Here is a 70,596-nt window from a genome sequence, read left to right on the forward strand (position 1 = left end):
TCAAATATTAGTGTAGAAACAAAAAATTGAAATTTCTCGTCCTTGTTTTGGCCCTAAAAACAAGAAATAGTGCCAAGTCTCATTGAAAACAAAACCATAATATAACATGACTCTAGTGAACATTGGAATATGCATAGTATTAGTTTCATTGTTTCTCTTACCCCCCATTCAAGTCCAAATTGAAATTCACCCAAAAAAATTATTTAAAAAAAAAAATAAAAAAAAGATCCTAATTGAAGAATCAAATGGAATCACGAGCCATACCTTATCAATTTCCTAAAACCGTTCCCCTATCATAATAGTTTGTGGACCATCTGCTATATATAAAGCACTGCATAGGAACAGAGCAATGTCTCACCCACAGTGCCTGTACTTCCTTCAGTATCTGCTCAATAAAAGATTTCCCACAAAAATTCTCAATGACGAAACTTCTAAGCTGTTATTCACAACCAGCAATCCAAGTTAATGGAATAGAGTGTAACTAGGCTATAAATACAACAAAAGCAAAAACACCCACATAACTCAATACTCTAAAATTTGGCATCAGTTTTCCCTAAATATCAGGACAAATCTTTACCCTGAAAGCAGCTTCTCAGTTCTTTACTAGGAGCTAAACATCTCAATGTCATTAGCAAAATGCTTTTAACTTTGCACAGCAAATTTTCATGTTAGGGAATACCCAAAAATATATTCAAAAGATGTAATTTTGTGTTTGGCTGCGCAGAAATTATATGAAAAGTTGTACAGCCAGGACAAAGTTTCTTATGAATTCGCATTTAAAAAAAATTCGTTCATTGAGTAAAAACCATCTCTTCTGTATAAGCAACTCCCTCCAGAGACCAAAGAAGAGTAGAGTTTCAAACCCATAGCTGATGGAGAACATACACCAAATATTATCTATGAATAATCAATAATTTTCCTGGGGAAAAAAAAAAAAAAAAAATTTGAGTATGCATCTATTGAAAATATGCCCGATGCATATTGTTGGCCCCACTTGCCAGTAGCTATAGCTCTTGGATTAGTGATGATTTAACACCCTCAAATAGTAATTGTATCACTCATCACAACATTACCAATCAGCACATTGGATTGAAGCAGAATAACAGAATCTTGAATTTCCTTTTCAATCTACACTATAAAATGCTTTTCTTTTTTTGGTTTTCTTCTTCTTCTTTTGTTTCTGATTAACAAATAAACTCTAGAAAAACTAGAGGACCATGTATAATTGGACGATGGATAGAAAAATATGATCACATTAAAATAGCCATAGTCAACACACGGTCATTATGTAAACGTTCAATGTGTAAAATTTAAATCTTTCTATTGATAATCAATAGCAAGACCAAAAGTGAGTAATAAAATAACATCACAAAATTACAAAAACAGCAACATTTTGTAGCTTCAAAATTGAGCCAACTTTTGTACTAGTAAGAAAGAAGCCTATCCCACCTCTGCTTTTTCTTTCTTTATTTGCAGACACATCTAATATTCTCCCTGCATACGTAGGTTCTTAAAATACTTTGTTTAATCAACGTATTATGCATTATGATTCACGTGCTGCACTCCTTTTTTTGTAACCAATAATTGAAATTTCATGTAAAAGCCTTCATACAGTATCAAAGCTTGATTTTTTTCAAGAGAGAGAGAGAGAGAGAGAGAGGGAAAAAACCAAAAAAAAAAAAAAAAAAAAAAAGAACACGTGATTTTCATTATTGAAACCCCGCAGCCACAACCCAACAAAACAACTTTACGATGGTGGGGTGCCCATTGCTTTAAAGTCCAGCACCAAAACATAGAAATAGCAATTAAATTTCAGAAGACAAATAAATGTGGACGAAAGAGTTTCATGCATCATAAAAAGTAAATAAACAAAAAGAATATATGACTGGACTTGCTTTTTACAAACAAGCAATGATAGATAAGATACCCTCTTTTCTTGTTAAATAGTAACTAGTTGATGCATTCCAAACATCAAATCTCTTTTGTAGATCCACTCTCTTAAGAGTCTAAAATCATCAGCTTCCATTTCTCCTTCAAAACTATGTGCTGAGTATGAATATTTGTTGAAACAGCCAGCATTGCCTCTAAACTTATAACAGTACCCCTTGTAAAGTTGAAGGTGAATTCAGATTCGAGATATTAAATTGAAACGGTTTGGTCTTCTTCCTGAGTAGATGCATGAGCAAGCACACATGACCAAGAAGATTGGAAGACTGGTTCTATTCTTTTTTGTTATGAACATTATCATTTTGCTGCTGGTTCCTCCTTCCCATACTGTTTCAAGTGGTGTTAGTGCTTCTACAGGAACTATGAAAGAAGGACAAGAAGCAGAGGCCCTTCTCAAATGGAAGGACAGCCTTGATATTGATCCAACTCATTCTCTTCTCTCCTCATGGAAACTGCTTCCTCCTCGCAATTCCACCTCACCTTTAACCAATTCTTCTCATCTCCCCAAAAACAGCAGCAGCAGCAGCAGCTTGTGCAATTGGATTGGGATCATTTGTAATCAATTGGGAAGTGTCATGCAGATTAACCTTACAAGCAGTAATCTGAGAGGTACACTCCGAAACTTCACTTTTTCATCCTTTCCCAACTTATACACTTTTGTGCTGTATAACAACTCGCTGTATGGAAATATCCCTTCCCACATCAGTAACCTTTCGAGACTCACCTACCTTGACTTGGGTAGGAATCATCTCACTGGAAATATTCCACCCCAAATAGGCCTTCTAACAGGTCTGCAATACCTTTATTTGGGTAGGAATCATTTCAATGGCTCTATACCACATGAAATAGGCATGATGGAGTCTCTTGAGAAGTTCTATGCTCGTTACAACGATCTTTCAGGTTCAATCCCAGCATCCATTGGAAACTTGAGCAAGTTAATCACTTTAAGCCTTGGTAGAAATAGCATTTCTGGATCCATCCCTCATGAAATAGGACAACTTAAATCTATCAGAGCGCTTAATTTATATTTCAACAATCTTACTGGCTCAATCCCTGCATCCATTGGAAAACTCGTCTCCCTCACCAACTTAAGTTTGTTCGGCAACAACATCACAGGCTCTATTCCTCTGGAAATGAACAATCTTACAAATCTAGAATATTTCCAAATATTTGATAACTTGTTGTCTGGCTATCTTCCAGAAAATATTTGTCTTGGTGGGAGGCTTATGTGGTTTATAGCATCTTATAATAACTTTAGAGGTTCAATTCCAAAAAGCATAAAAAATTGCAGTACTTTAGTTGCAGTTTCACTTGCAGAGAATCAACTAACAGGAAATATATCAGAAGAGCTTGGGGTATACCCAGACTTGGATTATATGGATTTAAGCAAGAACAAGTTTGTTGGTTCTCTTACTGGAAACTGGGGACAATGTAGCAAACTCACAATGCTAAGCATCTCCAACAATAAAATTTCAGGTAGGCTGCTTCCTGAACTTGGAAAAGCTACTCAATTGCATGCACTTGACCTGTCCTCCAATCTTCTAGCAGGGAAAATTCCCAAGGAAATAGGAAGACTGAAATTCTTATATGACCTCAAACTGAACAATAACAGACTTTCAAGCGAAGTTCCTGCTGAAATTGGAATGTTATCTGACCTTGAAAAGCTTGAACTTGCAGAAAACAAACTTAGTGGGCCAATTCCCATAGATTTAGAACATTGTTCAAAACTACTGCACATTAACATGAGAAAGAATAGACTCAGTGGAGCAGTACCATTTCAGATGGGGAATTTGCTCTCTCTGCAAAATCTTGATCTAGGTCAGAATTTGCTAACAGGGGAGTTGCCTATGGAGCTTCGATATTTGCACAAGTTAGAAACACTCAACCTCTCCCACAACAAGTTCTCTGGTACAATTCCATCCACATTTAAAGAGATGTTGAGTTTGACGTCTGTCGATATATCCTACAATCAATTAGAAGGTCCTCTTCCGAGCATCAAAGCTTTCATTGTAGCCCCAACTGAAGCATTCGAAAACAATAAAGCCTTGTGTGGAAACAACACTGGTCTGGAATCATGCCCCATACCCAGGAACAAAAATAGCAATGGGGTTGTAGCTCCAGTCGTCATCTCTATCTCCGGGACTCTAATTCTATTTTTCATCATTGTTGGGATACTTTTTATATGCCATAAGAGAGAGAAGAACATGGATGAGCCAGAAGAAGCACCACCTGAAATTTTCTTCACAACATGGAATCATGATGGGAAAACGGTGTATGAGGAAATAATTACAGCAACAGAGAACTTCAACTCCAAATATTGCATTGGAATGGGGGGATATGGGATTGTGTACAAAGCACTACTATCAACTGGTCAAATTGTTGCTGTAAAAAAATTCCATGAGAATGAGAGTAGAATAGCCAGTCAGGAAGCTTTCACAAATGAAATCAGTGTATTAACAAAAGCACGACACCGAAATATCATTAAGCTGCATGGATTCTGTTCACATGCAAGACATTCATTCTTAGTGTACGAGTTTATGGAACAGGGAAGCTTAGAAAACATACTCGGTGATAAAGTGAAAGCAATAGAGTTCGAATGGTTTAAGAGAGTAAATGTTGTCACAGGTTTAGCCAATGCCTTATCCTATCTGCACCATGAATGCTCACCTGCAATAATTCATAGAGACATATCAAGCAACAATGTCTTGTTGGATGCAGAATATGAAGCTCACCTAGCAGATTTTGGCACGGCTAAAATTATGGTAGCTGAGCCATCATCTGACTGGAATTCATTTGCAGGGACCTTTGGATATGCAGCTCCAGGTAAGTCTTCCATTTGCTCACCTGTATATTGCCATTGATACTAAAACTCAAACCTGTTCAAATTTTTCTGAGAATGATTAGAAAATTTTGAAGCCGGATAATCATTTTGCTGCAAAAATTTATAGACCACTTTGTTAGCGCTTACTAAGAATGTAGCATTCATTATTTTTCAAATTCAATTTCAAAACAAGCAGTCACCATCTAGTTCAAATTGAATGGCCTACTTCCACATTTTATATGAAGCAAAACATATATTCTCAGATGAAATATACACGAGAACCAACAGTAGAAACTGGCCATGAGTTGTAAGTTCTGATCTTTCATTTATTTTGCATCCTTAATTTTGATTAAAATACTATCTGAAAATGTTTTTTTCTTGCAGAGCTTGCTTACACAATGCGAGCAAATGAGAAGTGTGACGTGTATAGCTTTGGAGTTGTAGGATTGGAAGTGATTATGGGAAAGGATCCAGGGGATCTCATCTCATCTCTTTCATCATCATCAGCATCATCATCCTCATCATCATCACAGCCAATTGTTCATCAAATTCTGCTCGGGGATGTTTTGGATCAACGAATCTCACCTCCAATGAATCAAGTAGCAGAGAAAGTTTTCTCCATTGCAAAGCTAGCATTTGCCTGCCTGCAACAAAATCCACAGGCTCGGCCATCAATGAAGGAAGTATCTCAGATATTATCAGCTATGGTACCATCCTCGTCACGAGTAAAAGAATTTGGTCGTGGCTACAATCATTTTGAGAGAGAATATATGTTATCGTTTTGTATATAATCAATACCCTGCCTTTCCTTTACTGCTGTTATTCTTTCAGACCAAACAAGTTTGAGGAAAATCTCATATTTGTGGACGCTCTTGCATCAAAAAAATAATAATAAGCATTGCTACATTGTCCACTTTCACCCCAGGAAGCTACTAGAATTGAAATATTATTTTAGTTGGAATGTTTTACTACAATTGAAATGTTATTTTAGTTGGAACATTCAATGGAAGATTACGCATGAAAGTCAAAAAGGGGGTAATTTTTGTATTCCTTTCCCTTCGGTTTAGGTAATATCTTTTTGTATTCCTTTTCATCCTACGTACATAACTGGCCATTCAGAGAAACTTACTTTTCAAATCTTGGTTCTTCAATATATATATATATATATATATATATATACATCTATATAATCAATCTTAATTTTGCAATGGAAATTTTAAATTCTCTATCCGCTCTACCAGTGTATACAATGCTAAGCACACATTACTGCTTCAATTATTAATGTAAAAACAAAAACAAACAAAAAAAAATAAAAAAACCAAAAACAAAAACAAAAAATACCCAACCAAAAAAAAAAAAAAAAAAGAAAAGACTGTGTTCCCATTTTCTTTTGGCCTAAAATAAGAAAAATAGAGCAAAGTCTCAATGGAAACAAGACCATAAGTCCAGTAAACATTACAATATACATAGTTTATCTAACCCCAAACTAAAATCAAAAGTCCAAATTGAAGGATCATACAGAATAACGAGCATCTGTAATCACATTTTATAATTTCCTATAACCATTGCTTCACCATAATAGTTTGTGGACTATCTGCTATGAAGAACTTGTTCAAAACTCACTGCAATCATTCACCAGAATTCAAAACAGAGTCCCAAGCCACACACCACGAAATGCAAAAGAACAAAGCAATCACCTGGCCTAGCAATAACATCCTCAAATCAAACAGAAACACGAACATGTAAAGATCGAAAACATAACAAGAAAGTTTGCATTGAGGTTTTCTGTGGCGTTTGATCCTATTTTTGTTCTCCAAGACCATAATAACACCTAAATATCTCACTAGCAGTTCGTCTGTACTTCCTTCAGCATCTGCTCAACATAAAGATCTCCAACAAATATTTTCAATGACCAAACTCGTAAACTGCTATTCAGCGCCAACGATCTTCAAAAAGTCCACATTCAAGCAATTGAGCTAGAACTTAGAACTACCACAAAATCAAAAACACCCACATAACTCGAATCTAAAATTCAGCCTCAATTTAACTTACAAATCCTAACCCAGAAAATCTCTTCTCAGTTCCCTACTAGGAATTCAATAATATCCCAATCTCACTAAAAAAATGCTTATAACAGTGCAAAGCAAAATTTCCTATTCATGGAGCACACACACACACAGATATATTGAAAATTTGTGTTTGGCTGTTGAGGAAATTGATAGGCATAAAGTTGTAAACTCATTAGAAAGTTCACAAAAGTCCCAAAGGAAAACAAATGCATTCCGTGAGCGAACGCACACTTCACTACAACGAGGCTATCTCTTCTGTATAAGCAATTCCCTCCAGAAACCAAAGAATAGTAAAATTACAAACCCTAGCACATGAAGAACAAACACCAAATATCAATCAATAATTTTCTCGGAAAATTAATTTTAAAAAATAAAAAAATAAAAAAAGCAACCCACAAACAGAAATTTTACCATCCATCAAAAATATAACCAATCATCGAATTGAATTGAAGCGGAATAACAGAATCTCTACTGTTTCCTTTTCAACATACGATTCTATTCAAAGTTTTTTTTTTTTTTTTTTTTTTTTTGGGGATTACAATTACGGAATAAACCCTAGAAAAAAGAAAGTAGATTGGCGGTGGATAAATGGACCATTTGGACGATGAAGAAGAAGAAGGAAGATGGTGTTGATGATGATTCAATTGATGTCGGAATCGTCGAAATCATCCTCGAAGGAGTTGAAGAAGTCGGCATCGGCAAGCTTGTTATCGGAGACAACGCCCTCACCGAGAACCTCGAGGGGATCCACGTCATCAACGTCCATGGCCATTGTCGAACCCTGCTCCTCCATGTCACCGAAAAACTCCATCGCCGTCGACCTCATTCCTTCTCTCTCTCTCTTCCTCTCTTTCCCTATCTCGCTTTCTTTTTTTATTTATTTCTTTTTTTTTTTTTTTTTTTTTTAATCCTCTCTCTGTGTGTGCTTTAACGAGTTGCTTGCTGAAGAATCTTAAAGGTTATGGAGAGTCATGTTCGACAACTATTTATTTCCTTTCATATCTCTCTGTTTTAGTTTTTCGGTGCAAAACGGCATCGTATGCTTTCTGTCTTTAGGGATTGTTTGGATTGGACTTTGATAGATGGATTGGGCTTCTTCAATTTATGGACCTTCAATTTTAGGATTTCAATTATTATTTTTTTTCTTTTTTCAGCAATAAATTGTGTTATTCTTTTTCTATATTAAAAATTTTAAAAAAAAAATTTTGAAACACATCACGTCCAATATATATACAACAAGTACAAAGTATGATTGAATTTCTACTGGGTTTTCAACATGTCTGCAGCATTTTAGAAAAAGAATTTAAAAATGACAATATTTAAGAAAAATACTTCTTTTTTAAAAGTATATTAACTAATAATCTTGAATATTTTCCCGTTGACAAAAATTAGTAACTTGTAAAATATATAAGAGACACTTGATGATAATTTTACCAAAAAAAGAGATACTTGATGATAAATACTAATTACTATTTGGACACTAAAATGTTATCTCATCCTAAATTCATGGGCTTAATGTTTATGTCAAGTAAAATGTTTTAAAAAAATCTATTCAATTTTTTACCTTTTTTTTTTTTTCAAAAATAAACAGTACAAAAAGGAAGTGAGCTAAGGAATTGCATTAGCAGCAAAAATTAATTAAAGTAAAAAAATATAGATATAATAACTAAACTATAAAATAAATTTTTAAAGGAAAAAAAAAAAAAGGCCTCAAAATGTGGAAAAAAATGTTAAAAGAGTGTTAGAAGATAACAAAAACAACGTGGCAAATGGAAGCTCACAGTGACTTGCAATGGAGAGTGGTGTCGTACTCCTTGTCACACACCCTCATCCGTGGCGACCCAGATACTCTTTTCCCTCTTTCTCTCTAAACCACCCACTTCCTTCTTCCCATTCTCGATGTTCCTTCTCCACCAGGTACCGTCGTTGGGACTCAAATGCCGAAACCATTCGGTCTCAAGGATTCAGTTTTGGTTTCAAACCCAAAGGCGACGACGATGAAGAAGAAGAAGAAGAAGATGAGGAGGAGGAGGAGGATGAGTATGATGGAATTAGAGGGAAGAAGAGGCGGTGGTGGTCAGATAAGTCGTCGAAAATGGATGATGGGCCTTTTGGGATCTTGGAGGAAACCATTGATAGTGTGTGGATTTTCAGGGTTAGAACTTTATATTCGTTCTTTAATATGTTTAACTGGTTTATAATTACATAGAACTTAAGGAATTTGGATGATGCTTGTTTTGAAGTTTTGTTAAGTTTCAAGATGTTGGAGTCTAATTATGCATTAATTATCTTTGCTGGGTTTTGTAATCGTTGATGCATGAATTTTGAGTATTTTAGATTTCTACGTTTGGATGAAATAGTCAAATAGCTTGTTTTCAATTTTTTAAAATCGTCAAATAACTTGCTTACTTTAAAGTCTTGCTAAGTTTCCATATGTTTGGAGTCTCATAATGCATCAAATGTTTTTGCTGGGTTTTGTAATCTTTGATGCATGAAATGGTCTATTTTGTGCTTGCTGGATTTCTATGTGTACCTTTGACTTTAATAGATCACCACTTCTCATACTTGACGTGAAAATCAGTATACTTGATTTTGTGTGTTTCTGTAATGGATTACTCATATCTTGTTATTTTAATAGCTACATTTAGCTGGTTTTTTTTTTGTTTTTTTTTGTTTGTAACTATTAATATCCTTATATTGGTATATGACTATGGCTGTTTTATCAGCATAATTTTAATTTGTTATCTAAGAGGGGAATACAAACAAGTTTAGTTTTTCAAGTAACATAAGCTTTGGATCCAAGATATTAAATTTCTTCGATTCTCGTGAAGATAATACAGTTTTTGATGATAACCATCTAGGTTTGCTTCTGTAGTTTAGTTCTGTTGCTGTGAATCAAACATAATTGCTTATAACTTATAGTTTAGAATGTTTCCACTCGCTAATTTCATAGTTCAGTTGGCCTAGTTTGATTTGCAATTTTATATTTCTTTGTGCTTTACCAACCTATCAATAGTCTACTGCATTTGGAAGAAAGAAGGAAAAATGCCAAGAGTTATTGAGACTGAAATAAGACCAAAATAACCTACTAGCCTGGAGATATTCTTGTACGACTAACCCACCTCATTATACTCTTTAGGTCTTTCAATGATAACCTACTAAAAGAGTTTATATTAATCTGCTAGATTGTGCAACTTTAGTGTGTTAAATGTTTACTAAAATGAGAGAGATTATAGGTAAAATTTTGGTAAAAACATCAGCAGAGAGCTGATGTTCTATGCTTGTTGTTAAAGGCATGCCAAGTTGCAAGCAACAATTTAAAGGCACTGCAATGGGGTATTCTCTCTAAAAAGGAAGGATATTAAGACACCTCAAAGTTATAAATTATCTTTCAAGTGCTTTTGTTAAGGTTGCAAATTGCCAACACCTAAAAAGAGGGGGAGGAAAAAAACAAAAAAAAAACAAAAAAAAAAAAAAAAAAAATCTTTGTTCTGTACCATCATAATTTACCTCTTTATTATAAAGAATTTTTGGAGAAAAAAGGTAGAAGGGGCTAATTTGGAAGATAGATAAACACAAAAGTAGATAGTTTGATCTTAAAGAGAGACTGAGCAAACTTTTCTAGAATTAAATTTTGCACCTAATTATGTTGCTTGTCTTAAACAGGATTTCTTAAATGAGTGACACCATTTTCTTATATGTAAGTAATTTATATTTTAAACAACTTTTGGAACTTTTGTTCAAAAATATCGAGTATGAATTGCATGATGCATTGATACGTTGAGTTTAATTCCACCAACGATTTACACTGTTTCAGTTGCTATATCCTAATATATTTCTCTTTTGTCACTGAAGGTATTCAGATCCTATGGTTGGACACTACCATTTATAATCATATCTTTGTTAGCAGCTACTGGCCCAAAAGCTTTCCTCATGGCATTGGCACTTCCCCTTGGTCAATCAGCACTCTCACTGGCATTTGATAAGATATGGGGCAAAACAGAAAGAAAAAGAAAACGCAAATTCAGGTCCAGGATGAGAAGGAAACCATTCGTCAACAATGCAAATGATGTTGAAACAGATGAAGAGGAAGATGAAGGCCAGGAGACCAGAAAGCAGAGGACGGATTATCAATCATGGGTGGCCGGTGGACCTGTTGATAAGAGTAGCCAAGATGGTGCAGCCAATTTTGGAGGATGGGATGATCTGGAAAGACTGAAATCTGCACAAAGGCCATCAAGAATGAAAAGTGGGTCGGGAAGAAGAACAACAGAGAAGGGTAAGCTGAGTCGGAGAGAAAGAAAAAGCGACACACCATTACTGTTAAGGTTGTTGATTGCCGTTTTCCCATTTTTGGGATCATGGACTAAGATGCTATGGTAAATTTTTACTCTCAAGCAGTCTCAGGTTTAGATGACGAAATTGAAATTCAGCCAAAGCAATCTGAATGTCAACATTCCTAATGATAATTTTTGAGAGTATGTTGTAGCTCCATTCTTTATAGCTCCATTTTGGATTACGGTTTACCTTTGTTGTATACAGTCCTACAGCAATTTTTGGGGACAATTGGATCTGTACAGTTTACTAGTTTAGCTTGTACCTGAAAGTGGTGTATAATTTCTACAGGACATCTTGTATTCATGTAGACCTGAATATCGCATACCTCTTGTCCTTTAAATATAGTAATTATAATTTTAAATTTAGTTTGAGAACCACTGAGGAATTAGCAGAATAAAGAATTCCCATTGGATTTAATTTTCTATCTATCGATTATCACGAATAGAACAGAAAGGAGGGGAAAAACAAATTTAAAAAATAAAATAAAATTCAATGTTTGTATTTTTCCTGTTGTGGAGGAGGGCTTTCCAGCTACACACACTGAGATGATAACAAATTGATGAACCCTCAAAAGAATGTTTTACTACATTACATTCCCTAAAAAATTGTTACCTTCCTGTTAGTGCACACAGAAAATACTGTCATCTTGAAAATAGCTGGCCTCTGTTGACATAGCAACCAGATGCAGGGTCCTGTATGCAGCTACAAAAACTGTCCTCATCCTTGGGAAATAATGTTGGCAAGGGATGGTCTGGAATTACTCCGACCTATGAGCAACGTTAATTTGAGTTAGGGAGAGAAATTTTAATTTTAGTTAGGGAAAGAAAGGGATGAAAAGCCAGAGAAAGTGTGTGCGTAAACCTTGTCGATGTCTGCGTGAGCAGGCGTCTCGTAACGAGCAACAGTGACAGCCAAGCCAGAGCCATCAGAAAGCTTAAAAACGGACTGGATCTTGCTGCAAAGTGGGATAGGTTTTACCTTTCAGGAATATATGATGTTATAATTAAGTCATGGAATGTGTTGAAGCAAAATTACCCTTTGCCAAATGTGGGTTCTCCAAACACCACGGCTCGTTTATTGTCTTTCAATGCACCGGCTAAGATTTCACTTGCACTAGCAGTTCCTTTATTCACCTATAGGAAGCTCAGAAAAGTTGTGTCAGCAATTTTTCCGCAGAGATTTTATGCTAAGTTACTATGAACATAGCCCAAAAACATAAATCTAAGTATGTTGAATATTCCACACCCATTAACCATAGAATATGCAGAATATTACAAATGTATAAAAAGAATCAATTAATATCCTATAAATTGTAGAATACATGTAATGTAAGTATACCAGCACAGCAAGGGGTTCTGAAGCTGCCATTGCACTGCTTCCATCTGTGTCGTATATATCACGTACACCGCGACTATCACAAATGTAAACAATGACACCTTTATCCAACCTGAATGGCAACATTTAATCAAAGATTACGTGCAGAATAAGTTTTATTAGAAAAAGAAGGACAAGCAAAATTAAGTAATAGTCAAATAATAAAAGGTGCCGATGATATTAGAAATCAATAAATTTCTAAAATTTGATCTCCCAGGGCGATATATGACTTCACATCCACATTGGTCCATATAAATTACACGTGATCAAATTGAGTAGCCAATGCGTGCAAAGACAACAAAGGCATGGAATATAAAGGTAAACTAATGCACTAATACTCCAGCATAGTTTACCAAATCTTGGCAATCTCGATTCCTTCTGGGAAAAGCCCACCACTGCACCAAATTTAGGTTTTCAGAAAGCTTGCATAATGGCAAAATTCCAAAATGAACCAAGTTTCATGAGCAATCACCTGTTATCCCGAAGGTCCAACACAAAGGCATTGACATTGTTAGATCGTAAAGCATCAACTGCTTCCTTGACAGCACCTAAATAGAATGCAAGTCCTCAGAGGAAATTGCAGAAATTCACATTTAAAACCTAAGAACATATGAAGTAGAAAAAGGAACAAAACATTTAATCTCTAATTTTTAAAAAGGAACAAACATTTAATCTCTAATTTTTCAAGCTTATTTAAAGCTACTAATATACCATACTCATAATCTAAGCCCAGAGAATTTTGAAATTTGTTTCTCCACAATAGTGACCTTGAGCACCCAATTGATCAAGAAACAAGATTGTGCACATCATGTAGTCCTTAAAAGATAACATCAACTCTCCCTCTCTCATGTTAGACTAGAAAATGGACTTAGAAATAGTAAAATTATTCAACTGCAAGGTAACTTAAATACATCCGCTGCTACTCATGCTCTAACCCCTAGAAAATAGCAAAATGGATGAATATTGTTTGACGGGAAACTCAATCCAACAACTTCTGCTAACTTTCACAAACAGTTCTTTCTTGAGCTGTGGTTTGACAGGAAACATGGGCCTGGGATAGAAAGGTATATAAATAACTCATCATGTAGATACCTAAGTGAAAATTTGATGATTTGAGTCTTTAAGATGAACTAAATGTCAACCAAATAGAAGATGAGTTATAATAAAGATTTAGTCCTCTCTAATCGAGTAAATATTAATTTGTCTCCCTAAATAAAAAAGTAAGTCAAAAGAAAAAAATACTCTAGCCATCTAAGCAAGACAGGAACTTCGATTAATTCAGTACATAGGCAGAACCTAGCTAAAAGAAAATAATTCTACTTACCAGATGCATTTTGATTGAATGAAGTTAGCTTGATATAACCAATCCTAGGCGAATTGTCCCCTGCATCGGGCACCTTGCATAGTCTTGATTTCACCGGGTTCAGTTGAACCTTCTCACGCCTAAACAAAACAACTTAAGTTAATTCTACTACTTAATTTTAGAAAAGATGATAATAAAGCAAAAAAAGGATAAATGAAATGCAAAATTCAGTACATATCAATTCACAACAAAACCAACCATGTAAAGGATAAATCATAAGAACTATCTCCAGTGATTGTAGAATTTATTTCTCTTCAAATAGAAAAGTGGAACAAGGTGTTTCATTAGCCATTGACACTATAAGCTTTGTGTAGAGGTAAATGAAGGCCAAACTTACACTAAATCCAGGTGCTTTATTTCAGGTCCACTTTGAATGGTCAATTTCACTGAGCTTCCTTCAGGACCCCTGTTTAGAATATGGGAAAAATACAACACCGATGAACAACAGAAATTTGAGGGCATTCATTTGATTAATAAAGTACTTTTAAATTTTATGGAACTTTAACGAATAATATGGAAATATCACCAAATATAGAACCAAGCATTTAATAGGTATTATTTTACCATTCTAGTAAGTTATTTTATACACCATAACTAACTTATACCAGACTTTTAAACTGACTTATTATAATTTAATTTTTAGAAGAAAATGCCATCTGAGATATCATAGCAAACTTATAGCACACTTTAAATTCACTTGGAAACTGTAATTTTCCACCAACTAAAGAAACGACCTAACAAACATCACTAGACCAGAAGGAAAAGACAGAAAATGTGGACCTGTTATTCCATGTTTGGCTGCTTGAGAACCAAAAAATTGAGTGTTTTTATAACAAGTTGGAGAAATGCAAATAAAAAGCATCTTAAACAATTAAATTGCATTTCCTTAATAGAGCCTATTCAATGTGTTAAGAATATACGGATGATTCAACAGTGAAGCTTCTAGAAGGGTAAGAAACTCACTGTAAACGATCCGCTGCATCATATATACCCATTGTTTCCGTACTTGTATCATCAATTGCCAGAATAATATCCCCAGACAAGACACCAGCTTTGTTTGCAGGGCCTCCTGGAGCAGCTGAGATAACAACAAGACCAGCAGGTGATCCATCAAATTTTGTAGGGTAGCCAATTGAAAGCCCTACACCGGTAAGAGCACCTTGAGTTCCAGACTGCCTTCAAAGAAGATATTGACAGGCTTTAGGGAAAATATTTTACCGAAATTTTAATGAAGTTGACAATGCCGCATGTAATATTGTTTAAGAGTGTATCTTAGTCAAGCCAAAATGCAACATGCTAAGATAAAGAAGTGAAAGTTACAAGGAAAAACAGCTTTATACCTGCAAACTCTTGAACTTTTCAGGCTCCAAAAATCGAGTGAAAGGATCATCAAGTGTGGCAAGCATCTTCTTTATTGCCATATCTAAAAGCAACGCCCAATCAGGAAATAGGAAGTCAGTATACTAAGAAAAGAAGTATTTATAACCCATAATCAATGCAAATAAAACAATAAAATAGACTTTAAAGTTGATAAATTATGAGATAAATGCTATTGGTGGTTCAGCATAATAACATAAGAAACACAATAAAACAAAAAAAATCGAGAGACAAGAAGAAGCAAAAAAAATTAGATGGAGGTGCTTATTTTACCCAACTGAGCCTAGTCAAGATTAGAAGAATCTACAAGTCTCCAATGGTCACTCTTGAAAGGTTTATATAACTAAGCTTAGAAGAATCTACATAAAAACCAAATGAAGTACAAAACAGAGGTTCATGGTACAATGCGTAGAGTCAGTTCATTTGTTTATATATTAGCCAATAAACCATGTAAGAGATCTCCTATCAGGAGACTACCATGACTGGATCTATCATTATTTCAAATTAATTTTATGGCGGGATGTAGTATCGTTTTGTATAAATGATCATAAATAACTAAACAATTACATGTCTCTTCTCTTGTGTTCATTGGTTCATTGCGAAGTGCATCTTCTCTATACCGAAACCAACTTTGTCCATTAAAAGTTTTGTCAACATATGCACGATCAATTGTTCTCCACGCCTCTAAGAAGAGAAGATTCTCCTCGGTGAGGGCGGCTGTGCAATAAGTGCAAGGAAAGAGAGATAAATTAATCACACAACCTTTCCAGAAGCTTGAAATTCTTGTTCATAATATATATAAAAATTTTAAAATAAACTTACCGGATGGTGTCTTGCTAACAGCAACAGAAAGTGACATGACCAACATCACCCCAACAACCAATCGGCCAAAATGAACAGATACTTTCTGTCTAATTTCTGAACGGTTCATCAATTTACAAAGACTACCAGCATATTTCCAGAATTTGGGAATGCATTTGTAACTTTCAGAGAACAAACCATACTGAGAAGTAAACCTTTTACAAAGTCTCCGTTTGTGCTGAAGCAAGAAATTCCATGCATAACCTCCATCACTATCCCTACCATTTCTAGGTCCGTTACTTGTATCAATCCTCATGCACATAAGTGGTCCATGAAATTTATTTCTTAGAACTTTTACAGGCAGGTACTTCCACTGTAACACCTGCAAAGAGGCCAATTGAAAATCCTTATGAGAATGGCTTTCCCATCATGATTTGGTATTTTAGAATAGTCATTCAAACAGAATCATCTTTCGGGAGACATTTGATTAATATTAATCAATTATTCCTCAATGTGTTTTCATCTCACCGTTTTAAGATAATATAAATTCAGGTCATTTTAGATTATGACTTCAAAGCTTAAAAGGTGAAGAGCAAAGGCCAATGGATGAACAACATCAATTATTTTTCACGTCCAACAAATTTGGTGTTATTTTTACAAGTTTTCCTAAAAACTAAAAATTTTCAATGGTGTTCATTACACTTTCGGAATTCAAACTCAAATGCTACTGATTATCCACATCCAAGGGGAGAAAATTTCCTTCTTCTTTTTTGAGGTATACATAATTAAAGAATCAGAAAATTAGCTGTTTTACTACACTTCTTCTACGTGTCAAATTCAATTCTATAAACAGGTCAATCATTTTTGTTGAACGATAAAGAAAGAAAGAAAGGTAATCAAATAGCTTAGAATTGGAATATACATAAAAGCAAGCCTTTTTTTTTTAATGGAAAATGGAGCGAAAACAAAATCAAGCTCAAGAAGAATTTACAGTTTTAAAATGCGTTTCAAAATTGAGAGAGAGAGAGAGAGAGAGAGAAAGAGAAAGGAAGATTACCGAAGAAGTAGTGGAAATTAGATTTGAATTAGGGTTTTTGAAGAAGCTAGAAATGGGGAAGTGAGGGAATGAAGAAGAAGAAGAAGAAGCAGTTGTAGAGATGGCGAGGAACTCCATCCACACGGTCCCTGTTCTCTCTCTTCTACTTTTTTTAAGTTTTCCTCTTTTTGTTTTTTTTTTTTTTTTATATATATATTTTCATATTTTTGTGTTTGAACGGAGGAGGACCTAGATGGGAACGTCCTCTAGAACTCTATCCTCTTAGTCCTATTCTGGGCCTCTACTCCGTTGGGCCCATAAAACCTGGCCCAATGTCCCATATTATATTGTGTTTGTCTTTTTTCCTTTTTTTCTTTTTTTCTTTTGTTGAACTGAAAAAAAAAAAAAATATATATATATATATATAGTTTGGATGACACTGTTATGGTTTTCTATTAAGTATGTGGTGTTACCATTTTTAACCTGCCTTTCAATTAATTGGTATTGCTTTTATAAATTTACATTTTATAATTGTGGTTTAAAATAGACACGATATAATTTTTTGATAATTTTTTCTTATTTTTCAATCAATTAATTTGTTTTTACATAGTTACCCTACATATTTGTCGTTTTAAAATAGATATAATATAATTTTTATATATTTTTATTCAATTTTATCTCCTATATATATTATATATATATGGATGTTTATGTTAGAGTTGGCATTTATCAAAAAAGAATTTGATAGTATTGGCAATCCTTTGATCTTTCGGGTATTTCTTACTTTAATTCCTATAATATGTTAAAAAAATATATGTTTTTCTATTTTACTTCATATACTTAAGTCAGTTAGCAAGGATAATTTAAAACAATTAAGTAATTCATGTATATAAATTATACTACGTATGAATGAATCATTAGTAGCTAAAATGATTTTTTTTTTTAAATGATCAAATTGAAAAAAAAAAAAAAAAAAAAACCCAACAACGACAACAACAAAACCAAAAAAAGACTAACTATAGCTGAATGAAAAATCAATATTGACAAATTAATCACTGTTGTTAGTTATGAACAACTTAGAGCTTAAATAAATTCAGAAAATGAGTTTTATTATAATGATGTCACAATATCAAAATCAAAATGCAATACATAATATACCATCATTAATGTTTTAAAAAATATATAAAATTCCCCTCTAGTATTGGTTTAATTTAAACATGACATATAATATGCAAAGCAATAATAATTTAAGAGCGGTGGCATTCACCTAATTTAATTTTGATTGCGCCCACTTGACATTTTATATAACATCATGGTAATTGGGCTTTTTTTTTTTTTTCCTTTTTTTTTCTATTGCATAAATTAAGTTTGTTTTGAATTTAGTAAATTTATAGTAAAACACGAAAAGAAATTATATTAATTTTATAATTGAATAAATTTACCATTAATATGTATTTTTAATATTATTATTACTTTGGGTGAACCTGCGAGCACGTTTACCATGCCTAATATATCATTTGCCAACAATTTGCATAGTTTTTGACCATTTATTTTTACATAGAGATAGTTCAAATGAGAATACTATCGAATTCTAAGTTCTTATAAAAAAATGCACTTAAACTTCTCATGTTGGAAGAAATTTCAGATACCTTCCAGAAATGCCAACTCTCATCTGAGTCTCATATAACATATGTGAACCCCATATCAATACCGGAAATTTACACCTCAAGTTGGGCGCACAATTAGAGTGAATGCTAGGGTTCAATAACTTCAATTCCACCTTGAGCTCTATTAGGTTATTATTTGCAGTTCAATTTCATCACCACTAGTGTTTAATACATACATGACTAAGCTCAAGTTCATTTAAAAAAAAAAAAAGACTATATGTTTGTCTTCTTGATGTGATATGGCTTGTTGAGTTAACCACTCTTTTATGGTAATGTCGTTTAACTAACATCATGTTGCTGACGTGACACAACAAGCTAAATGACATAATCTTACTTCTCAATTATTTTTTCCCCCACTATACACTTTAACTAAAGAATGTAATACCTAACCAAAGAAGGAAAAAAAAAAAAAAAAGATTAAATAATTTTTAAAAATTGTAAAGCAATAACAAACTCAAGCCCTACACAATCATTATATAGAACCAGAAGTAATTTTTATGGCATGATGGTATTGCTAAGGAAGGAAGCAAATATGATTATTATTATTTTTTTTTTTTTTCTTTTTGTGGAGGAGAGGGGGTGGCTTAGTAAGGTAGCACTAACTTATGCTTCAAATGATAATTTCCTTTGACTATCTATACTTTACTTATATCATAGTTGTTTTGTTCGAATAAATTTACTTTCTTATATGTAAAAGATATATATAACATTAGAATTGTCCACCAATATCTTTAGTGGGTTTGCAATTTTTTCCACATAAATTTAATGTGCTTTTTTAAAATTTATTGCATTTGGTTTTATAAATGGCTTTCTTTTTTAGCAACGTTGACATAAATGATTAGTAAATGCAACTATTTTAAAGCAACTATGGGACAACCATACAAAATTTTTAAAGAGACCTTTCAATCTTTTGAACTTTCAAACACATGAAACAAAGCAGTCTTCAAAGTCGTCTAAGATTATAAAATTTTTTTTTTTTTTTTGGAATATCAAAGTCGTCTACTTGAATGATATTAACGCTTACCCAACCACTCTCACCCGTTTCTTTACTTTTTCGAGGTTTGGAGTCTTCTTATTTTCAAGTCTTTCACATTTTATTTTTTTGGCTAAATATTCAAGTCTTTTCACATTTGAGCATATACATTCACACTCCATGAATATAAACAGTGCATCATAACATATCTTATATATATTTTATTTAATACGTTGTAATATTTTATAATTTGTTGCCATATAAATATTTGTTTTATTTGTATAAATACTGTTATTATTCAATAAGAGAAGTAGCCAAGGTTGCATTATATTCTTTTTTCTTTTCTTTTTGGGTCATATTTTCACTCAATTTAGTACCCTTTTTGGAATTGTCTTGTGGATGGTCAAAAATGTACGGTCCTCAACATCTCGAAGAGGAGTAGAAAGTTGGCCGCCAAATGCTTACTTTCACAGGCAAGTTTTGTAGTCCTTTTTCAAGTGATTGGGTGTGAAACTTCATGGAGGTTTCCAAATCCTAAGAATGGGCTTCAACTTTCTACTCATTTTAAGTTCCTTAGCTTGGAATATAATAATTTACCAGGGTCATTCTTGTAATTATACTAATATACACCATCTCTGACAATTCAACCAAAGGCTTGCTTCTGAGTGCTTTTTTTATTTTTTTATTTTTTATTTTTTTTGGTGAATAAGAATTCTATTGTCCCTTTAATCATTTTTGTCCCATAGTTTCCCTAGTTTTATACGCTATATATTCTGTGAAAAAAGTTTCGAAATATAAACTTTTGTTATACATAAAAGAAATTTGACTTTTATCTTTTTATAGTCCAATTGGATTACTCCCATTCGCTACACTGCCCTAATTTTGGTTATTATATTTAACATGAACAAAGTAGGCACAGAAAAACATTTTATATTTAAAATAAAGCTGCCCATGAATTAGCAAATCTCTTGAGAAATGAAAAGTCGATTGGCTTAAAAATTGGAATAAAAAAAGAAAATGAAAAAACTTTGTTATAGAGCTTTCCGTGAGAGTGCTATGAAACTCTGTGCCCCACCACAGGTTCATGTATTTAAAGACTTGGGATATAATAAAGTTAGAATATACCTTTGTAATTACGTAGGAAATATAAATCAATACATTACTTGGTATCATATCTTTTCCACAATCTTTTACCCACAAAAAAAAAAAAAAAAATTTCTGTTTCAAGCAAAAACAAAAAATATATATTTTATATATATATATATATATATATATCTGTTCCTCAATCTTTAAAACTCTAATTTTCGGAGTCAACAACATGATTAATTACATTTTTTAAGATAATCATTTTCATTATGGTACAAACTTTCAGATAACCAACTCACGTATATGTACAAACCATTTTTTAAGATAATCATTTTCATTATGGTACAAACTTTCAGATAACCAACTCACGTATATGTACAAACAATCATGTCCTCCATTATAATTTATCTTTTTTTTTTTTGTTTAATAACTGTTTCTATATTCTCATCCTCTAATTAATTTGGAGTTGGCATATATATATATATATATATATATATATATATATATATATATATATATATATATATATATATATATATATATATATATATATATATATATATATATATATATATTTTACAAGTTTCTATTAATGTAACAATGTAAATTAAAATGTTGTCCCGTTAAGCAACCATTTACATTAAAATGTTGTCCCCTTAAGCAACCATTTTTCTCCGGCCATGTTCTAAGTTTGAATTCTCTTAATCCAATATTTTTCTAATATAATATATATTTTATTACAATAATTTTTAAAGTATAAAACATGTAGTCTAGATAAAAATCTTATAAACCAAAGACTTTTATATTCTCTGACATTTTGGAATATACCATATATTTTATATTCATTTTTATTTTTTTATTGACAATTATTGGTCACTACAGGACAATCTCTGTCCCGATTCCAAGGGTTTTACCAGTTCCAACTTTGTAGTATCACGGACTCTCATAAACTCCATAGAATCAATCATGGCCTATTAGAATTGCTAGCAGTCTAAATTTCCACAAAGTAAAGGAATCTCAAGCATCCAAGTGTTCTCAAAAAAACAGAAAATTTGTTGTCGAAAAACAGACCTTTCATCCTTTTCATACATTGCATTCAATGGCTACATTTCAATTAAGAAAAAAAAACCAACGAATCCCACAAAATCTTATACAAAAGCACACTTTCAAACAACATGAAAGAGCAGTTTTCAACATGACTGGACTATTACCCACCACCAAAAACCAATCAAATATCACATTCTAATATTTTTCAACTTCAAATATATGTAAACAATGAAACAAGGGAATCTAGTCCATAGATTGATTTATCATAACCATATCCCCCCTACTAAAAGAAAAAAAATCTCTATATATATATATATAAAATTATATTACAAGAAAATGTGGAAAATATCATATAAATAAATTATTATTTATAATCAAAAATAAAAATACTAAAAACTACTAAAAATACTAAACTGAAGGAGGAGTGGTGTGATTTGGTTCAATTTTCTTTAGTTGAAAAGCATGCTTGTGAGATTCATCATCATCATATGCGTAGGCAAACCCACCATGTCGGGTCAGATCCATACCCGCCATTTCATCTTCAGCGGAGATCCTCAAGAGCTTGAGTTTATGAAGGATGAAGAAAAGCGGACCCATGGTGGCACTGACCCACCCGATAATCACCAAGATCTGGATCAGATGAGCGGCCAATAATTTCCCTCCGCCACCCATGAACAACCCATGTGGCCGGCCCGGTTTACCAGGGTAAACCTCGTTCACGTACTTCTCGGTGGCGAACAAGGCCGTGAAAATTATCCCCCACGCGCCGCACCCGCCGTGGAGCTGAGCCGCCTCCAGTGGATCGTCGAACTTGACTTTCTCGGCCAGCTTGTTGCACGAGATCAAAACCACGGCGGCGACGAACCCGCAAATCACGGCAGCCCAAGGCTCGACAACGGAGCAACCGGAGGTTATGGCTGCAAAACCTCCGAGCAAGCCGTTGCAGACGTCGGTGGCGTTCCAGTGGCCGGAGAGGATTCTCTTCCCGAAGAGCGTCGTTAACGCCGCAGTGCATCCGGCGATCGTCGTCGTAACGGCGGTCCGACCGACGGCGCTCCACTGACCGTAGTAGTTGCCGGATTCGTATGGACTGAGGATCTTGGTAAACGAACCCGGGTTGAACCCGTACCACCCGAACCAGAGCAAGAAAGTTCCGAGGACGACGAGGGTGGCACTGTGTCCGCGAAGAGCAATGGACCGACCGGAGTGGTCGAACCGGCCGATTCTCGGACCTTCAATGAGAGCGCCCCAAAGTCCAGCAATGCCACCTACCATGTGGACCACACCCGACCCGGCGAAATCTATAACACCGGATCCGAACAAAAGATCCGAATTCGTCGCGCTGGCCCAGCCGTCACCGGACCAGAACCAGTGAGACACAACCGGGTAAACAAACCCGGTCAAGAAAGATGAATAGATTAAGTACGCGACGAACTGAGTCCGCTCGGCGATCGAACCGCTGGTGATTCCGGCGGCGGCGATAGCGAAAGCCCACTGGTAGAGGAAATAGCTGTAGTCGTAAGTAGACGTTGGAACGTCTCTGAGACCGAAGAAATGGCGGCCGATGAAGCCATTAGAGGGAGCTCCGAAGGCGAAGGCGAAGCCGAAGAGGTAGTAGAAGAGTCCACCGGTGGCGGCGTCGAGGACGTTGGTTAGCATGATGTTCATGGTGTTCTTGGCGCGCACGGAACCGGCACAGAGCATGGCGAACCCTAATTGCATGGAGAAGACCAAGTAGGCGGAGAAGAGGAGGTATGTGCTATCGACGGCGTAAGCGGTGTCGGAGAATTTGGACGCAACGGTGTCGAATTGGTTGCAGATGAAGTTCGCCGCTTCGGTGGAGTTCGGACCTAACAGTCCGGCCAGTTGGGAAGCCGAGCACTCCAACGCCATTGTTGAAGCTTCGGAGAAAGAGAGAAAGTTTGAAAAATATGAGGGAGAGAGAGAGAGAATAGCAGAGAGTGAGTGCGTCATCGAGCTATGTCTATATATATATATATAGGAGGAAAAAGAAAGAGTAGGGAGGTTCTTGACTTTTTGACTTTTCGTTATTTTTTTATTTTCTTATTTTTTAATTTTATCGTTAAACGATTCCAACTATAATAATGTGCCAGCTCTGTTTTGAATATACTTGAAAGATTCAGATTTTTTTTGCCTTTTATCATTTTTTTTTTCTTTAATTTCCATAAATGAAATTTAAATTTTTATTGTACTTATGAGAAATTTTTAAAATATATATAATAGTTTTAGAATGTTTAAGTTTAATATTATTAAACTTTTACACGTAATTAATACCTATAATTAATAAAAAATTTAAAAAAATAAACGATCTACTTTAATTGCGATATTAATTTATTTGGGTTAAAAAATAAGAGATAAAGATATCAATAAATATTAAAAATATTAATATTTGATCATATTTTCTTATTATAGTATTTGCATAATATTTGTATGAGGAATTTTTTTTAATTAAGATGAATTTACAAATGCATGTTTGAATTTTTATTTTTCTCTTTTATAGAAACATGTTTAAGAAATTGAGTCTGCATAAAACGATTAATTGCATATATTTAATTCCTAAATATCTGTATATTTCCAATATATATAAAAAAAATAATATATTTTTTACCATTTAGGATATTGTGATATGATAAATTTTTACAATTTTCAAATTGTTCATTCAAATAATTAGGATACAACTTAAAGTCTACTTTATTATATGGACGAACTAATTAGGACTTTACCCTTCAATTTTGATATGGTTTGAAGTTCATTCTAATTCTACTCGGTTTCTGTTCTTAATTTATTCCTTTAAAAACTCAATATATTATTTTTTTCACTGAAAATTCAATTTTTTTCACAGGTATATATGCTAGAATCTATTTGTCTTTTCTTACTAGTAAGAAAAGATTACTCAGAATCACATAGTCACGTGACTTCACGCAATCCACACACTACTTTTTCAAAAAGGAAAAAGGTAAAATAAACTAAATATTTCCACAAAATTCAGAAAAAAAAAAAGGTTTCTTTTTATAAAGAGAAACTCAAAATGTCATTTGTATTTTAAATCCACCAATCAATTGTTATGATTGGTACAATATTGGAAGCATTTATTATATAGTAGAATTTTTTTTTTTCCCTATATATCTAACTTTTTTTGGTCCTTATTTGAACCTTCAACCTGAGAGAAAAAAGAGTTAAAAATATTATTTTTGACTACATTCCAAAAATAATTTATTATTAACATTAATATTAATCTGATCATCTAATTTAATATTGAATATTAACAAATTGATTCATAAATTAACAAGGTGTTTAAAAAAATTATTGAATTAAATGATTATATTTAGCCTTTTTATTGCTTGACTATAATTAGTCTTAACTCAATAATTTGTTTATCTTTTTGTTTAATTATTCTATATAATTTTCTAAAGGAGGCTTCTCCCTTAGAAAAAAAAACTACCTACCTAAGAAAAAGGAACTGTCATGTTGTGGAAACAATATTTTGAAATAATAGTAAAAATTATTGTATTGATTACCATGGAAGAATTTTGTTAAAATAATTGCTTCTGATTTTCTAATTTAAGACCTAATTGCGCCCTATTTTTATTCAGAACCAGCCCTTAATTTCCACATTTTCACCGACCAACCTCAATTAATTTGTTGTTTAAATGTACTTTTTATTTTTTGAAAAATAAAGCATAATAATAATAATAAGAAAAATGGTGTGAAAAAGAGAGAGATGAGGTGGCATGCCGCATGCATATGCTTGCATTTCCATGAATTAATTAATATGTATATATTAATATATGAAGAAAAAGACTGATAAAATTAAAATTTCTGCGAAAATGTTAAGACTTTTTCTTTGATGTGGATATTCCAACGAAAGAAAATTAAAGGAATAGAAAAAAGCTTTCCCTATCACGAGTTTGTATTGATTCTGGGGGTTCTTGAAAGAGACCAGATTCAGATTCAAAGAATTGTAAAGCCTTTGAAATTCCTGCGGTGTTAATAAAAATAAATATCACAACATTATCTCTTCGGTGTTTACACTTGTCACATTCTCTACAGATTTAATCTCCTCTATTTTTTTTTTGTTTTTTGTTTTTTTTTTTTTTCCTTTTTTGCTCAAATTATCTTCTTTACTTTTTATATGGTAGATTATTGGTTATCTTTTCTCATGAAATCAATAGATAAGTTTTTAATTTTACAAACAAAAATGAACTAAAATAAAAACTCTCGGTACAACATGATGTATAATTTGTACTAGAATGCCCAGTCTCTAATTTGATTTTTGAAAATTATTTTTAAAAAAAATATCAATAATGTTCTATATTTTAATGATTCTCTAATTGAAATATCATTTCAAAATGTACAAAAGCATCTCCATTAGTGTTTAATTAATTTGTCAAATGTTTAAAAAGGAGCTTTTTATCCCCAAAAAAAGAAATTGTAAAAGGCGGTTTAATTAAAAACATGTGTATATTATATGTTTCTTTATAGTTTATATCAGTGCTTTATATTATAGAAGATCGTTTTACCAAAATATATATATATATATATCATAGAAGATTGGTGTTCTAAACTTAACATTTATATAATATTTTTCGAAATGAGCAAAGTATTGTTGACCAAAAATAAAAAAAATAACCATAGTATGTACGCAATTAATTTTGACAAGTGGAGATAGCACTTAAATATTTGTCTCTTAAACCACCCACAATAAATTTTATGTCTATATTAATTATTGATTATTATTATTTACTGCAAAATCGCATTCGGCCGTTTGCTAAATTGACCGAGAATCTAGGTAGCTTTAATTAATAACCTGTATTATATAACTTGCAAAATATGTTAGCCGTTTTATTAGAATATGTCAGATTCTTTCAAACTGTTTTTTGGGTGGAGGGTAAAAAGATTCTTTCAAGCTTCAATGCACTAAACAATGATATATATATAAAAGTTTTTTTTATTTATTATTATTATAACTTTGAGGGAAGGGGATTTTTTATTTAAGCCCTGAATCTAAAGGAGTACTGATAGTGGTTTTACCATCTAAGGGGTTGTTGGAAAATGATAAGAGGCTTAATTTGTTAATTAAATTAGATTAGTAAATAGGCAATAACCTATGTTCGCTGCCATTTGATTACATATTATTCTAAATTTACTTTTTTTTTTTTTTTTGCTGAAACTAAATTTACAATTGTTGACTGATTTAAATATATATTTATATATATATATATATATACACTTTAGTAAATCAATTGGATTGCATTGATTTGACCTCCGTACATAACCATCATTTAAAGAACAAGATTACCATTGGCTTAACGAAACCAGAAAAATCTTTGAACGTGGGAATCAAATGTCAACGAAAATCATGAAGTTTTATAGACACTTAATTATGCCTTTTTTTTTCATTATCTTTCTTAACCCTTGTTAAAAAGGAATATTAAAATTATAAATAGCTGGTTAACAAAGACAGCTGAATGGTCACTGTAAAAGACAGTTCAATGATAAAAATATTCACTACGCCATTGTTAAATTATTAAAAATAATAATAATAACAATAATAATAAAGGATAATCTTAATTAATATCAAATTTTAATGAAGAAATTGGGGTGTTTCGGATTGATAACTAACCAAAATCTAAAGCAAAACCAACCACAAGGAAACATCTATCATGCCGACGCACACAAATAACTAACAAATTGTCACAATCCCAGATTGATATCCTCCCCAATAATATTAATATCCTTGATCTCCTAATCCTAATTTAAGTTGTATTTTTTTTTCTTTTATTCTTTTTTGTGTTCTGATTAATTTTGACCAAGTTGAGAATGCCAAAGTCAAAAGGATTAATTAGAAGAAAGGAATTAATTAAATTAGAATATCCCATGGATGCAAGTTGGAAACAATGTAATAATTGGGCAGCCTTTTGCAACTACTTTATATGTCTATTAAATTAATTTCATTTCAAATTAAAGAATATAATTATATTTCTGGAAAAGTCCATAAGTTTTCTAAAAATAGAATTTGGCAAATTTTAGAAAGAATTAAAAATAAATTTTTGATTGTATAATATAATTTACATACATAAGCAATGGCATATACTCAGTGACAGACCCAGAAAATTTTTCCGCGGGCACTACTAGATTTAGATCTCGTGAAATTTTTACAAAATCATGCATTATATACTAACACTTGACTGTGTTTTTTGGTCTGGTAGTCTAACTGATAGAGTATTTACTACAATTAGCAAAAAATAATTACGGTATTTACTAAATTAAAATATAACTCAGTTTTGTTTTTCTATAATTTTTTTTGGGGAAAAAAAATACGATTTTTAATGCTTTATATACACAAATTAATTTTAAAAAAAAAAAGCAAAATAAGCAAACTTCTTGAGGCGAAGTAAGAAAATTAATATTGTGGTTTCTTAATATTTAAACCGTAAAACAACTGAAAACTAGATAAAAAAAAATTAACAAAAAAGGTGTGTGCTAAAACAAAAAACTAAAATCGCAGCTCAATATGTCTAATTAGAACAAAAATTAACAGACATATAATTAAAAAAATTTATTATTAGTTAAATGTATTATACGTGTATATCTGTATATATATAATATTATATTGATAAATATTAAATAAAAACTATAATAATGCATGGTTGGTATCTGATACAATACCTAAGATAGATAGGATTTCAAGTAATGCAAAGATTTTTAAATTATATTTTTTAGGGATGCATCAATTTTCTATAAAATTCAGATTTCATTACTATGGTGAGTTTGATATTGGCTTTAATTAACTCACTGGTGATGAAAGATTAGAGGGAGCGAAATCAATGGGTTCACAGATGACGTTTGTGTGTATAATACTTTAATACAAACTACAACATAAACTTCTTTGGGCTAAATTTTTTTTTGTATAATTCTTTAATACATGAGTCAAACTCCATAATATATATTTTCTCTTCCATGATGATAATGCATATACAATTCTTATTTCTTAAGGGTTCCAATATCTAATGATGGTTATGTAATACTAGTTGTTAGGGATTGTTTTGATCCAGATTCATAGTTTCTGCTTCAGTTGCTTTATTTCTTTGATGCTCAAAATGTTGCTCTGTTCTTGTGAGACATGCCAATTATTTCAAAGAAGAACATGATTTTTTATTTTTTTATTTTTATTTTTTATTTTTATGTTAAAATACCCATTCTATCCTTTAAATAAAAAAAAATCATGTACACTTCACGTGCCATTAACAGAGCAAAATGAACAGACGGATCGTTGCTACAAAGGTTTTAATAGTTACAAAAGTATAAATGGTGAACACGAAGTATAAAACAGCCAATTATAAATCACTTGAAAATTCAGAAGTATATGTGCAAGAAACCCTATATATATATTTTTTTATTATTACTGCAGTGACACATATCATGCTTATATGTAGGGCTATTGCATACTTTTTACTTGATAAGGAAATCTATTTTCAGGGTAAATTCATTTGCGGTACTTAATTAATAGTTTTTTAAAAAATATTTAATTAATTAATACTTAAAAGCCAATAAATTACTCCATATTTGGTAAATAACAGATGAGGTCATAGTTACAACTTACATGCGTGTGCATACATATATACATACAAAGTGAGAGAGTAAATTGATTTTGATTTTCTGTTACTTTTTTCATGTTTTTGTTTTTTGTCCATCGTTAGTATAATATCACCCTTAATTAATAAAGAAATAAAATAAAATAAATAAAAAATATTAACTGCTTTAAAATTATATGTGATTCTAATACCTGTTAACAAAAGTCAAAAAGAAATGTGGATAAAAAAAAGGGGCAAAACATATCCAATTTTCATATAATATAAAACACAAAATTATTAAATTATGGAAAGTCAACTTATCTCCCCCACCCTGAATTAACTTCTAGGATTAATCTTCTTGTGGGTTTGTGGCTATTCGGGGAAGCATATATATTTTTTCATATTTACATACATTTTGATCCTTGTCTATTAATTAATTAGCTACGCATAAATGGATCTCTCATTAATTATTAGAAAAACTAAATAAATGGAAGTCAAAACGACAAATGTACAAGCAACCGTAACCTCACATGATGGTGACAGTATGGGTGGTCTGGTCAATGCTCATGCATGATGTATGGTTATGTAATGTGGTGCATAAATTCAAACTTACTAATTCCTTTCTCACTTGTATGCATAATTAATTCACACGCAGAACAATAAATCTGTATGCGCTCAAAAGTTGAAAAATGGCCCTATTGAAGCAGTCCGGTGTTTTAGACAATAATTTTAAATTGGAATCGTTTCACCTCTATGTAGTACATATATATATATATATATATATATATATATATATTAAGGGGAAAAAATGAAAATGAAATAAAGGATTTTTTTTTACTAATTCTTAGTAAGAAGGAATGATTTATAAAGTAGGCAAAATGAAAAGTATTAAGAAGGAATGAAACAAAAAATTTTCAGTATTCCATTATATATTGTTTGGTATATGATGGGAAGAAAAAAAAATATTTCTTTTATTTATTTTGTTTGTGAATGGAAAAGGAATAAAACATTGTATGTTTCATTTTGTTCGGTTATATTATATATAGGATGAAAAAGGGAAGCTCGGAAAGATAAAATTTAAAATTTGTAGCATTATTTTAACCAATAAATTTAGCAAATGTTTTATAGTAATATTTTCACTACTTTTGGAAGGTTCATCTAATTTTGGGAGGGTTAGGAATATTTTGGAATATATAGGTTAGGAATATTAGGTGTCCATTGGCTCTTTCATTCTTGCTCTACCAAACATTATATAGAAGTTTCATTGATCCTTCCTCTCTACCAAACAATACCTAAGTTATCAAAATAATAGAAAACACTAAAAATAAAAATAAAAGCCTTTATAGCCTTTATTAGACGTTGACTAATTCAATTAATTAGTTTTGAAGAGTACTCAAAATTACTTGGGCTCAAACAGAATTTGCATGAAGTGCTGGAATAGTACCGAGAGACTAGGAGTTATAATTTTATATTTTAGTTTAGCTTTTAACAAATGGAATGGAAGCAATATAATGTGTCAATATGTACTTAAACATAAATTAACAAAAAATAATAATACTAGTAGTATCGAAATTGCCTACCAAATATTTGTTTTAGCATGTGGTTAGTGTGATTTTTTATTGATTTAAATTTAGTTACATTTTTTAAAAAATATATATAATTATATTTATCCTTTTAAAGATTCAATTATATTAATAATTTATTTAATTAATTAATTAATAACACTTTAGGACTTGATTTTCTTTATATCCATTAAACATTTTTTTTCCTGAAAAGCTCGATACTATTAATTAACATTACCTGAAATAATAATAATAATAATAAAAAGTCAATTAAATATTGATGCAACATTTACCTCATTATTTGGTAAATAATATAATTGGTCACTATAGTATTATTGAGATATCTAATGGTAAACTAAAGGGTCACTGACGAGATAAATTGTTTTAGAAAATAACTACATAAAAAAACATAATCCCATGCAAATTAAGCAGCCAGATAGTTAGCTTACTTTAGACAGATGAGAAAGAAAAATCTGAGGGAGCTTGCAGAGTGAATACTATCATTAATTAATTAATTGATATAATGGGGACCATTAATTGATGAATCTCCTTTTCTGGGTGGGTTTTCTTGATTTATTTCGATCGATCTCTATCAAATACAGTTTTAATTCTTAACGTTGCTGGTGGAGGAATTGAAGGGCTTTCTGGGTTGCTTATACGTTTCTTGATTTCTTTGCTTTTCCTTTATTGAAGTAGGTTTTTAATTTTTAATTTTATTTTTTTCTTTGTAAAAGTTGGTTCAATTTGGAAATAATAATGTGCTCTCTCCCATCACACAGATAATAATCCTATATATACTTATGAAAAATATTGTCCAAATAAATAAATATAGAAAGTTAAAAAAAAAAAAATCATATCAACGTAAATCATATTGGAAATTCTCTCTCTCTCTCTCTCTCTCTCTCTCTTATATATATATATATAATAAATATATATATATATATATATATATATATATATATATATATATATATAATGTTATGCCATGAAAAGAAACTACCCTTGAGATGGAGAAGAAAAGATCAAGAAAAGGCTTTTATCCATATTAATTTCAAGAAATGCTCAAAGAGCATAAAAAAATCATAAGGGCCTACTTGGGAAGTGTCGAAGTTGAAAGGGAAAATAATTTTCGGGATTTAGTTTTCTGGGATTCAGTTTTTTGAGAATTAATTTTTCTTTTGGTTTGTTTGGTAAATAATAGGAAAATTGGGATTTATAAGTAATTAAATTTAAAATTATATAATAAATAAAGGATAAATATGTATTTTAAAAAAATTTCAAAATTAATTTATCTGGAATTCACAAAATGACGCCTATATATGTGGAAACAATTTTCCCACATATTTTCCTACATTAGTAGGAATCTAATTTTCTGAACCCACATTTTTCCACCTTAAATGAATTAGATTTCTACTAACTTTACCTCTATCCAAACATGCCATGAGGATTTCAAGGTTCATTCAATGGAAACCTACCAGTTTGATTGGTTTGGTGAAGAAGAAAGGAGGAAGAACCAGAGTTGGTCAGGATGTCAGGGTCCGTCTCAAATTCCTCACCAGAATCCTAGACAAGCCCTGATTCCTGGTAAATCCTACTGGACCTTCCAATAAAAAATCTGGCAGAACTTCCCCTAAGAATTGGACTTACCACAAAATTTTCCTGCACGAAAAACACTTCTAGAAACATCCCTTTATTTCTTCCACCTTACTACAATTTGTTTCCATAAATTTACAGCACTCCAAAATAATAACAGGGAATCAGTAAGCAATTAAACAAACATCTGTCCAATCCGTATACAGAGCATTATGCAAATAAATATGAAATTAATACAATGTCATATAAAGAAGCAATACAAGATGGAGAGAAAAAAGGGAGGAAATGCTTCTCTTGGACTTTCGGCAATGAACTGAGACGTTGGACTCGTCCCGGACGATCAACGTCTCCCAACCTGGGCCTAGGGAAACAGAATTTAAAAATATGAGATACTAATCATCTCAATGAGTAACCCAATCTATTATACAATTATAATAGTAATAATAATTAGAGTACATTTGACTAATTAATAATAAATAAATAATTAATTAATAATTAATCGCAAATAATATTTTCTCTCAAAATCCTCACCATTCACTCCGTTGGAAAGGTTCCCCTTTTAAAATATTTTTGTAAAACCCAATATTTTATGCCTTAAAAATCAAGAAATAATTAATTTAATAAAAATTTAAATAGTCTAAATACGAATAAAATATAATAAAATAAATTTAGAATACTTACATTAAAAAAATCTAACATAAAAGTAAAATTCAATATATAATTTATAAAATTTGATTACAATCGTGTAAAATAAGTGGTAGAAAATTACTATAATATTCATTTTGAAATATTCAACCAATCTATATAATATTTTTGTGGCAAGATGCATTTTAAAAGCATTAATTTAAAATAAATGACATAAAATATGAATAATTACATTTTAGAAAATACTAATTGGAAATAGGTGATAAAACAAATTAAATACATTTAATTTAAATGCTGCTTTAAAACTTTAGGATTTGAAATTTATATATGAAAAATAATACTTGATGCACCACACTATATACCAGTGATGCCTTATGATACCCAGCGTCCTGAGCACCGTCCGGCGGGAGGTTAAAGAGAGAAACTTGCATACGGTCGCTTCGGTGTCCCGACAGCTCTGCTACTTAAACCGTCAACCTGGCCATGGAGGGGGCGGCTTATGGTCAATATCAAACTTGCCTGCTATCGGTTCGATGGCAATTCTTGGGAGACGTTATAACTTGTGCGCTCATCCACATATACAGTACAGAACACCATACAGTATGAGTGCGTCTAAACAAATAACCATATTATTTTTAAAAATAACAATTTTTTCCAAATTCACCGTGAGAATTATATCACTTTTCAAATTCATATTCCCACATTTTTCTTTAATATCACCGGCATAAATCCATCGATAATATATAATTTTTCTTATATCATAAAATCAACTAGATAATATTTCAAGTGCATAAATATATATTTTGAGAGCACCATAACTTAAATAAATATTTTTCTTGAAATCTTTAAAATCAAATTATGCCAAAAATATTATTAAAACCACATGAAATTCATATATTCTCAAAATAATGTAAACGCATTTGTTATGCATTATAAAATCAACATCAAACTCAACAATAATTAATTAAAAACCTTAAACTATAATTCCTTTAAAATTCCAAATACATTTTTCGCAACAACACATATATTAAAACCATTATAAATTGGCATTGTAAAATTAAATGGAAATTCCGTCAAATATTAAACATATCTTAAAATTCACACGAAAATTTTCTAATTACACAATATTCCAATAATAAAATTTAACAATTATTAATAAAATTCCATATTCATAAAATTCTTGAAATCAAAATATTTTTTGATGCACAAATAATTATAATTCATTCAATTTTGGCATCAAGATTCCAAATATAAATTTACTAAATATTCAACACATAAAATATATTCTTCAAATAACCAATTAACACAAAATATATATATTTTTAATAGTCCCCAAAATAGTTTTGAAGGTGGATTACTCACCTCAAGCATGCAATTAACCCAAGATCCTCCATGGGATCAATTCCACGATGCACACGTGCTCCTAGAACAACAATATTACACAGGATCAAATAAATTAATATTTTATTCGGATAAATAATACCCGGTATCCGGGGGCTAACACAAATGACAACCAAAATTTACGAATAATATACCGAATCGAAGCTTGTAAAACGAGGATTACGAATCTGGTCTTACTTTCTGGAGATCGGACCCAAGGTGGCCAGAATCTCGCCAGAATCTCGCCAGAAAGCTTTCGGATTTTAGACCCTCGATTCTCACAATCCGTTAAGAATTGAGGAAAGTGGACACCGGATTTGAGTTCAGGGGTCGGAATCAATGGGAAAGGATGGGTGGGGTGATCGGAAACTCACTGGAATTGGGTTTTCCGGTGAGCCGCTGTGATCACCGGAATTTGCCATCTTCGGCGGCTCGTCTGGTGTCCACTGACCGTGAAACTTGGTGAAGTGGTAGATCTGGTGATGGGTAACTCAACGGAACCGGTGGTGAGGCAAACGGAGGTCTGGTTTGGGAGATATCGGCAAGAGAAGGAAATCAACCACTCGCTGAAAAATGCCTCGATCCGGGTGCGTCGCCGGCGATATAGCCATGATTTTTGGCTGGTCGGCCGGTTTTTAGATGGGCTTCAAGCTAGGGTGGTGCATGTGCCTTAAAAGTGATCGGACGGCGGTCAACAGTGGTGGCCGATGGTGGTGGCTTCTCTCCCCCTCTCTCTCTCTCCTCCCCTCTTTCTCTCTCTTCCCCCCAGCTCACGTGTTTTGGCCAAAATAAAAGCCACCCATGGGTGACACTATTCACTCACAGGATTGGCTGAAAATATAACATGTGGCATATACTGTTCACTCAAGTCAAAATATATTAAAATATTATGGTATTCGGAAAAATTTGTATGTCCATAACTTTCAAACCACATGTCTAAATCGAATGTACCACTAGTCTATGAACTTGTATCGACGAGTACTTCACAACCATGTATGAGTCAAAACTCAACTTTGCATGAACAAAAAGTCAACTCCGACACCCCTTGGACAATTTTAACCTCAACTTATTTTGCTCATAACTTTCAATCTATAGCTCTTTTTTCAACGTGCTACTAGTCTATAAACTCGTGACAATGTGTACTTTTTAACGGTACCTCGATCAATGTGAAATTCCATAAGGAGCAAAAAGTCAATATTTGATCCCTTCTAGGCCAACGACGGTCAAATCCGGTCAATTTTGGTCAAATTTTAGAAATTTTGATGTATTTCGGAACAGGATGTTACACAGGATCAGTCATTTGGTTTTGATGGAGGAACTGAAAGGCTTCCATTAATAAACCTTGAAGCCCTCGTTGTTGCTGTGTTCTAAGCGTTAGAGTTTCTTCGTCTCCATGCATGCATGGTTTAACTTTTCTTGACCTTTGCTTCAGTCTTCCAACTAGTTTCGTTTTTTTAATTTTTTGAAGAGACAACAATTCAATTTGGTTTTGATTTAATAATTAATCTATGTATTAGTATTTTTATATAAGTTTTAAACTTTTTTTTTTTTTTTTGGTTAGTTCTTAAAAGTCCCAGTTATACGTGTTTGGTCTTGAGCAGTCTCATATACCACAGATTCATAATCTTACCATATTTATGTAAAATTTGCATCGCAAATTTGCAATTATGATATGATAAAAATAACAAAATTAGAAGAGGAAAAAAAATTGGGGTTTTAATTAAAGATAAGAAGGATTTTTATTTTGTTTTCCTGCCGTAAACATTGTTAAGTAAGAAATTTTAAGAAGATTTTTTTTTTTTTAGAGAAAACTTTTAAGAAGATTATTAATTAATTTCTTTTGATAATTCTTGGAACTCATTGTACTTTAATTAGCATATGCAACTTTAGAATTATAAATGCACGTGTATATAATATATATATATATATATATAGCAAATTAGTAATAGGGTGTATTAAAAGCCAATAGATTACTAACTAAATTCAAATTGGTTACACAATATGGTGAGGTTATAGTTAAATGTATATTATATATATATATATAGAGCAATAGGGTGTACCAAAAGCCAATAAATTGCTAACTAAATCCTAACTGGTTAAATAATAGGGCAAGGAGATAGCTACATGTATACATAATATTTTTAGTAATTGTCTATTGTTCATCATCCGACGATAAAAATTATATTTATGCAAATATAATACACATCGAATTTTTTGTGTGTATATATATATATATATATATATGTATATGAGACATGTAAAACTCAAAATTATTGAGTTATTGAGACTCTTCGCAAACTTGAAACCTCCAAGAAATAAATATTAATCTTCATGTAGGTGGTGGCTACTCGAGTGAAAGCAAATTTTCATATCGAAGTCAAAACGTACGACAATTATACAAACAACCGTAACGATATTCACCTTGACGGTGATTGGTGGTGACAATGGTCTTGGTCAAGGTCAATGGTCAATGGTAGGATAGTACACTATTGGCATTCAAGTGATATATAAAGAGATATTTTTTAATTTAAAAAGATAAGAATAGAAAGGACCAATCATTTAAAAAGTTACTGGATTTGATAAATAATATATTACTATCAAATTTAAGAGTTTTAAATAATTAGGCTTTCATATTTTTAATTTTTTAAATTAAAAAATATCCTTATTGAAATAACTTTTTAAGTTGAGTATATTTTTATTGAAAGTTTATTGTGTATGAAACTTTAATGAGAATATTTTTAATTTAGAATATTAAAGATATATGGATCAAATCATTTAAAATTATTGGATTAATAAGTTGTAATATATCATATCAAATTTAAGAGTTTTAAATAATTGTGTCCACATATACACATTAGTAACTTAAGAGTTATTGAAGAGATAAAATTGTAAAAATTAGGAGTAGAAATCTTGTTATGCAATCAACCCCCAAAAAAAAAAAAAATCTATAAAAACACAGTCTCACGCAAAAGTAGCTTAATTACAAAGATACACAGAAAGAAACATCTGAGGGAGGGAAAGGGAATAATCAGGAAGTATTTTCTGGATATGATTAAAAGTTTCCCAGTTTTATCAGTGGAATATTGGAAATTAAGAATTATGATTCAAAATAATAGCTTCCATTGATGAATCTTTAGGAAATATTTTTCTGGGATTTTCTTTTTTTTCTTGATTCTTCCCTCTCCTTCTTTCAGGAATTTCTTTCTTTCTCTCTCTCTCTCTCTCTCTTTTTTTTTTTTTTCCCGAATGAATATTGAAAATTAATTCCTCCTAATAATGTCAAATTTTCAGTATTTTATATATAGTTTAGTTTTACAAAGGAAAATTATGTGGATGCATGTTACACTTTGTTGTTATTATTATTAATGTTAATTGCTATAATAAACCACTCTTATTGATATTGTTATTATTATATTATATTATAAAGAAAGGGCTCAGAGTAAACTAGAGCAAAACCCCATAAGGACTGCAAGGTTCATCAATGCAAGCTCTTCGGTTCGGTTAACGATGACGACAAAGAGAAAAAGTTGACAACAGGACAGCCGTTGATATGTAGCCGTGGTGGTGTTGATGAAGGAACTGAAGGGGCTTCCATTGATGAATCTTGAAGCCCTTGTGTCGGTTGCTGTACTCTTGTTACCTTTCTATTTTCATGTTTCTCCTTCTTTGAAATTTCTTTTTTCTTTGATTTTTTTTTTTTTAATATCATTATATTGTTGTATGAACAATTATAGGTGTTCGATGTTAAATTTGCACCACTTGAAAATAATTATAAAGATGTGCATTCTCATCATATATAACTGATCTCTTTAATATTCTTTGTTTAAACCTTTGTTTGAAAAGTAATATGTAGTATATTAAGGTTTTTTTTTTTTTTTTTTTTGGTGGGAAAATAATATGTAATATACTAAGTTGGTAGTTGGTTAACAGAGTCGACCATTGAATTTTAATTTATTTTTCAAAGGATAAGCTTAATTAGTTTACAACTTTTTGCTACATCAATTTAAAAACTGGGTGTCCCAAATTAGAGAGTGAACAGGAGAACTAACCAAATTCTAAAGCAAACACAAACACAAAGAAAAATCCACTTATTATTGTCACAATTATAGATTGACATCGCCCACAATAATATTCATATATCCTTAAGTTTCTAATCCTAATGCATAATGCTATTATATTAGTGGCATCTGTTTATTCTTTTCTTATTGGGCGCTCTTCATAATTTTAACCAAATTGAGAAAGCCAAAGTCAAGGAGTGAAAAAAATATGTTGAGAAAGCCAAAGTCGGGGAAAAAAAATTAATGGTATTCATTAAGTTAGAATAATCCTACGGATGCAAGTAGCTAGGAAACAAAGGTATAATTGGGCAGTCTTTTGCATGTAGTTTGTCTTTTACTAAATTAATTTCAATTCAGAAGAAAATAATTATATTTATAATGTAGTCCATAAGTTTTCTAAAAACTGAATTTCTCACCATTTTAGCAAGAATTAAAATTAGATTGCATTTATTGTTGCATACATATGCAAGGATATTAAAGGTTTACGTTTGGAGTTTAAGTATCCACTAGGAAGACAGAGAAAAAAATGTAGAGATAATTTCAGTTTGTAATATTTGTTAACATACAATTGTGAGGAATTAAAAAAGGCATAAAATTGAGAAGAAAATATCTATACCTTCAAATTTTAATTACCAATGATATGATTATATATATTTATATATATATGAATAAGAGACAATCATATATATATATATATATAAAAGAGACATTTATACAGAGCTATCAAATTACAAAATGTTGCGGATGTAATGATTATGGATATATCTTTCACAATTATTTTATAAGTTCTTTTCAATATTAAAATTGTAGATAAATAGACCTAGTAAAAACCAAAATACAACGACATTTTTATCTATTAAAACAGCTTTTTAAATTAAAATTATCCTTATTAAAACCTTATTATTTATTATCAATGAAACTTTAACGAAAATATCTATAATTTAAAAAGTTAAAGACAAATAAATTCAATCACTCAAAATCATTGGATTAATAATTTATAATATATCATATCAAATTGAAAAGTTTTAAATAATTGGGCCACATATATACATTGGTAACTTCAAAGAGTTATTGAAGAGATAAAATTGTAAAGAGAATAAAAATCTTATTAGGCCAGCAACCCAAAAACAAAATTCTATAAAAACAAAGTCTCACGCAAAAGTAGCTTAATTACAAGGATACGCAGAAAGAAACATCTGAGGTAGGGAGGGTGAATAATCAGGAAGTCTTTTCTGGATACGATTAAAAGTTTCCGAGTTTTATCAATGGAATATCGGAAATTAACCCTTCTGGTTCCCAATAGTGGCTTCCATTGATGAATATTTAGGAAATACTTTTCTGGAAATTTTTTTTTTTTTTTTTTCCCTTGATTCTTCACTCTCCTTCCTCCAGGAATTTCTTTCCCTTTTTTTTTTTTTTTTTTCCCCTCTGTAATAGAATGGATATTGAAAATTAATTCCTCCTAATAACGTCAAATTTTCAGTCTTTTATATATAGTTTAATTTTACAGTGGAAAATTATGTAGATGCATGTTACACTTCGTTGTTGTTATTATTATTAATGTTAAGTACCATAATAAACCATTGTTATTAATATTGTTGTTAATTTCCTAATCCTAATTCATACTGCTATTATATTAGTGGTATCTGGCTTTTTTTTTTCTTTTTTTCTTTTTTTTTTGGGGTGTTCTTAATAATTTTAACCAAGTTGAGAAAGCCAAAGTCAAGGGAAAAAAAAAAATATATATATATATATATATATATATATATATATATATGGTACTAATTAAGTTAGAATAATCCTACGGATGCAAATAGCTAGGAAAAAACGTTATAATTGGGCAGTCTTTTGCATGTAGTTTATTTTTCTATTAAATTAATTTCAGTTCAAAAGAAAAAAAATTATATTTATAGTGTAGTCCATTAGTTTTCTAAAAGCAGAATTTCTAACCATTTTAGAAAGAATTAAAAAATAAAATTAGATTGCATTATTGTTGCATACATATGCAATGATATTAAAGGTTTACTTAGGTTATGTTTGGAATTTAAGAATCCAATAGGAAGAAAGAGAAAAAAATGAAAATGTAAGGAGAATTTCAGTTTGTGATATTGTTAACATAAAATTGTGAGGAATTAAAAAAGTCAGAAAATTAAGAAGAAGATATTTATACCTTCAAATTTTTAATTTTATATGAAAGACATCATAATTTTCATTTCCCTTGTATTCTTTTTTCACCCATCTTAAGTTTTAATATAAATTTGGGTTCTCAAAAGAAGGCCATCAAACACTTTTTCCTAGTGTCCATGACCCAAAAATTTTCTTGGCTAAACAAAATTATACCTATTAAAATACTAACTCTTGTAAGTTCAAATTAACCGAACGAATGTAGCCATAAAAATAAAATTAGAAAATAACCGGATGAGACTCAGCCTAATTGTCCTTAGCATAGAATAGAATTCGACTCAAAAAATATATATAGTAGTTCTAGTTGCAATAAAATGCTTATCAAATTTAATTAGCAATGATATGGCTATATAAATATATATGGATAAGTACGGGATCTGATACACAATCCAATCATATATATCTATGTAATCTGATGGCGATAAAAATGTTGTCTTTTACAATCCTATTTATAAATCTCTCACAATATCAAAAATAAGTAACCCAATAGAAACCAAAATACAATGCCATCTTTATCTATGCTTAGAAATCATATCAAAGTAAAACATTACAAATCCTCTCTTATGTTATATATATGATATTAAAAAAAAACCACCCTCTTCCACAATAAGTGAAAGAAACAACTCTGAGACGGAGATGGAAAGTTCAAGAAAAAGTTTTCTCATCTATATGAATTGCAAGAAACGCTCAGAGAGCACAGGAAAACCATAAGGGTTTCAAGGTTCATTCAATGGTAACCTACCGGTTTGGTTTGGTGAAGAAGAAAGGAAGAGGAACCAGAGTTGATCAGGGTTAGCCATTGGTGTTGGTAGAGGAACTGAAGGCTTCCATTGATGAACCTTGAAGCTCTCATAGTTGCTGTACTCTGAGATACAGTTTATTCATCTCAATGGTTTAACTTTTCTTGACCTTTGCCTCTCTGTCTTCCAAGTTGTTTTCTTTTTTTCCTTTTTTTTTTATAATTATTATTATTATAATCTTTCTACCGTATATGTAATTGTAATTAGGTGGCAATTCAATTTGGTTTTGCTGTAATAATCTAGCAACTTTCAGTCGACAGAAAGATTTTGATCATTAGCATTTTTATAAGTTTTTCAACTTTTTTTATTTTTATTTTATGATATACAAAGCTGAGCAAGAAATTTTAAGATTATTTTTAGTTAATTTTTTTGGATAAGGGGAGCTCTTAATATCCTAGCAAAGCAGATTAAAACGATTCCAAGAAACAGTTATTCTTCATTTTTTATTTTTTATTTTTTGGTAAATAACAGTTATTCTTCATTAATAAAACAGAAAAAAGTGACAAATTTATTGTTAAGAAAGATGCAGAGCAGACAGATTTTTGCAAATGAACCAACCACAAAAAGTGATGGAAAATTGGAAATCAGTTTTCAATATATCCTATAATAACACAAAATGAAGAATCAAGCTTTCAAAATTTAGAGTCAAAAATGGATTACATTTTTAACAGTAAATCTTAATAAATAAATGGCTTCAACTAGCTCAGAGCTACTAAGTTTTGTGGCTGTATATTTTACTTACAACTTCTTATTCTGCCCCTTTTAGCTTTCTCCTCTGCTTTCTCCTCTGGTCTTTTAGACCTAAAAATAAATAAAAATATGATGAATTCAACCAGAACATGGAAAATAAAAGTTTAGGCTGAAAATGTATGTGAAATGAAGAAAAAGAGAGAATCGAGATTATACGTTTCTTCTCGGCTTTTCTTTTTTTCTTCAGTTTCACCATATTTCTTCGCTTTTCTGCCATCTCTTTAACATCCATGTGCACCTGTGAGAGTGAAAGTGAGAGATGAAATACTTGAAAACTGAACTTTTCGGCTAATTAAATCGCACTTTAGGATTTCGGTGATCAGTATATCAAGCAGCTAATGTATGAGAATTGAGAAAAGGTAATGTTTGCGGGTATTTTATTTGGTTTAACTTAAGCCAATCCAAAGGAAAAAGTCAGAGAAAGATTGCTATACATATACCTGTTGCCCAGCACTTCGAAGCGCTTGGAGTGGCTCTACACAATCCTGACCTATAACAACCAACTTTCTTCTTTTGTTTTCTCCTGAATTTATTGTATCACCTAGCTTTTGTTTAGCTAATTCTTCAAACTGATGTTGCACGAGAGGGGAAACACCAGCCTAGATAAAATAAGCATAATATAAAGGTATATCAGTTTTACTCAAATAAGTGACATGAACAAAGCACAAATGAAATAGAAGTAATCCTTACTAGAGAATATATGCACATCTTTTAAAATGTATTTTACATGCAGCAACATGTAGGAATAATCATCCAATAGTAATATTCAAACCAGGCTCGCAATTAAAAAATAGTTTAAAATAATTAAAAAAACTACTCGGGAGAAAAAATCATCATCAATGCATCACCATATAAGTTAGCAATCCTAAAGTAAAAATACATCGTTAACATCATATGGTCATATAACTATAAGGTTAAAACTGAATTCTTGAAGTCTGAAAGGGTAATAATATTTAAATCATAATACAACCAGAAACATAAGTCATCGCCCTATCTCCATCCAAAGGCTTGCAAATGTAATTGAACTCATTGATTGACATGTTAATATCGTAAGAAATTGTCTTAGAGCAAACCTGAAAGCATGCTCCTTCAGATTCTTATCTGAATTGTCAACAAGAGAAACAAATACCCGCTACCAGCAAAACATACTGGCTAGGGTCCCAGTTAAACCAATTCCAATCAGACATTTACCTTACTTAACGACCATTATTTACATACTTGAAATATATTAAGATTTTCATCATTTAAATGCACATTCATACATACAACAGATGGATAATATACAAACAAGTACAATAGGGGTGGGGGGAACCAACAACAACAACAAAGAAAACAAAAGAATAAAATTTCTTTTCTTTAACTAAACAAGTGGAAAATAATATCCACAGATTTAAATGAGGACCATCTTGTCCATAAACAAAAACTATTTTAAGATCAGAGCTGTCTGTTCAGTCCCATCTTCATTCTCACTCTTGACCTAGTTTAACTTCTTGTTTTACATTATATATACCATGAAACAGTAAAGGCAAATATGTATCTGCAGTTCTGCACTAAATTTATCTTCACCAAGAATAACAGCGGTGAACTCAAAGCAACAAACAAAAGTTGTTAAAATTCATAAAGAGTCTCAAAGAGATAGTTACCCCTGCTAGGTAACGACGTGAAAAAGTTTGGGGTTGTAGCGGATGTGAAAGCAGAGTTTTAAGCTCCTGTATTTCCCAATAAAAAGAATAAATAAACAGTCACCCAAACATTTGCATTGAACAGTGACAGGCAGTTCAATGTAATCATGAAGTATATTTTACATTACAAACCTGCTGCAGCTTTTTTAAATTTGCAGAGATGACTTTTTTTTGCTTATGGTTCTTCACTTTTTCCTCATCACTCTCATCATCATCCATAAGCAACTCAACAGATTCTGCATTTCGTTCAAACCAGCTTTTCTGTGCATTTTCCTTTTGAAAACGAAAACAAAATTATAGTTTTTATTTTTAAGCATCAATGGACCATCATGGGTATATAAAAAATGTACAATGATCAATTTAAATATTTTAGGAAAGTTATAACTTCTAAATAATATTAATTATATCTGGATCTAAAAAATATATCTGTACTAAATAAAATATGATAAAGGTTTAGAGGGTCAAATTTTATTTTTTTTGGGTTAACTTACGGAAATTAAGGTTCAAATCTTTTTAGCTCTCAAGATGGTTTGATTTTCTACTCTCAGGATTTATTCTAGCTTGACTTGAATTCAGTTTGCAATGAATTAAGCCAAGCTAAGCTCAAACATACCTAAAATAAGCTAAGTTGAGCATGAGCAAAATACCACTAGTTTTCCTAAGCTTGAGTTGAGATCAATCACTCATAGTTTCCATCAGCTAAGAAGATGTGAAGGAACTGATAACCAAATAGAGCTAAACATATTACAAATTTTAACCAAAGTCGATTTTGAAAATAAAGGTTGCACCTAGTATAGGCATAGGCCACTTTAATTGACCTCTGAAACTGCATGAAGTTAAAGTTAAATACCTTGGAGTCCTTTCGTGAAATCTTGTCTATTTGTCGTGCAAGTGATAAACGTTTCATAACTGCTGGCATATAAGAACTGTCCAAAGGAAACCTCTGAAAACTTTCCTGCATGACAAAGTACACTAACCTTGATAAGCAATGCATAGAAGTTTGCTAGACAGGAAAACAAATACAAGAAGGATTCAAATATAACATTAATAAACAACAAATATCTACTTAATTTATGTACAGGGTGTATGATGTGTTTTCATGCAAAATAGTTTCAAGTGTAGCCAGTAATTTGTTACTTTACATATATTAGAAAGGTAAATTTGATTTACAAAAACTAACCTGTGTTGATTATGACAAACGTATTGTTGACTGATGGAGGGGATGCAAGTCAAATAGATTTAAAATCCAATGGGAACAAACTGTCATTTCTAGAATTAAAATTGTACATTTGAAAAAAGTGTAAAAGATAGGCGTTAGTGTAGTTTTCTCAAGACAAAAAATTCGAAGGATTTTTATAACTTAGATCCTACAGATGATTTATAACTCTTAAAACGTCCCAAGTCTGAACCATTTCTTTCCTCCATAATCCCACAAAATGCAGGGTGGAGTCACTCTCTGGATATTGCAAATACTATAGCCTCTCCAAGAACTAAGAAACAAAAACTACAAACAGATTGATATCTGATCTACAGACAGATTGATATCTGACAGATGTGTCTAGCCACCCTACAATGCAAAGTATTTAAATGTAAGGCTAAAGTGTGGTAACAAAGACAGGAAAGTGCGGCAGTTGATGAGTTTGAAATTTGAAGTAGGACAATAGAACTACAATCTCATTCTTCAAAACCAAAACACTTAACGTTTCCATGATGTATAATTCAAAAAAGATCCTTCTCTCCGAGGCATTACCTTAGAAGATTGAAAGAAGAAGCAAATTTAATCGCTACCTTAGAAAATGATTTGCATAAAGAAGCAAATTTCGTAGTTTCATTTGGTGAGATAAGTGCAATGCTGCACCCATCAGCAGAAGCTCTTGCAGTTCTACCACTTCTATGAACATAAACCTAACACAATATGAGAAACGTTTAATAAAGGAAACGCAAGAATGTCAAATAAAGTAAAAACCTCAACATAACAAGGTAAAGACCTAGAACTTAACTTACTTCTGCTGAATGTGGAAGCTGATAGTGAACAACAGTTCTTACACCAGGAATATCAAGACCTCTAGCTGCAACATCAGTTGCAACAAGTATACCATGTTCATTTCCCCGAAAACGATCAATTGCCTATATTTAATACAACAGACAAAAGGAGAATTAAAACAGACACACAAAAAAATAATAAATAAATAAAAATATTTACCCCTTCAGTTAAAATGATAAGTAATGTGATAATAAAATGTGAACAAACCCATGATTTAAATCTTTCTATTCACAGTTCTTTGATTAAAGGAAAAGGAAATGTTAACTAGCTAATGTTTTAACTTGATATACATAGTAAACCCCGCTTGGCCACTTCCTAACAGCCTAAGCTTTTGGGAATGGTGGCAACTAATCTTAGTACCAAAGCCAAAAATGTCTAACTAGTGCTGCATTCAAATCCCTCCATTCTTTTAAAATAACTGTTTACTCACATGCAAGTTGAGTGTCAACAATCCAGTGTCAACTTATTTTCAGGGTCATCTATATAATGTTTTTAACTTGATAATTTAACATGCATAGTTGGGACACCTCCTATCATGTTAAGCTTTTGGAAACTGATCAAACCCACAAATCCAAAACAATTAAAAGTCTAACCATCTTGTCATGCATTCATTCTTGATCAGTGCTAAGTGGACCACCACCCATTTACCAGCTGAAAAGCCCAGCTTCTCCCTAGATTTCAGCCATAATGGATCCTCTTATGTGACAGTAAAACATAAAAGACATATAATAACCATAAAGACCCAAAGAAATGAACAAACCACAGATGAAATATGGAATAACAACACAACTTCTTGTCAGCTTTCTCAAGTGCCAAGAGAACATGCAAAATAAATTAAAAGTTAATAAGGAGAAAATAAACCTTCAATCGAGCTCGCTGCTGCATCTGGGCATGAAGTGTCCAGACATTGACGGCAAGAATGCGCAAGACAGAAGATATATGCCGCAATGCTGCAACTGATGTACAGAAGACTATTGTGCGGCCTTGTCCATGAACACTCAAAATATAATACAAATAAGCATCTTTATCTTCCTCATTGCATCTGCCATATTTTAAAGATTAGAAGAATGAACAAGCCATAATATATACACAAGATTATTCTACAACTCAAAAGTGGAAATATTTTAGCTTCCAAGGGAGAAAACAAAATTTCTAAATTGACAAGTAGGTGAAACAAAATACAGCCACCAATAGCTCGTCAAATACCTCTAATCACACTAGAATGTCTCACTTAGAACCATTTTGATTTCAAAAGAGCACAGAAAGATGACTAAGCATTTAAGATCTTAACTTTCAAGTATTAATATATCTACGTATCAGTTTATATTTTTGTTTCTTTGCAATCATATTCCTAACCATAACAATCGCTCTTAATCATGTTTATGGAATGTAAAAAATTCCATAGTCAAGGCACATGTCACCTTTAACAACACACTGTAAGCTTATAATAATGAGAGCCAAAGACATACATGACTGCTTTAAAAGATAATAATAAAAGTACAACTAGACAGACAATGAAAGTTACTGGAAAGCAATAGCCACAAACCATTATTCATCACTTTTCTTTAAAAAAAATAAGGTTATAAGATAACAGAATACACATAAAAATAGTAGAAATAAAAATAACAAAAACCACAAAAGTCAAAAGACAAAAGCCAATATATAACACCAGCATGCACTTAAAGATAGCAAGCCAAAAAGACATCTTTATAACCCTGCAAACCATACAAAACCATAACCATTTAAAACAACAAAGGCAGCCACCCTCCGAGGAAAAAAGAGATCCAGATGCTGGATAATAGATAAAAAGAAAAATACTCAATAAGGAAAATAGATGAAAAGGAACATACTCAATAAATGATTCCTCAAGCTTATTTGCCAAAATGGATGCATTCGTCAAATCAATGATGGCAACATTGTCTCTCATCCCTGCTCGTTCAGAGAGAGTCTCTATAGAATTCAACCCATCAGACAAGGATTTCTTCAGTTTTAGTGCACCACGCTTCAGCTTCTTACGGAAATCAGCAGAGAGTGCTATAGTAGCAGAAAAAACAAATGTTTGTCTTTTCTTTCTCTGGACACTTGAAACTGTATTGCAATTTTCTGCGTTCTGAGAATGCCCTTGAATTGAACCATTGATGTGCACAGGAAGCATGTCAACTATTGACTGCAATTCACGGAAATGTCCATTTTCTATCATTCGATCTGCTTCATCCAGCACAAAGAAAGACAACGAATGTAACTGCAAAACAAGAAATGGGGTCAAAACACAGTTCCATTCTAAATTGCAATTTAATTGGATGGACTTATTTCAATTACTTGTAGTGCTTTCTACGAGGGTTTAACAATTAAACATATACAATGATTCACCTCGGTCAATAAACACCACATTCCCATAAATTAAGAACCTTCCTAAGCAATTGATGGCATGCTTTTAAAGCAACTCAATTATAATCTTCTGGTAGGTACAATTCCAAATGCAACACCTATCCAGTGTCTAATTCAATATGAATAATAATAATATATTCCTCTATGTCTGGACTATGGTGTACGCCAATATTCCTCTATGTCTGTACGCCAAAATTCTTGGGAGACTATGGTGTTGGTTTTGCTGGTTCAGTCTACACTGTTAGTAAATGCCAACTCTGTTAATGTTGAACCATTTATAAGGAAAACATCATTTCAATGGAACTTAAGCTAAGCTTCAAATGCACTCAAATGAACAAGATGCAACATATAATACAAGTAAAATAAGCAGTTTGATATCAGTTACATTATCCTATGTAAGAGCACTGACCTCAACTAGATGCTTGTCTCCCCCAGACATAAGTTCCCATAATCTACCTGGAGTTCCAACAATAATCTCAGGCCTAGATTTTAGAAGTCTCTCCTGCTTTTCTGTTGACATCCCTCCAACAATTGGAATTACTCTAACATTCATACCCTTCGCGACCGCCTTGAGATGATCAGTGACCTATAAATGAAAAAATGAAACCCCAACATAACTATTATAAATCTCATAGTGAAGATAAAAATTAAACCAATAAATTGAATTGTATTTAAGCATCATGTCCTACTTGGTCAGTTTTTACTGTAATATATTTGTTTGTCGTCAGATTTCATTTTGGGTATATTAGCGAATACTGTCTAATCCTGCTTCTACTTTACAAAAAGAAAGCATATTTGGATCTTCTTCTAATAAATGGAAAAATAATTCAAGTAGTGAACAACAGCTTTTTATGAAGCAAAATGAAGGCTGCATTTCCAAATGACTGATAACTTATCAGGTTTAAAAAGTATTTCCAAAAAGCTTCATTCACAGTTTCATAAATTATCTAAAGTCAATCTATCAAAAAGCAGATGCATAAATCCAAACTCAATCAAATACTCAAATGCATATAAATAAATATGTTCCCAATACTAATGATCTAGATATGATGAATACAAAGATGAGAAATATAGCAAGCAGAATCATTAAGCTCCAATGTCACAGATAAAGACTATTTACAATACCGTCCCATACACTTGGGCTACTAAGAAATGAGATGACACTAACAGAAGCAACAAAAGAGATGAATGCATTACCTGAAGTGCAAGTTCCCTTGTAGGAGTAATAATGAGAGCCCGTAAAAGGCCTTTTGGAGCGAACTTTTCTGCTTCCTCACCTTTTTCTTCAAGCATCCTTGCAGCCTTTTCATGTTCTTCGATGAGGCGCTGGAAAATGGGCAAACCAAAAGCCAGTGTTTTGCCAGACCCTGTCTCTGCCGCACCAATAACATCCTGTCACACGAAAAAATTAAAATTGTCGCAAGCCTAATGTACTCATAAATTATTTAAGAAATTGAACAAGAAGCATAACAACCAACCTTCCCTTGATGAGCAGCAGCAGGAACACAAGCTTTTTGAATTGGTGTTGGTTCCTTAAAACCAAGCCTGTATATGGATTTCATAATAAGAGGATGGAGTCTCAACTCGTTCCATGCATAATATTCAGTTTCATCAACAGCCTCTTCTTCAACATCATCTTTGCTATTGCTAACTACAGTCAGAGGAAACCAATGTTGAAAATGTCCTTATTAGTTTCACATGAATTTTCAATAAAATCTACTCCCCAAATTCTTTACAGAATCCTACAAGCCATATGTAGTTGAAGTGTTGAACAAGATATTCAATACACAGGTTTAAGAAACGAACCGATAAAATCAAATTACACAGAACAATCAGATATTGTAGGATTACATCAGTCATTGACAGTTTCACCATCATTCCAGTAAATTAAATTAACAAAACGTCCTATGCCCAGTTTTCCTAGAGTATCAAACTGAACGAAACACCGAGAGCAGAAAAACACATTTTCAAAATGGTAAATATGAAAACACAATACTAACCAGCTGGGGGTTCTTCCTTTTTCTGAGATTCCTTCACCTTCTTTTTCTTTCCTTTCTTACGTTTCTGTTCAATATTCAAATTCCCATCTTTCTCTTTCTCAACTTCAGCCTCAATCTCCTCACCATCACTGCCTTCAACATCCTCAATTTTCTTCACTTCCTTCACTTTCTTTTTCTTCTTCCTCTTCTTTTTCTTTTCAGACTTGACATTTTCATTCTCTTCCAATTTCTCTTCGGCTTTAGCCTCAATCCCATCATTACCATTGCCATCAACATCACTGCTCTTCCTTTTCTTCGATTTCTTGCTTGGCTCAGACTTTTTCTTCCCGCTTTCTATTTCAGGTTTAGGAAATTCTAAACCATAATCGACTTCGTCAATCTCTTCAAGCGAAAGAAAACCTATATTCATAAAAATAATAAGGAACCATTCACAAACTTAAACCCCCATAAACCTTGCTCCTTAATCTTCTTTCTCAGAAAACAAACAAATAAAATGTTGGAAAAAAAATTAGCTTTTTTTCTCTGTTTCCTTTCATTAAGCTTATTAAATTCGTAATTTTATTTCAAAACCTTAAACCCCATAAACCCTTGTGCTCAATCATCTTCTTTCTCAGAAAAACAAACACATGCATAAATATAATTTATCAGTGCAATCAGTAAAAACCAAGAAAAACTAGGACAATTTTTATTTATTTATTTTTACTTCCGTTTCCTCTTAGCAGCAAAGTTTTAATTTTATCTCCCAAATATTGAACATTTTGAGCAATTTCTTTTTTACAGATTTTCAAATTTTTTTTTTTTTTAATAACTCTACTCAGAAACGAAGAAAGTAGAAGCGAACCAAACCTCCTTCGAGCTCATTGGAGCCAATGAAGAGAGAGAAAGGGTCTTCGCCGGAGAGAGAAGGGTTCCATGGAAGAGAGTCAAGCTGTTCGAGCTCGGCGTCCTGGTTTAGTGTTCGTTTCCTCTTGATCCTCTTCTTCTTCGAAGATTCAGAGATTGGCTTGCTGGCCATGCGCTTGGCACTTGCGAGTAGGAGGAGAAGAAGGCGGTTTTTTACGGTGGCCGGAGGGGGACAGAGAGAGAAACAGACGGTGGAGACCAAGAATAGGAGGAACGGCGAAGGCTTTTAAAGCTGAGGCTTGTACCTTGTGACCTTTAGGCGATTAAGAAAGAAAATAATAATAATTATTATTATTATTTTCATATAATCATTAATTAATGAATATTTAACATTTTAATTTTAATTTAATATTTTAATATTTCATATCTATATATATATATATATATATTAAAAAAAAGGAGTTAATTATATTTTTTAAACATAGAGAATTAGAGATATTAATAAATATAATTTTTGTCATAACATCCAAAATATATATAATTTTTGTGGTAATTTTACATAAAAGAGTGCACAACACTTTAGATTCATAAAAAGAACAAAAAAAAAAAAAAAAAAGAGTGTAGAATGTAAAGTTTGAAACATTCAATTACTTGAAATTGGACATGATTATTAAATATTATATAAATCAAATATCATAACAACAAAGCAAAATTAAGTTGAAGAAATTTATAAAGCTTTTTTTGTCTCTTTTTGTTTAGGGAAAGTTTAGAGCATCTCAATCTATTTGAATTTTTAAATTTTTATATTAACATAAATTTTCTGATAATAAATATCAATGTGTATGTCAAATTTTAGTATGATTTACCGGTGTATTAAAAGGCGCACAAAGGCAGGATTTAAACGTGAGGCGTGGAAAAACAAGGCCTTACATATAGCTTCAGTGTGGAAAAAGACGTTTCAGCCCAAAAAAATAAAAAAATAAATAAGTGTGGAAAAAGAAGGTTAATGGTATTTTAACCATCCAAGGGTGAATCTAGGCGCGAAAAGGCGTAGGTCTTAAAAAAAATTAAAGTTAATTTTAATTAATTTTTTTTTTTAAAAAGTTAAGTTATAACTTAATAAAACATTAAAAATTCACATATTTAACAATACATGAAAACCTGTGGTGTTCAAGTTGAAATTAAGGAGTCTAAAAACAATTTTTTGCATCTAATAACATAGACAATGAATTAGATGAAGAGGATAATGAATTAGAGTAATTAAACAAAAGATAGATTCTAGTGATATTTAATTGTCTAATAAAAATTATTAAGAGATCATTTTTTTTTTGTTAAAAATAAAAAGCCACTTAACAATATCATTGGTATAACTTCAAAATTCTTAGTACGTAAACTTAACAGCATAAGATCATTTAAAATAATAATAAAATTTATTAAAACTTAAGCCTTAATTTTGAATTCACAAATAGGAAGGTTCGGTTGGTGTTTTTCCACTAAATTATGTTTTTCATGATAATTTTTTTTTTTATTGGAGACTTGAAAATTATAAAGTTTTTGTGAATTTATTCTAGTTAATTGTCTACAAATTTATTTTAATTAGATGCATTAGAGTGATATAAACTCATATGCAATTTAAAATTCAAAGTATGTATTATTTTATTATTTACTGGTTTTAGAATAATTAAGATAATAATAAAATAAAGAAAGATTTTTTTTTTTGTTTTTGTGTTTTTTTTTGGTTTAATGCATAGGCTTCACTTAAACATGTCTAATTACAAGCTTAAGCCTTGACTTCACTATCTTACTTACAACGCCTTTTAGAACTTTGGTCTTTTGCAATGGCGTATATTAAAAATATGATATTGGCAAATAAAAAAAAATTATTTAATCAAATATTTGAAATGGTTGGATGCATTCGGTTTTACTCAATTTAGTTTTTTAACAATTAAAAATTTAAAATTACATTAACAAATGATGTGAACTTTATAAATTTTATTATAATAAAGCTCATCATCAGAATTTATTGATTGTATTTTTATATCAAATTTCATATAAAAAATACAATTAGCAAAATTTAAAGTTCATACTTGAAGAGGTTCAAAACGACTATACTATCAAAATTTGGCCATGCAATGGTAAAATACAATAGCATTGGATATGGAGTAGTGAAAGGGCTTCTCTTGACTTCTGAATTACAATTTTTAGATCTTGTAAGTTTTACTTGGATTCTTTATAAACACTCAGTCCAATTCATCATTTTCTCCCCTAAACCGGTGTCCTATTCCAATTTCTCGAGAAACAAACAAATAAACAAAATAGAAAAAGAAAAATTTGAAATCCCTCATGTTTTTTTTCCACCTCCTCAACAAATTTTTCCCACCAATCAGAATGAGAATCAAAATTAGAAACAAACAGAATCCCAAGTTCAATGATTCTACTTTCCACTACCTGAAAATCAAAATCAAAAACCCAAAAGCCCCCACATCTTTCTGACACTCTTCTCAGTCCCACTTGTTAATCTCACAGCCTAAGCTTTTTCCCTGTCCATAATAAATATCCACCAAATATCCAGACACCCTATAAATATCCACTTCCCAATTCTTGCACCTTTTTTTTTCTCTGTCTGCAATGCCCTTTCGCCTATGCTTATCCAAATCATCCTCCTTCTTCAACCCAATAATTCCCAAATCCCAAATCTCCATGGCCAATCTCTCTTCTTTACCTACCAACCACAGAACCACCTCCACCACCACCACCACTACTCCCAGAACCCGCCTCAGGGGCGTGGTTTTCGACATGGACGGAACGCTTACGGTCCCTGTCATCGATTTCTTGGCAATGTATAAAGCAGTTCTTGGTGACGACGAGTACAGAAGGATTAAATCGGAAAACCCATCTGGGATCGATATTTTGCAGCAGATTGAGAATTGGAGCCCCGATAGGCAAAAAAAGGCCTACGAGATTATTACTGATTACGAACGCCAGGGGCTCGATCGCCTTCAAATCATGCCTGGTATGGGATTTCTTTTTTTTCTTTTTTTTCTTTTTTTTCTTTTTTGGGTTCTTTTCTTGGTTATGGGTTTCTATTTGAATGCAGAAAACATTTTATAAGCAAATGAAATTGCCTTTTTTTAAAAAAAAAAAAAGGAAAAAAAGAAAAAAAAAATAATGATCAATAAATGAATGTGGGTGAAGTTATAGAATATATAAACTTTAGTTCTCCCAATTTTTTATTATTATCTCTAATATTTGAAGGGACATGACAGGGGCCTTGGATGTTATATATAGATTTATATTTATTTATTTATTTATTTTGTTTCTACCTATGGGATTGATGGATGACTGGATGATGGCTTTCTTAGTGAATGGTTGCCAGGAAATCGTGGTAAAGTGGTAATGTGGGTCTTGTAGTAATTAATTTTTAACCTTTTGGTGTTTTGATAAATAAATATCTTGTGAAATAGTTCTTCTTCTAGTGTTGGAAACTAAATGAGTTTGCCTGAGTTTTGTGGTGTACTTGTCAAAGGACCTCTTTGGTTGAAGCAATTTAATAATGTGGATGAATAATGGTGCAGGTGCAGCAGAACTTTGTGGTTTGCTTGATTCTAAAAAAATAAGGTCAGGCACAGTTTCTGCACTTTAATATTTAGTTCTTGTTCTTTGTTACACTTTGGTTTGTTATGATTCATTTGAGCTCCTTGAGTCCTGAGTGGTGAGAAAATCTAGTTAAAGGTAGCTGGATAACTTAGATCCCCGTATAAGGCTTTAAATGTTCAAATAATTGAATTTTGGTTGTTGAGGATTGAGGTTGTGGACTTGAGTGCCATTTGCCCTCTATTTCGGTCACTGTGCAATTAACATTGCATGATGACAATATTTCAGTAAGTGAGTGATTAATGGTACCGGAGTTTACCATCTAATTCTGATAAAAACCAATTTGTTTTGCATGTTCATTCGTAATGTTCATGTATTTTTGCACCTGCACACAGATCTAATAAAAAATGGCATCTGTATATGCATGCTCATCAAAAATTTCAGGTGTTTAAAATTTAGACCATTAAATGATTAGTGAATAATAGCGAGTTTAGTGAGTTTACATTGACCTTTGCATGTATTGAAGTACTAAAGAAGATACTTTTTTTGCTAGCTGAATTTCTGGTTTAATAGTTTTAAACCGTTTCGGTCCTAGTGATATAATTTGCCCAATAAGCGACGTTGGTGAAATATGCTTGTATTTGCATTTACTATTTTCAGAAGGGGATTAATCACACGCAACATTAACGACGCAGTTGATTTGTTCCATCAACGTTTTGGGGTAAGTGCACTGAAGTTCACAAATGGCTACATATTAATGGTGCTTTTTACACAGAATTGTTATTGTAATATTGGTCAACATAATTTTCTTTGTTTGCATAATATTAATTTGAAGTGATTGCAATTTAATTGATCGTATATAATTGGCCATGAAATCGCAATGCTATTTGTCTGCACAGTCAAGTATCAATTACATCTACATCCCAAGGAAAGTACTTTAAATTTAAAGATAGAGGGACTAGGTGCCTCTGTTTATTTCTTTCACTTGAAAATATCCTTTCTTCTAAAAATGTAAATGTATAGTTATTAACACCTTTATGAGTTCTGACATTTTTACCAATTATTTGAACAACGAAGGTAGCTGTTGCATAAATCTGAAATATTTCTCATTTTATGGCACCAATGTTAAAAGGTAGAACATAAAATTGTAAATTTCTTTTCCTCTAGAAACTTTTCATTATGAGATCTTTTCATGTCTTTTTGATATATCTGTTATTACTGCAGATGAAATTTTCTCCAGCTCTTAGCAGGGAATTTCGTCCTTGCAAGCCAGATCCAGCTCCATTACTGCATATATGTTCAATCTGGGAAGTTGAACCTAATGAAGTGATTATGGTTGGTGATAGTCTTAAAGATGATGTATGTTCCCTTGTTCACTTCTAGAAAATAATGTTATTGATGCTTAAGTGATACGGGTTATCTTCTTTATTTTGTGTTGTATCATGTGGGTTTGCAATGTGATGAATAAGCAGAAAAAAGGTGCTTTGTGAATGATAAAATAAGACGACTGAAATTTCTAGGTGGCAGATGTTTTTTTCCAGATTCAATGCTGCTGGAGTTATATGCTATCTCTAGGGTTTTACTTAGGTCTTATGAGACTAAAATTTCCTGTCATGATTAGGGTGTAATATTCTAATTGACCATGCTACATGGAGAGAAATCGTTTTAAAGTACCTGACTTTGCAGGTGGCATGCGGAAAGCGAGCAGGAGCATTTACATGCTTGCTTGATGAAAGTGGGAGATACAATGCTCCAGAATATGCCAATGTGGATCACAAACCCGATTTCAAAGTTTCTTCACTTACTGAAGTTTACTCGCTATTGGAAAGACATTTTGAGCTTGTACCTTGATCTGAACGTGGTTTCAACGGAATTTTCAATGCCTAACTGACTAGCGTTTACGTCATGCTCAATCTAAGAAAGGTCTCAAGTAAGATTGCCTCTTGGGTTTTCCTCCTTTATTTAAAGAGTTCAAGAAACCCGTCAAAGATTAAGCGGGATTGAATGAATCTCTGTTTCTTAAGTAGAAGAGAGAGGCTCATTCTGCAATTTGCACAAGAGTTCCTCATGGTGGGGAATAGTAGTGCACTGCAGAAAGAGTGACTGTCAGCGTGTAGGAGAAAAAAAAAAAAACTTTGAACGCATTGTAGCTGAGAAACAAAGTGGAGTGGTTTTTGTATTATGTAGCCACTTGATGTTTCCTGCAAGTAAAGATCATTGTTGTATATGTAGATATTATTTTGTGCAATGAAACTTTTATCTATTTATTTAATATTAGAATTTAAATTTAAAGATTTATGGGTGGGGTGATAGATTGTGATCTTAAGTGGGGAAAAAAAAATTAAAAAAATACATTCGCCCACCGTGGGGCTCGAACCCACGACCACAAGGTTAAGAGCCTTGCGCTCTACCGACTGAGCTAGACGGGCTTTGTGCGTGATAGAAAAAATTACGTTATAAATCTAGTGTGCTATGGTATCCTCCATGCGCTCCCTCCGAGGAAACTATATCTGCGCAGTTCAGTCCCAATTGAAGTTGTATTGATTCATTATTTGATTGATTGTTTACACATGTAATTATTTAATTAATTTATATTTAGACTGTTGGCAGGATTTTTTTTGGCTTAAAACTTTATTTGAGAGCCAAATTTTTTTTTATAAAAAAATATAGAAGTTTGAAAAAAGTTAAAAAAAAAAATTTTTTTAAGTTGTTTTAGAAAAGTTCAAATTTTGAGCTCCTCTAAAAAGTTTTTTTTTTTATTTTATATAGAAATTTAATAAGCATTTATTATAATTTAATGAGCATTGAATATAATTTTTTTATATATAACTAAACACTTATTAGCTTTTTAATAAAAATTATTTTTTAAAAAGATCTATTATAAAAAATTCTACAGACTAGAGCTCCACTTTCACCAGCTATATCAAATATATTCTTAATCTCTTCAAGGTTGATTCATTGATATCTAGATTATATTAATATACTAACTAATTGCATATACAAACATGTAATGTTATTGCAAATTAATTCCTTAATACTGGTGAATTATGAAAATAACAAAAAATGGAATAGATCATAACCACTTAATTCCCAGACATTTTAAATAGTTTTATACAGACAGAACCGCATATGGACCAACTTATCAACATCCTAAAGAAATTTTTTAACACAAAATGCTTCAAAAAAATTTCACTATGCTAAAAATTCATAAATCTTCTTTCTGGTATTGATAATGACACAATCCTTTAAGCTAGGCATATCAATAAAGAACTTCAGTTCATGCTAATGGAAAAAGTCAGTGCAACAATCTCATAAAATAAATAGTTTATCATACACGCCTTAGTCTGTTTTAAGTGTTGTAGTTAACTGCAAGTAGATAATATAAATTTTAAAATATTATTTAGTTTCCTAAAGTAATTTAAAAAGTTTCTTATATTATTTTAATATTTTAATATGGTGAAAACACCGTGAGAATCTTATGATAAAGATATTTTATACGATAATGGTTTACACCAAAAAACCAAAAAAAAAGATTTTTGAAAAGTAAAAAGGCCATAAATAATCTGGGCCTGGTCTAATCTATAATTAAATATTATATATATATATATATATATTTATATGGAGGTGCTTCTTTTTACACTTTCCATTTTTCTAGTTGGATTGCATTTTGAGATCGAGTCCAAAAGTGGTAAGATAATTAAATAAATGTCATGTTTATAAGGTTTATCATGTCCACCTTTGTGTGGCACAGTTTCACAGCTTCACATACACCTCGCACAGGTTAGTGCCTGCCTTTTGAGATCGAGAAAGAAGAAATCAATAAATTAATTAAAATTCACAGACATGATCTTACCACTTTGTCAGAAATCTTTTAGCTAGCTCCAATGCTCACCAATCATTCTACTAAAACTACAGAAGGTTTGGTTAGGCTTTGGACCATATGGATCTCTCCCTTTTAAATTTTAATCTTAGATTTCTTTTTTTGGGCAGGAATGATGAACACTGTAGCAGAGGCATTGTCTTTTTTGTTCGAGGACAGTAACAAGACACCCACTTTCAAACTTTCCATCAAGAAGTCCGACTTCAAGCAAACAGTGGCAAGGCTATAGTCCTAACAACAAAATTGATATAAATGAACTGTTGAAATGACTTCAAGCAAGAACATTCATGCTATGTGATTTAAATAGAAAGTACAAGACTATAAGGCAATGTTGATAAATCAATTAAATTACAAAGTTCATATGGAACACCAAAATTTATTCACTCTTTTTTACCTGATTAACAGAAAAATAAGCAGAAAGAAAGTCTAGATATCAGTTGCCCTCTGGATGATACTGGATGATGCCTTCACTTGGGAGCATACAATAGAATTTGGGTGGTAACTGCATTGTAAATAGGTAATATGACACGCATAAAGAAACTGATCAGCGGTTGACACGGAATAGTATGCTAGGAGAGAAGCATTCAAGACATGAAAACCATCCAGAAGTACAACATGATTTAAGGGTAATTGACATAAAACCATATGCTAGAACAAACAAATGATCTCCAAAACCAGCTGCATCAAGAGAAAGGACCCAACTTATTATGCGTATAATGTCCGGATGGTTCAAATTAGATGACAGTTTCACACTCTCTAGCGAATACCCAACACTGAAAGCTTTCCTAAAATATGGACACAGGTATTTTCAGGAAAACTAATTCAACTATTTGGCAGCATGTGTATTACAATATACATGGCTGAACCAATAGCATCATCCTAGTTTTAAAATTTATGCAATTCTCAATGTATTACAAACAAACCATAAGTCAATTTTCCCAAAGTAATAATAATAATAATAATCAATAAGTTCAATTGGAGAACTTATTAAAATTCGAAAACAATGGCAAAAAGAAAAATAAGGAAAGGTATGCCAAAAGACCTACATAACAAGAGTGCTGTGTAGGTGCACACTTGGTTGAAGCTCAGTCATGCAGGCGTAACACTAGAATGGCATATGAATAAGAAAAGTTAACAGATTTCGATAATCAGTTTCACCACTATTATTCAGCTGTTCTTTCATCATCAGACACCAGCTTGCTTTGTGTTATGTAACAGAGAGAAAACAGCGCTAAAAAAGGGATTTTCTTTCCTTTTGAGTGTCTAAATTTTGGTTTTAGAAATCAATGTCAGTCTCTTACTAATCACAAGAACAGGGAATTAGGGCAAAAGAAATCAAAATTGGGACCCAAATTTCTAACGAAATGGAGAAATACATGGAACCACACATGGAAAAATGCTTGAGAGAGAGAGAGAGAGAGAGAGAGAGAGAGAGAGATTACTTGTGAGAACTGGGCAGGTATTCAGAGTTGAAGAGGTCCTGAGAAGAAGAAGAAGAAGAAGAAGAAGAGGCAGTAGAGCCTTGAGGGTCAGCACTGAAACACCTCCAAGATCACCAGGATGACCCCTGTTGTATAAATGTCAAACTGCAATTAATTAATTCAATGCTAAAAGAATATTGTTTTCCCTTTATTAACATTAATCTAAACATTTTAGCCGAAAACCAATCAAGTTTAACAGAAAAAAAAAAAAGAAAAAAAGAAAAAAAAAAAAAAGAAGCAATCAAATTTAGCAATTAAGTTAATGCTAAAAAAAAAGAATATCGTTTTCCCTTTATTTACATCAATCAAAACATATTAGAAAAGAAAAGCAATCAAATTTATCAATTAATAAAAGAAAGAATATTGTTTTTCCCTTTGTTTACATTAAACAAAACATTTTAGCCGAAAATAAATCAAGTTTAACAAAAAAAAAAAAAAAAAAAAAGCAATCAAATTTAGCAATTAATTTAAAAGAAAGAAATATTCTTTTCCCCTTATTTACATAAATCAAAGGCTAACATAAAGAATACCATGAAGAATAGTACAGATACATGGAAAAATTGCTCAATCACAAAGTAATTAAAAAAAAAAAAAGTTTTACCAAAAGATTCTACCATTATTTAGTTTGAATTTTTAAATAATTAAATTTTTTATTAATTTGATATTTAATTATTTAAATATTATTTTAATTATTGGAAAAAAAATAGTTATATATTGAAGAAGAATGGATTGTTCCATATGTTAGAAGTGAAAAGTTTTGAATAGTCACAACTATAAATAGGATTTATTAAAAAAATACAAAGTGAAAAGTTCCATATCCAAAATACAATAAGCATATGGAGAAACTCCTTGTCTATTTATTAAACATCTCTCTACATACAATTACAAGACTCTATAATATTTAGTTTTTTTATTTTATTTTTTAGAGTCTACTTTCTTTAGTCCATTGTTCTTAGTTGTTATTAATTGAATTTTTTTTAAAAAAATTTTTTGATGTCCTTTAATCATTAAGGCATTGAACTTTATGATTATTTTGTTTTCCAATAATTAATATAATTGCCTAAGTAATTTGCTCAAATTACAAGTTAATTAATATAATTGTCTAAGTAGTTTGCTCAAATTACAAATTTAAAGTGGCATGTCTGGAAGTTTGAAGTGGTATGCCCTGGCACATATTTTTTTCAACCTTGGCACACATTTTTTCTTTAAACTGTCGCAAGTTTGATGAACTGTCGCAAGTTTGAAATGATACGCCTGAATATGTAGGAGACAACAGATTGATGGAAAGTTTTCTAACATATTTTTCCAACAAATTCTCTCTGCTTGTGGCTTTATGTGGTTCTTCTTATTGCTAGGCAACAATATCAAGAACTGGTCCTAAAGCTAAAAAATACAAACAACCCTCACCCCTAAATCCTAGACCTAAACCTAAACCTAAAGGCGACGAATGTCCAATGGTAGAAGCGATTTTAAGGAAATGACGATTTGATGGTGATAACTTGAAAATGATGACAACCTTTCGCACTGCAGAATCAAACTTGGTTTCGAGGACACATAGAAGATTTGGATGAGGAAATGACAGAGATGGAGGGGATGGTGATTGGTGGTAAAGAAACGGAGATGGAGGAGGAGAACAAGATTGGCGCATATCTTCTTGAAATTCAAATTCTGTGCATAGATGCTTGGTGTTGGGGACGACGAGATGATTTTGAAGCAGCCATCTCGTCGTCAAAGAAGATTTCAGATTCTTCTAAATTTTTTGCAGAGTGTTTCAGAGTGTTTTGTTGTCGTTGCCAAAAAGACCCTGCCATTTCTTGAATAAGACTTATAAATTTGAAAATTGCATAAAACTAATATATATATGTATAGCTATCTTTTTTTTAGTTTAATTTTTTTAATAAGTGTTTCCGTTCTTTGATTTTTAAGAAAATTTCCAATTATGTTATTTAGGATCATCATTTTTTTTTCATTATAAAATAAAATCATAATTTAAAAGTTGAAAATTTAGTAAAGTTTGATTTCCATCAAGCCCTCTAACTTGTTCCAATTGTCATTCTTTTATTTATTTTTCTATTATTATTATTTATTTTTTTAAACAACTCCCTTTTTAATTAAGCCAATCTTTAGACTCCTATATCCACCATTACTAAGTTATATAAATTATCAAACACCTAATTCTTTGATATATATATATATATATATATATCACCACATAATCATCGGATTAATATATTTTTTCCTCCAATCTCTTATCTAAATGACCAGAATACTAGATAGATTAATATATGCAGCTTTACAATTTTCTCTTGAAGTCGATCAATCTTTCCCCTTTAGTTTTTCTCCTTGTTTTATCTCTAGTTATAATTTATGACATATTATAAAATTACATATGTGTGTGTTTTTAATCATGTCGAATATTTTTGAAAATATATTTTTTAATGGGCATGCAATATCCTCTATCATTTTCAGTTATATATCCAGCATTAAATGTTGGATTTTATAAATAATTTGTAATTTTACATCATTTAATATACTTACGGTTGCATTAAAAAAAAAATCAATTTAAATCCTCGCATACAAGCAGAGAATAAGAAAAGAGGAATTTGTGGTAAAATAAATAAAAAATAAAATATTAAGAAAAGCAAACAGAAGGAGAGGAAAGGAATCCCCGTGTGCTTGCCCTCTAACTGGGCGGTCTAGTTGACCATCGTCGATGTTATAAAACAACAACGTTTTGTACAAAAAGGCTCAAAGAGGCAAATTACAACTCAAACAACCATTAAACACAATTACAAATTCGGAAACAACTCGAATAACCTTTCAACACAATCATATCAAAAAGCCATTCAACATAATTTTAAATTCAATTTGGAGCAAGAAGTTTTGAATATAATACTTTTCCGTCACCAATACTCTATTACCATAAAGTGGCTATGTATATTAAACACATTTTTCAATAGTATCTTCTTTTTTTTTTTTAATAAAAGCAATTCAAAAAATTCATCATTAATTTCTAATGAGTTCTTCAAAGATGTATAAAATGTAAATGGAAAGGTCATCTATATAAAAGAAGAATTAGCTAACACAAAAATGACAATTGAAGGCTGATGTGTTGCTGTAAGTATTGGAAACTTGTAATTTTTGTGAATTTGTCTTCCCATTCTTTTGTTTATTTCTTCTATCTTTAGGAGTTTTCAAAATTTACTGCAACGCATGAGATGAGCTGTAACGGCCCAGTCCACCCGCATTAAGATATTGTCCTCTTTGGTCCAGGGTTTATTTCCTCTCTCCCCTGGCCTCAAGGTTTTGTCAAAACGCGTCTTGAAGGGAGAGGTATCTACAACCTTATAAAGATCGCTTCGTGCCCCTCTCCAACCGATGTGGGATGTTACATGAGCCCTCGACTATGTTATTTATAATGCTCTTCAGCTTTCTTCATAAATGATCTATCCAATAATATTCCATGTCATTGAAAAAAAAAAGAAGATTTTTTTTTTTTTGAATCGTGTTAACCATAGAAAGCTAAACCTAAAATTAAAACCAATGATTAAGACCTTGGTAGATATATATATATATATATATATATAATTACATGCATATATTAGCTTGCTAGCTAGCTGCCTGCAATCTGAAAAATGTTATAAATCGGCTTTGTGTGTATTTTGATTTCTTAGTGCGAACAACAAAAATACTCATTAAACAAATATAGAGGGATCGAAAAAGAAAAACTAGCAAGCAAACATGAAAAATAGGTGTTGCGGCTAAGTGGTAAATAAAGTTCTATAGCTAAAAGACTAAAAAGGAAAAGAAAATAATTAAAATCTGATTGTAACAAGAAAGAAACAAATACATATATATATATATATCACAAATATAATTAATCTCCCTAGTTCTATATGAGATCACTATTACTCGAGAGCAGAATACTACCCAAAAAACAAAATAGAGAAAGAAGAATAAGGAACGACATATTTGGGAATGAGATATTCAAGGCATTCTCATAGAAGACTATATTTATATAGAATCTAATGTATATGTGATCAATATGAATTTAAATATAAATCATACAGTATGTGCGTCCTATAACTCTGTTTGATAGAATATTTTGCATATAACATAACTCTATCCGGTGAAGAGACCTATAATTAAAATTGCAAGTATTTTATTCTGATCAGAACTTTGCATGTGGCTTTAGTAGTCCAATGAAATTGAAAGAACCATGATGTGGATTTCATATCCCTCTAATTTGTTCAAACCTGGTCATGGTCATATTGTTTCACTCTAAACCATCTTCATTGTTAACTAATGAATGAGAATCATGGTTATATTGTTTTTTGGTAGATGATATTAGAAAGAAATTAACGAGCTTTATTAATTTTGTTTGTGTTTTTTCTAGTAGAGAGACAAATAAGGTAACTCATAGTTTAGCTAGATATGCCATTTTTTTTTCCAAAAAAAACAATAATAATAATAATGATACTGAAATTTGGATGGAGGAAGATCCAATTTAGCTCCAACCGCTTATTCAATCTGATTGTTCTTTTATTATCATTTCTTAATAAAATTTTATTTTGTTCAAAAAAAGCCCCGCAAAAATAAAAAGACACTAAATCTAGTAAAATAGAGTTCTTACTGCAATTAAAAGCCAATATTTAGACTCCCATATCCAACATGATTAAGTTATATTAAATTTCAACACCACGTTCATCAAGATTAATATCTTGGTTCTTCTAATCAAAATACCCTTTGTCTTCTGCTTTTAATTACTAGAATGCTAGATCAATGAATAGCCTTTCTTTTGAATTCAAATCATTTCACCTTCACGTGGTAGTTTAGCAGCACTAAATTAATCAAATATCTACATTTGCAGATTTGAAGATATGATTCAAGTTTTATTATACTTTATTATTTTTTGGTAATCCTATAGTGCAATGTCATAATACCAATGTTTATACATGATTATAAGAAAATGAAATAATAATTAAAAAAAAAGGTATGTTTATAATTAGATTCAAATTAGCATTCAACTAGAGAACAAGAATTCTATGAGTCTCCCCCTAATAATTACTAGAATGCTAGATTAATGAATAACCTTTCTTTTGAATTCTAATCATTTCAACTTCACGTGGTAGCTTAATAGAAGTAAATTAGTCAAATAATTACATTTGCAGATTTAAAGATATGATTTGAGTCTTATTATACTTTATTATTTTTTGGGTAATCCATAGTGCAATGTCATAATACAAATGTTTATATATGATTATAAGAAAATGAAATAATAATTAAAAAAAAAAGTATGTTTATGATTAGATTCAGATTAGCATTCAACTAGAGAACAAAAATTCTATGATGATATGAAGAGGCATTAGAGAACTTTAGAAGCGAAAAATTAGATAAATGAATAAACAAAATAGACGGACAGCAGAAGAGGAATTCCCACGCGCTTAGATTCTGGATGTGGGCGGTTCGGTCGACCAGCATCGTACGTCGTTATGAAAAAGCAAGCGAGCAAGCGCGTGCACAACACCTCACGTTTTGTACGAAAAAAATACCCAAAACGGCAAAATTAAAATATGGAGCCGAACATTGTCGTGCAGTCACCGTCAGATCCGCTGATTGGATCACAAATTTGACGTTCAGAAAATCCCCACCTGACTGAGTGAGGACCCCACCTGGGGCCCACAATCCTAATGTATTGTCCCAGTATTCTCGAACCTAGGAGCGCGTTAAAGCGAGTGCACATTTCTGGGCCCTTACCAAATCCCCCAACAAACAAAAGCGAAAACTAATACATCAAAGTGGACAAACTAAACCCAATATCAGAAATCAAAGTAATTCATCAGCTGGAACCCTCTTCATCCTTCTCATCAGAACTCTCTCTCTCTCTCTCTCTGCTGCTTTGCAATGTCGAAATTACAAAACCCACCCTTACATTCTTCTAGATCTCTTCTCTTTTATCACACTCTCTTCAGTATCTTGTTCTTTCTTCTTCTTTGAGCAATTCACTAAGTGGGGTTTTATTATATACTTTGCTCTCTTATCTCATCTTTCTCTTCCTCTTCCTTCTGAATGTGCTAGTCAATACTGCAACATAAAGACCTCATTTTTTTCATTTTTTTTTTTTTAAATTTTCCTTTTTGTTTCTTGCATTTTCTTATCATGATTTACCCATCAATTTCTTGTCAAAATCCATGGATACCAATTACCCCGAAAATCTTAAAACCTTCATTGAAGAAATCTCCCTCTCTTCACTTCAAACCCATCTTCTGTTTTCACAACCGAGATTCAAACACCATTGACAAACCAGAAAAACCCAGAACCGATTTGAAAAATGCAACCTTGTTGGCCCAAGCTCAAGTCTTTTACAGGAAGAGCCAAAAAAGCAGGTTATGTGAAGAGAGAAGAGGTTTTCCCCATGTGGGTAGCCAAGAGATGTTGGCTTTGTGTGGACTGGGGTATTGGGTACAGGGTTTTAGGTGCTTTCCATGGCTGGCTTTGAACTTCCACATGGCTCACAGTCTTAACATGCATCCATCAACCTTGCAGATTGTGCAGAATTCTGGCAACCTTCCCATGGTGGCCAAGCCTTTATATGGAATTTTATCAGATACTCTTTATATTTGTGGTGCTCATAGAATTCCTTATATTTCCATTGGAGGTTAGTTTACTTTTCCATTTCCTTATATCCTTGATATTATGTTATTTTCAGTTTAATACTCTCTGTTAACTTTTTCTTCAATGATGTCGATCATATTTAGATCTGAAGTACCCAAAATTGCAATGTATTCACCTTCTCTGTTTTCCATCAAGTTCTTTTCCCAACCCTTTGCCCAAAGTTTAGTAATATAATATTTTGTTGACTTAACAATTTTTTATCCTCTTTTAAAATTATGTTATACATGCGTTAAGTTATGTCCCATGTTAGAATAGCTTGCTTGATGGTTTTGTTCTTTTATTCTTTCCTTGATTTTGCTTCCTTGCCCTCTTTCTTTTTCTCTCTCTCTCTTTTTCTAGATTTTTTTTCTTTTTCTTACGATACTTGTGATGCTGGTTGTCTTTTTTTCCATGTTCACGAGTTCTTTAATAAATGATTGAAAGTGAAGTTACTGCATATCTTGAATCCCTATGAATTTTAGTGATTTAATTTATTAGTTTTTAAGTTTGTTAAAGAAATAAAAAGGGTTGAATGGAACCAAAAACGATCAGCAAATGGTTTTGGCAACATGTCTTTTGCCAATATATTAGTCAATGACAAAAAGATTGACCATAGTAGATTCGGGAAAGGCAATAGAAATGATACTTTTTCATAAGAAAGGAAAATCTGTGGCATTTGTATGCATGCTATATTTTCTATGTACGTTTAGACTCTTTCTTTTCTGTCATGAATTATGAAAATTCGATTGAAAAGAAATAGTCCTTGTAAGAAGAGATTTAAGGATTCGTCCTGTTGGATAACTTGTAACTATGTAAACGCGATAACTTTTATAGCTGATTACTTGGGCAGCCTAATGATAGGTCCTGATGGAGTCCAAACTTCTCAGTTATTCTGCAGATCCTGTCTTGGGGGTCATTGGCACTGATCCCTGTTGCTGGTCAATCCCTTCCACCCCTTATGGCATGTGTTCTTCTAAGTAATTTTGGAGCATCAATTACAGAAGTAGCAAAGGATGCTCTTGTTGCAGAGTATGGTCAAAAGCACAATATAAATGGCCTCCAGTCCTATGCATTGATGGCTTCAGCTGCTGGTGGAATCCTTGGCAACTTAATAGGTGGATATTTCTTAATGAAAACACCACCTAGAACAATGTTTCTCTGTTTTGCAGTTTTGCTTTCCATTCAGCTTGCAAATTCTTTAAGAACAAGCGAGGAATCTCTTGGTTTATTGGAACTGTCAGATAATGATCTCATGCAAAGTTCAGTCACAGAAAGTACTACAAAAAAGTTATCTGATCTACTGATGGCAATTCATGAGGAAAGCATATACCGGCCTCTTACTTGGATACTAGCTTCTATTGCCATGGTCCCAAGTCTGTCAGCTTCCGTCTTTTGCTATCAAACGCAATGTCTACATCTTGATCCTTCAGTCATTGGCATGTCTAGAGTGATTGGGCAGTTGATGCTACTTTCCACTACTGTACTTTATAACCGTCACCTGAGAAAAGTTCCCATCAGGAGTTTGGCTTGTGCAGTTCAGGTTTTATATGCTGGTTCCCTTCTTCTGGACCTAGTTTTAGTAAAACAGATTAATGTCAAATTGGGGATCCCGAATGAGATGTTTGCCCTTTGTTTCTCCGGTTTAGGAGAAATTGTTGCACAATTCAAGATCTTACCTTTCTCAGTGTTATTTGCCAGTTTATGTCCTCCAGGTTGTGAAGGATCCTTAACTTCCTTCTTAGCATCAATCTTGTGTTTATCATCAATAGTAAGCGGTATTTTGGGTGTTGGATTGGCTTCTCTAGTTGGAATAATATCAGGTGATTACTCACGCCTGCCTGTGGGAATTACTGTGCAGTTTATTGCTGCTTTAGTGCCTCTAATATGGATACATCACTTACCCATGTCACAAGGAATTGCTGAGAAGGAGAGGAAGAAAGGAATGAGTAGAAGAACTCGGAGAAATAGAAGGGTAGGAAGAGTGGTTTTGGGTTCGGTATGTGTATACAGGCGTGAGAGAGAATCTGGGATACAGGGATGAAGAAGCTAAGAACTTATTTGGCCATATACTAAAGAAAAGAACTGCTTTTGGGCTTTAAAAACCAAAGGGAAAAAATGTTCAATTGTTTAAGATAACAATCTTTAAGTACGTGGTAAAACAAAGGGGTCAGAAGACAAAGAAGCAAAGGAGGAAAGGACTCCAAGTGCCATTGCTTTTGTTCATGCAATTAAATTGATAACTTCGATCAGGCTTTATCTTTCAACAGCGGCTCAATAATGTAAATTTCACACAGAAGAGAATATTACTCTGTAAAATGGTTTTAACCTCTTATAAAGGAGGTGATTTTGTTGTACTATAATTTTCTTTTCTTTGTAAAATGCATCTAACAGCAATTTTGAGAGGCTTATGAATACATCCACGTTGTAAGAGAGCACAAGCTAAATTCTTATTTTTCATTTGCTCAGTTACATTTTAATACGTTACCAACGGCGGAGCTCATGCATGTGACAATAATTACTGTGCTGGATCCAACTTGCTTTCAAAAATACATTTAATTTTTGGTTTCTATTTTAACAACAATATTACAATTTGTTTGGAAAGCAAAATACATCAGAAAAGAATTTAAAAAAAAAAAAATATATATATATATATATATAATTTTACATGTAGTACCAATATGTTCTCACAAGGTCAGATGATTTAACACGATACTGAAAAAATGCCGTCTGTCAGCTGTCCTGTCTCAAAAGAATCAATCCCTCAGCACCAAGTAGTCTGTATTGGAGTTTCAGAATCAGGAGAATGGCTAGGTACTTTCATTGCCAATATGAGGCAGTCAAGCATCTCATAGATTGAGTTTGAACAAGGATGGGCCTTATCCGCAACATAGAAACAATGAGTGGTGCTGTTAATGCAAATCCAACTGCAACCAGGTTCCTTCCTCAGACCTCTTTCTTTCATCATCATTCTTAGTTTAGCTACAACATCCCATTGCTTGGAAGAAGCATACAAATTTGACAGTGAAATAAAATTCGAAGGGCTTTCAGGTTCTAGTTGAATAAGTACTCTATAAGCTAGGTCTTGCATCTCAGAATTTCCATGCATTACAGAAGCACTAACAAGAGCTCCCCATACACTCGGACCAGGTTCTACTGGCATTCTCTTGATAAAATGTAATGCTTGATCAAGCTGACCTGATCGGCCTAACATATCAACCACACAAGCACAGATCTCAACTGTAGGTTCGATTTCATATTCACCAACTGCTGAGCTAAAAATTTTAAGGCCTTCATTTACCAATCCCGATCTGCCACAAGCAGAAAGAATCCCCACAATTGTCAGCATGTCTGGTTTAATACCAAGCAGAACCATCTTATCATACAAGGAAACAGCTTCCTCACCCCTTCCATGTAATCCATATCCAGAGATCATTGAACTCCAAGAAATGGCATCCTTAATGAAAGAACCATCGCCAAACACTCGCCTTGCAAGATCCAAGCTTCCACACTTAGAATACATATTGATTAAGGCATTACACAACGAAACATCATGATACAATACCT

At 32.0% G+C, this 70,596-nt stretch overlaps 9 protein-coding genes, 1 long non-coding RNA gene and 1 other non-coding gene across 18 annotated transcripts in view; 4 read left to right on the plus strand and 7 right to left on the minus strand.

The window, feature by feature from the left end:
• Positions 1-1,714: 1,714 nt before the first annotated feature.
• LOC107422741 (MDIS1-interacting receptor like kinase 2-like) lies at positions 1,715-5,687 on the plus strand. Its single transcript, XM_016032244.4, has 2 exons — positions 1,715-4,770; positions 5,153-5,687. Exons 1-2 carry the CDS (start codon positions 2,175-2,177, stop codon positions 5,557-5,559), a joined length of 3,003 nt encoding a protein of 1,000 aa, XP_015887730.3. The 5' UTR covers positions 1,715-2,174; the 3' UTR covers positions 5,560-5,687.
• A 1,555-nt stretch (positions 5,688-7,242) lies between these two features.
• LOC107422733 (small acidic protein 1) lies at positions 7,243-7,795 on the minus strand. Its single transcript, XM_016032234.4, has one exon. It carries the CDS (start codon positions 7,661-7,663, stop codon positions 7,478-7,480), a length of 186 nt encoding a protein of 61 aa, XP_015887720.1. The 5' UTR covers positions 7,664-7,795; the 3' UTR covers positions 7,243-7,477.
• A 788-nt stretch (positions 7,796-8,583) lies between these two features.
• Positions 8,584-11,540, plus strand: LOC107422740 (uncharacterized). 2 transcript variants are annotated; one of them, XM_016032241.4, is made up of 2 exons: positions 8,584-8,992; positions 10,693-11,540. In XM_016032241.4, the coding sequence occupies exons 1-2, from the start codon at positions 8,630-8,632 to the stop codon at positions 11,218-11,220; spliced, it is 891 nt and encodes a 296-aa protein (XP_015887727.3). In that variant the 5' UTR covers positions 8,584-8,629; the 3' UTR covers positions 11,221-11,540. The 2 variants fall into 2 exon arrangements, with proteins under 2 accessions (XP_015887727.3, XP_015887728.3); XM_016032242.4 differs by having other exon boundaries at positions 8,630-8,992; positions 10,701-11,540.
• A 96-nt stretch (positions 11,541-11,636) lies between these two features.
• LOC107422738 (carboxyl-terminal-processing peptidase 2, chloroplastic) lies at positions 11,637-17,329 on the minus strand. Of its 5 annotated transcripts, none has more exons than XM_025075698.3 (13): positions 17,148-17,329; positions 16,112-16,472; positions 15,857-16,006; positions 15,253-15,335; positions 14,876-15,084; positions 14,250-14,318; positions 13,874-13,992; positions 13,022-13,115; positions 12,903-12,944; positions 12,514-12,622; positions 12,211-12,308; positions 12,037-12,130; positions 11,637-11,942 (listed from the first exon to the last, which is right to left on the minus strand). In XM_025075698.3, exons 1-13 carry the CDS (start codon positions 17,262-17,264, stop codon positions 11,817-11,819), a joined length of 1,671 nt encoding a protein of 556 aa, XP_024931466.3. In that variant the 5' UTR covers positions 17,265-17,329; the 3' UTR covers positions 11,637-11,816. The 5 variants fall into 5 exon arrangements, with proteins under 5 accessions (XP_024931466.3, XP_015887724.3, XP_024931468.3 ...); XM_016032238.4 differs by having other exon boundaries at positions 13,022-13,097; positions 17,148-17,328; XM_025075700.3 differs by lacking the exon at positions 15,857-16,006.
• A 4,854-nt stretch (positions 17,330-22,183) lies between these two features.
• Positions 22,184-23,980, minus strand: LOC107422737 (ammonium transporter 1 member 1). Its single transcript, XM_016032237.4, has one exon. The coding sequence runs from the start codon at positions 23,871-23,873 to the stop codon at positions 22,308-22,310; it is 1,566 nt and encodes a 521-aa protein (XP_015887723.2). The 5' UTR covers positions 23,874-23,980; the 3' UTR covers positions 22,184-22,307.
• An 18,303-nt stretch (positions 23,981-42,283) lies between these two features.
• Positions 42,284-51,749, minus strand: LOC107422736 (DEAD-box ATP-dependent RNA helicase 13). The gene is made up of 15 exons (XM_016032236.4): positions 51,427-51,749; positions 50,581-50,979; positions 50,059-50,231; positions 49,778-49,972; positions 48,990-49,166; positions 48,043-48,434; positions 47,054-47,234; positions 46,153-46,275; positions 45,937-46,053; positions 44,999-45,103; positions 44,281-44,421; positions 44,110-44,175; positions 42,907-43,065; positions 42,623-42,704; positions 42,284-42,517 (listed from the first exon to the last, which is right to left on the minus strand). Exons 1-15 carry the CDS (start codon positions 51,593-51,595, stop codon positions 42,465-42,467), a joined length of 2,532 nt encoding a protein of 843 aa, XP_015887722.3. The 5' UTR covers positions 51,596-51,749; the 3' UTR covers positions 42,284-42,464.
• Positions 51,750-53,612: 1,863 nt separating this feature from the next.
• On the plus strand, positions 53,613-57,289 carry LOC107422730 (haloacid dehalogenase-like hydrolase domain-containing protein At2g33255). The gene is made up of 5 exons (XM_016032230.4): positions 53,613-54,436; positions 54,999-55,041; positions 55,678-55,738; positions 56,242-56,376; positions 56,704-57,289. Exons 1-5 carry the CDS (start codon positions 54,052-54,054, stop codon positions 56,866-56,868), a joined length of 789 nt encoding a protein of 262 aa, XP_015887716.3. The 5' UTR covers positions 53,613-54,051; the 3' UTR covers positions 56,869-57,289.
• An 84-nt stretch (positions 57,290-57,373) lies between these two features.
• On the minus strand, positions 57,374-57,446 carry TRNAK-CUU (transfer RNA lysine (anticodon CUU)). Its single transcript has one exon. It is a non-coding gene; the product is annotated as a tRNA-Lys (tRNA).
• A 1,251-nt stretch (positions 57,447-58,697) lies between these two features.
• LOC107422735 (uncharacterized) lies at positions 58,698-60,509 on the minus strand. Its single transcript, XR_009638460.1, has 3 exons — positions 60,340-60,509; positions 59,292-59,399; positions 58,698-59,128 (listed from the first exon to the last, which is right to left on the minus strand). It is a non-coding gene; the product is annotated as an uncharacterized LOC107422735 (long non-coding RNA).
• A 5,675-nt stretch (positions 60,510-66,184) lies between these two features.
• LOC107422732 (probable folate-biopterin transporter 8, chloroplastic) lies at positions 66,185-69,489 on the plus strand. 3 transcript variants are annotated; one of them, XM_016032233.4, is made up of 2 exons: positions 66,185-67,036; positions 67,920-69,489. In XM_016032233.4, the coding sequence occupies exons 1-2, from the start codon at positions 66,538-66,540 to the stop codon at positions 69,071-69,073; spliced, it is 1,653 nt and encodes a 550-aa protein (XP_015887719.1). In that variant the 5' UTR covers positions 66,185-66,537; the 3' UTR covers positions 69,074-69,489. The 3 variants fall into 3 exon arrangements, with proteins under 3 accessions (XP_015887719.1, XP_024931251.1, XP_048333239.1); XM_025075483.3 differs by having other exon boundaries at positions 66,896-67,036; positions 67,883-69,489; XM_048477282.2 differs by having other exon boundaries at positions 66,897-67,036; positions 67,894-69,489.
• Positions 69,490-69,665: 176 nt separating this feature from the next.
• Positions 69,666-70,596, minus strand: part of LOC107422731 (pentatricopeptide repeat-containing protein At1g28690, mitochondrial) — a 2,141-nt gene continuing 1,210 nt past the window's right edge. The window contains exon 1 of the mRNA XM_016032232.4: positions 69,666-70,596. This exon is cut by the window's right edge and continues 1,210 nt beyond it. Coding sequence (XP_015887718.3) covers positions 69,794-70,596 — 803 coding nt within the window. The 3' untranslated portion in view covers positions 69,666-69,793.

Source organism: Ziziphus jujuba, chromosome 3 (genome assembly GCF_031755915.1).
Source record: "Ziziphus jujuba cultivar Dongzao chromosome 3, ASM3175591v1".
Taxonomy (NCBI): domain Eukaryota; kingdom Viridiplantae; phylum Streptophyta; class Magnoliopsida; order Rosales; family Rhamnaceae; genus Ziziphus; species Ziziphus jujuba.

Bases quoted from the DNA above. Each gene is read 5' to 3' on its own strand.
- LOC107422741 (XM_016032244.4), top strand. From the start codon at position 2,175: ATGCATGAGCAAGCACACATGACCAAGAAGATTGGAAGACTGGTTCTA. The intron at 4,771-5,152 runs GTAAGTCTTCCA...TTTTTCTTGCAG, and splicing joins CTTTGGATATGCAGCTCCAG to AGCTTGCTTACACAATGCGA.
- LOC107422733 (XM_016032234.4), bottom strand. From the start codon at position 7,663: ATGAGGTCGACGGCGATGGAGTTTTTCGGTGACATGGAGGAGCAGGGT.
- LOC107422740 (XM_016032241.4), top strand. From the start codon at position 8,630: ATGGAGAGTGGTGTCGTACTCCTTGTCACACACCCTCATCCGTGGCGA. The intron at 8,993-10,692 runs GTTAGAACTTTA...TTGTCACTGAAG, and splicing joins ATAGTGTGTGGATTTTCAGG to GTATTCAGATCCTATGGTTG.
- LOC107422738 (XM_025075698.3), bottom strand. From the start codon at position 17,264: ATGGAGTTCCTCGCCATCTCTACAACTGCTTCTTCTTCTTCTTCTTCA. The intron at 15,336-15,856 runs GTAATTGTTTAG...CGTTGCTTTTAG, and splicing joins GAACACAAGAGAAGAGACAT to ATATGGCAATAAAGAAGATG. The intron at 12,945-13,021 runs GTGATTGCTCAT...AATTTGGTGCAG, and splicing joins TTGGACCTTCGGGATAACAG to TGGTGGGCTTTTCCCAGAAG.
- LOC107422737 (XM_016032237.4), bottom strand. From the start codon at position 23,873: ATGACGCACTCACTCTCTGCTATTCTCTCTCTCTCTCCCTCATATTTT.
- LOC107422736 (XM_016032236.4), bottom strand. From the start codon at position 51,595: ATGGCCAGCAAGCCAATCTCTGAATCTTCGAAGAAGAAGAGGATCAAG. The intron at 50,232-50,580 runs GTTAGTATTGTG...CTCTGACTGTAG, and splicing joins AAAGGAAGAACCCCCAGCTG to TTAGCAATAGCAAAGATGAT. The intron at 44,176-44,280 runs GTTTGTAATGTA...TGGGAAATACAG, and splicing joins ATTTAAAAAAGCTGCAGCAG to GAGCTTAAAACTCTGCTTTC.
- LOC107422730 (XM_016032230.4), top strand. From the start codon at position 54,052: ATGCCCTTTCGCCTATGCTTATCCAAATCATCCTCCTTCTTCAACCCA. The intron at 55,739-56,241 runs GTAAGTGCACTG...TTATTACTGCAG, and splicing joins TGTTCCATCAACGTTTTGGG to ATGAAATTTTCTCCAGCTCT. The intron at 56,377-56,703 runs GTATGTTCCCTT...CTGACTTTGCAG, and splicing joins GTGATAGTCTTAAAGATGAT to GTGGCATGCGGAAAGCGAGC.
- LOC107422732 (XM_016032233.4), top strand. From the start codon at position 66,538: ATGATTTACCCATCAATTTCTTGTCAAAATCCATGGATACCAATTACC. The intron at 67,037-67,919 runs GTTAGTTTACTT...CAAACTTCTCAG, and splicing joins TCCTTATATTTCCATTGGAG to TTATTCTGCAGATCCTGTCT.